The sequence below is a fragment of the Lygodium microphyllum genome, chromosome 2 (assembly GCF_053477565.2).
Source record: "Lygodium microphyllum isolate KBCC chromosome 2, Lygodium_microphyllum_v1.1.10, whole genome shotgun sequence".
In the NCBI taxonomy this organism is placed as follows: domain Eukaryota; kingdom Viridiplantae; phylum Streptophyta; class Polypodiopsida; order Schizaeales; family Lygodiaceae; genus Lygodium; species Lygodium microphyllum.
Window position 1 is genome coordinate 100,199,644 of NC_141136.1, and position 72,089 is coordinate 100,271,732.

The following is a 72,089-nucleotide window of genomic DNA, read 5'->3' on the forward strand; positions in this document are numbered from 1 at the left end:
GTCTAACAGTAGGACACTCCCAAAAGAGGTGGGTGATACTCTCTTCCTCTTTTTTACACCAAATGCAGTGAGCAGGGAGCTTCAGAAGTTTATTAAGCCGTGCCAAGATAGGTAGCTTATTGAGTACCACTCTCCACAGGAGGGTGTTTAGTTGATTGGATTTGGTAGCTTTCTAAGTTTTTCTTAGTCGTCTCCTCCAAGTGGACATTTGGATGTGAGAAAACTGTTTTTTCCAAACAGCCCAGGTTTGCATGATTACTTGGGCAGATGAGCCATGAATCTGTTTAGACTTCATGGCAAACCAAGCTCTTATGCCTACCTCAGTGACCAATGATTTGAGGAGATGGGTGCATTGTGGATTGCTTGGAGTGTGTCTCCATCAAAGTGTTCTCCTAACTACCATGTCCTCATGTAATATATGTGAAAGTAGTTTAACAAAAGCCTTATATATAATAATTATAGTCAACATCATGCTTAAAAGTTCTAATTATTGACTCTAGTTGTTATATATATAAGTCCCTAGCCCACCTGGCTACAAGGCCACCAGCCCCAAGAGAATAGATTTTCTTCAAATATACAACAATAATTAAAATTGAAAGGCAAAGGTTAAGCAAATGAAAAGTACAAAATACTCTCAAAGTAAAAACATTAGAAAATGACCACCAAGGCCATCCCAAGAGAATACATTTTCTTCCAATATACTACTATAACTAAAAAATGCAAATGCCAAGGGTTAGCAAATATAAATTGAAAAAAACTTTGAATAATCACATGTAAATATAATTATTATTTGCACAAAATTTTCTATACAGTAGGTTTGAGAGAGAGAGGCTCCCCAACCTACAACCTCTTCCAAACCACATCATGTTTTAAAATAAAGCTAAAAACCAACCTCTCTGTAACTCTGATAAGGAAATTGACACACACTCATAGAATGCAGAGCTCTGTGTATGTGTGTCTTTGTGAGAAGGCATTGATTGGGCCACATGTGAGTGTAGGCCTCCCCCAACCCCCCCCCCCCCCCCCCCCCCCCCCCCCCCCCCTTCTCGCTCTTTCTCTCAATGTAGTTAATTGCACAGGCTATGGAAGTAGGTAGCTGGTTGGGCCATGAAACCACAGAGTTGTTCCTACTTAGGTTTTTGAGAGGGGGTTTTTAGAACGTTTCTTTACAAAATTGAGAACTCTTGTAGGTCACATAGGGGGTTCCCAGTTTTTTTCAAAAACCAACCTATTTTTTGCGAAACACCTCCCATTGTTGTTTTCACTAAAAACCCTCACTTGGGAAAGTTTTCCGTTAACCATTACACATGACATGGTATTGTTGAATAGTGCACCCACCACGCCCAAAAGGTTGGGGCCAAGACCAAATGCTTGCATTGTAGACATAATGAACTTCCAGTTGATTCTATCATATGCTTTATCGAAGTCCATGTTGACTAGTACAAAGTTAGTATCCAGCCCCAAAGCATGGTCAATGGAGAATATAAGGTTGAGAACCGCATCCTGAATTTTCCTCCCATAAACAAAACCATATTGCCTAGGATGTATGACTTTCCCTAACAAGAACTTAATTCTACCCAAAAGCAACTTGGCTAAAATTTTATAGGTGAAAGGGAGCATGGTTACAGGCCTCCAGTTGGATGGTTTGAATCTATCCAGAGCTTTAGGCACAAGCTTTATGAGCCCAACATTGCATTTTGCCACAATCGTGCCTATTTTCCTAACCTAGTTGAGGACATGGACTAATTGTTTAGAGTAGGAATCCCAGAGAGCTTGGAAAAACTTAGGCGGGAGTCCGTCAAGCCCTGTAGTCTTCCTTGCTTTATCAGATCAAGTGTGAACTTGATCTCCTCCTTAGTAAATGGTCTTTCAAGGTGGAGGGCATCTTCAGGCTAGATAGGGTTCACTACAGTCCTGAGGAATCTGTGCACCCTCATTTGGTAGTTCTCAGGCTCATCAGGCTCATTACCTACAATGTCAGAGAGATGCTCTTTGAATATCTGCAAAATTGACCAATCGTCAGTGTGCTTGATTCCATTAATATCTACAATTTCTATGATGAGTTCTTTCTTTCATTTGTGCTTCAGTGCACCAAAGAAAAGTGAGGATGGTGCATCCCCTAGTAGTTCCCATGTCCCCTTGAGCAATCATAAGTGAGGAGGACCATTGGGGGTTCTAACTGAGAGCACCATATGAAAAGTGATTAGGACTGATCAGAAGTTGTCTCTTGAGTTAGGATGCTTACCTTTGTACTACTACCAAGCCATTTCCTCTGCGCAGATCAATTAGGTAGGGCTGTCCATTTGCACCTCTCCTTTTTGCAATTATCACTAACCCTCTTTTGAGGCATGTTGACAAACAAGTGGCAACATGCACTATTAAAGGACCACCCCTTCCTGATGGATCCTACATGGCAACCCAATTTTTTGTTGACGATAATGCCAGTATAGTCCAGGCAGCGAATACTTCATTAGATAACTTGATGGGACTTTACCAAGAATATGCAAGTCTATTAGCTTCTAGGATTAACCGTATCAAGATGGAGCTTCTTCCCTTAACCTATAATGAGGCCCATCCATGGCTAATGCAATATGGCTTCAAGTTAGTCAAATGTGGGGAAATCATAAGGTATCTTGGGTGTCCAATAGGTGTAGGTCTTTCTTCCAAACAACACTGTCAATGGTTCAAGGGGAAATTTTAGAACAAGTTCGAGAAATGGCAAAAATTTCAGTTGTCATTAATTGGGAAGCTAGTGGTAGCCAAGGCGATCTTGTCCTCACTTACGATTTTTATGGCCTCCATGATCCCATTCCATCGAACGTCCTGGGAACAATAAGACCGAATGGTGAGAGATTTCTTATGGAAGAAAGACACACCCAAGGGCTATGCGCAGATATTGTGGGCCATTTCACTGTAGATAGATTAGAGGGGGGTTATGGGCTAGACTCCTTTTATCCTAAAGCCCAATGTCTGGCACTCTCGACACTCAAAAGAATTGATACTTATCAACCTTGGGCATGTCTTCTCAAAGAATGGATTAGAATAGCTTAAATTGATACCAAAGAATGGCCTGAAGTATCTTGGCATGATATGCTAGGTGGGAGTCTGAAGATAAAAAATAGTTATCATAGCAATGTTCATGGTGGTAAGCGAGTTCAACTGGTAAAAGCATGACATGTGCATAACAATTTTCAATTGTAAGAGAGGTAAAATTGGTAAGAGCATTACGAAGGACAAGCGAGATGAGTAACGGACCCCTGGTCACCTTAATCACCACCTAATCACATTTAACGGCATTAACCAGCCATGTGCCACGGCGGCAACTACCCTCTAACCTCCATGCAGTTTGATCAATGGAGCCTAGTATAACGGCTCCTAGGGATGCATAAGAGAAAGGCCCTCGAGGCTATGGAGGAGAGCAGAGCGCCGGTGACAACCTAGATCAAAACCTAAGCAGTGTTTCCCATAAAAGAAAACGAGATGATTCTATGGAGGGACCTCAGGCCGAAACGCTTGAGGATTCTTGACAAGGTGGTGAAGCAAGTATCGAGCTGCACTCTCCCGATTCGGAAGAGGATCTCCGCCTGAGGCTAGAGGCTAACCCTACTGAAGTCCATAAGATCCTCGATGATACCCTCATACAGAATATGGAAGAGAGCCTAGAAGGTCTGGCCAAGAAACTCACCCTCGACGCAACCAAGGTCTGTGGCGATGTCCTCATGTTCAGCAGGAGGGCGATGCTAGTCTTTTTCACCGACCCACCACCGAAGGGGATGGATGTCGCAATGTGGCTCAACACAATCCCGGAGGGCAAGAGCTCGCTGGAGGAAATCAGTTGCGACGGCCGAGGCTTCTTGGGGATGGTCTTCAGCAAGGAAGAGGCTGTCTAGAAAGAATACCCATCCAACCTGCAGGAAAACATGCAGCAAGAGGATAAAAGCAATCAGACCACGAGGGCAGAGGTGCCCAACACCAATCACAAGACTGAAGATAGTCAGGCACAGCAGAAGCTCGAGGATGGCTGGCAGGAGGTCAAACACTCAAGAAGCAAGACACAAATGAACAGGCACAAGGGCACGCACCAAGCTAACACTGACTTCGGTCCCTCTAGACTCAGAAACTTCTTGAGTAAAGCATAGATCCCTCGCCATAACAGAACCTGAGCCAACGTCTTCATACAGCTCAACAGAATCTCCCTGGAGCATTTGGGCAAGGAATATCCATGGATGGATACAAAAATTAAGATGGCTCCGAGTCAAGAAGGCAAAGGAGTCTGACACAGAGGTAACGATGAATGCTTCATGGCTAGAACTAATCATGCAATGTTGCATAACCACAAGGCACTACAACATAAACGAGGCATAGACGCGCAAAGTCAAGCGCGTCTATCATTGCGTCTATATGTGCGTGTAAATAGATGCGAATTTTGCGTCTATATATCCGCGCAAATAAACGCCAATATGGACGCGCAATTATTTAACCACCTAAAATTGAAATTAATATAATTAAAAAACCAAAGTTAATAATTATTTAACCACTTGAAATTGATTCTTGAGCATGCACGTGTGCGCATGATAAAAACCATAGAATTAAGAATACACATTGAATCATTGAATTAAAAAAATAGAGTTAATAATTACTTTTTCATCGCTCTCTAATGAATGACAGTTCCTCTAGTTGACAAGCTTGATATAAGTAATTAGCGGCAAGCGACAGAAACCTTATAATTAGTAGCAAGCATTGCAATATGTATCTCGTAATTTCTTTACTTCTTTTTTATTATGGAAAATTCAATTGAGCTTTAAACTTGACTATTGATTATTGAGTATGCACGTGTGCGCATGATAAAAACCATAGAATTAAGAATACACATTGAATCATTAAGCAAATTAAGTATGTTACAATGAATGATCCATCTCATCTTCAATGAGATCAGCCCTTGCTAAACTATCTACTTCTAGGTCTATATTACCAAGAGGTAACGAAACAAATAAGTCTATCCCATTATCAGATGTGTTGCTATATTGCTCAATAACTTCATCAATATCATCGATAATCACATTATTGTCTTCTTTTGCATTTCTTTGAACATCCTCGCGAGGTTCATCTTGTACTATATCATGCATATCATCCATTATGGTGTCATCATGCACATCATCATTAATTGTTGGATTGCTATCTGTTATCTCCATGTCGGTAATATTACCATATATTGGTTTTGAACGATTAGATATAGGGATGACATACCACCATCGGTTATTGTTTACCATTGGATGATACACAACTTGTATTTGAAAAACAAAAGCAAGAAACTTAAATACTTATTATATTGTGTATATATATCACATGTATACATATTAAAAAATTAGCCTTTGCATATATACCTGCTCGCATTGTTGAGGTAGTACTAATGTGTCATTCTTGTTTTGGTGAAATTTTGTAGAGTCAATGATTACAAAATCACTTGGATGACGTATGATTGTGCAATGCTCACCATTTGTTATCACTTCTTTAAACCACTTCACATCCAGTACATATATAAAGAATTGTCTGAAGTCAAGCTTCAGAATATCTTGGATCAAGCCACAATAACCTTCTATGGTACCATTGGCATCCTCGAAGTAAGCAAGGACACCACAATCTTGGGTATTTTTCTTTTCATCTATACATTGAGTTCGAAGATGTTTACCCTCACACCAAAGTATATTGAATAATGTGCACTAGTAGTAAAAGATAAAAGATCAAACATGTCAATTATTTATATAAAATAAAACTTATAAAAACAAATTAATTGATAGTATATCTCACATTTGATAAGCAATCTCGTGCGTATTCCCACTCTTCTTGAGATATATTAATTTCCTCCTCTTTTTCCATTCTCTCCATTTTCTCATGTAACCAATCTATATCAATATGACGTGGGAGCACATTTAGATGATCTAGAAATGAGACATTACGTCCATATCTAGTGCCAAAATCTTATCTTTCACTTTTTCTTATTGCCCTTGCTTAATTATATAGTGTCACCCATTTGACATTACATCACTATTGAGTACACAAAAACTATTTAACTTACGAAGTTCTTCTTTTGTTAGCACTTTACTCATTCCTTTTCCTTGAGGTACTATAGAGGTCATCCTCAAGTCTTCATCATCTTTCCATAGTCGTGGTTGAGAGGGATCCACTTCAGCAAGATATTCAGAGATATAAACAAGGGATGATTGCACTAACCAACCCTCAGCCATGCTTCCCTCAGGCCGTGCTTTTTGCCTCACAAAATCTTTCAAGGTTTTCATGAAGCGCTCAAGAAAAAACATCCACCTTACATGAATTGCCCCACAAAGTGCGATCTCATCAATCAAATGTACGAGTAAATGTAATTGAGTAGTCAAAATGGATCGAGAAAAAATTTCATCCACCAAACAAACCACCTCAACAAATAATACTCGAGCATCTTGCAATGTGTTTGGATCAATTTCCTTCGAGCTCACGTATCTGTTAGGATGTATTTGAGAATTATTTACTTTTGTGTAGAAATTCAAAGATATATAATGAAAAATACAATGTATACACACCACACAAGCTCTCCCATCTTGTAAATGATATCACGTACATCTTTGGATACACAATGGGATATGCTAGTAGGAAGTACGAACTGAATGTAAACAATATTCATAGATCAAATGATTAGTTGAGGAAAAAGTCATTATATCCCAAAGTTTACACATAGTTACTCCACTAATTACTATATTCATGGTTAGAGATATCCTTACTTGAATCATTTTGTGCCAATCGTGGGACTTCAAACCAGATAGTTGCTCCACACCTCTTTTCTTTTTCTTTATGAAGGCTCCCTTGAGACATCTCATACATCCTGTGGGTGTTCGAAAGCTATATATTTGTTCCTTCACTATTTTTTCCTTGTTCTTTGACAACATCCAAGGTGCATGGGGTAGCTCAATCTTTCCTCTGGGTCCAATGCGTGGCCTGGCTCGTCTCATGCGACCAATGTTACGTAAATCCTCTCTTACATTAACTGAATCACGAGCCCCTATCAAGTGATCCCATAATGTAGATACAACATTTTTGAATATGTGCATGGGGTGGTGATCGATCTTGAGTTCAGTCCAGTGATGTCTTGCTTGCTCTCTCTTAGTTGGCAATTTGTTTTCTTTTGAAAGCATTTGTGATAATAACCTACATATATTTTTAAAAGTGAGTTAAAAAACCACCAACATATATTTCTGTCTGATTTTAAAATAGAACAATTAATATTATGATTCATAAGCCAAACTGAATTGATACCTACTTCAATAACGTATCCAAACTGACATTACTCCATCCATAAATTGTTTGCAAGTTAAGTATCTCGAGGGACGCATGAAAAACGGAGTACGTACAACCTTCATACAACGAAGTAGATGATGCTACATATAGTGGATTATGTGGCTTCGTAGAGTGACCTTCTCCCTGCAAAACCAGTTGCGAAAATAGATGGTGTACCATGTTGTCCAAAATCTCATCCTCTACGACTTGATGGGGCATTTTATGAGGGCTACTATCATGGTCATCAGTCTCTACTCTTCTTGAAGACTCTGCCTCCTTGCGTCGACGTTTTGCAGCCTCTCGACGCTCGGGAGGGAGCATTTGAGGATGTGGCATCGCATCCTACTCAACCACAAAATGGAGTTTCATGTACGTTGATATAGAATTCTCGTAACATAGACTAGCGATCTTAGTGGTAAAAAAAAACAATGAATACCGGTGATTTTTCTCGGTCCCATTCTCCATACAAGCTGAGGTGTGACATTGCAATTCAACGTGCTCGAAAAATACACCCTCGACAACGATCACACATGCATTTAATTTTTCATCGTAGCCATGCATCTCGATTATGAAGACGCAATGTTTCATCCTCATTTGAGGATATGCTGATCGACTCATCAGCATGCACCACACTAGGTGACGACGACGACATGATTAAACCTAATTCATGACAACATCAAAATATTTGTCATTCATATGTTTACATAAAAACTTAAAGCTAGCCTATTAATTATTCTAAGATCTCAATTTTAAATACACAAAAATCATCATAAATACATTAAAACTTATGATAAAAATTCACTATCAAAACTTATCTTAAAAATAAAAAATTATGATAAAGCCTAAATGTGCGTCTATATCCGCATTTACATACACGTTTATATTAGTGTCTACTTGCGCGTCTATATTCGCGTCTATACTCGCGTCTACATGAACAATAGACACACATATACACACAAAAATAGATGCACACGTCAAAATTCAAACCATACTTAAATCATTTCTTTTCAAACTGCACCTTTCCTTTCCTGCGTTTTTTGCGGTTCTGAAGCTTGAGTTTAGCCGACATGCAGTCTCTTCATGCATCACCTAGTCTCTTCATGCCTCACCTCCTCATGACTCACCTCTTCTTTTATTTCAAACACACAAGAATGAAAAAAGGAAAGCCAAGGAGAGAAATAAATAGAGAACAAGAGAGAGAAGAACAAGAAGAAGCAGTGAGCAAGCAAGCAAGCATCAAGGGAGAGTAACTTACCAAGGAGAGGAAGAAGGAGAAGGAAGAAGCGCCATCACCTGCCACACCAAACACCCAAGGTGAGTCTCTCTCTCTCTCTCTCTCTCTCTCTCTCTCTCTTGTTGAGAATCAGCAATCACACTCACTAAACAGCCTCTTTGTATGGAGCCTCAGGGTCAAGGATATGCAGGCTAACTTATCCCATATGCACAATGTTGCCTACTGCAGTTTCCTACTTTCCTATAAAGTATTGTACTTGCTTCCTTTCTTAATGCAATGATTGTACTCTTTTCTTTTCAGTGAAGTGTCAATGTCATTGTCCACATACACAAGATTGTGTTTATGAGTGCAAGTCTCAATCTTGGAACCTAATTCACTTGTGTAACAAACAGTGTCCTTGTCTTCTCCATCATGAGTCCACACTTCTCATTTCATCCTCCATAGCTTCCGGTTTTGCCATGCTCTAGATCCCACATTTCTCACATGGTATCAGAGCCCAGTTGGACATGGCATTGCTTCTCTAGCCTCTCTTGATTCCTCTCAACCTCAGTCTAGCTCAATGTCAGCTCATGACTTCATCTCCCAACTCTACTCTCACTGAAGCTTCCATGGCAGCCATAGCCAGCAGCACCCTGTCAGATTGAGCTGCTTATATCTCACTCCACAGGTCAAATCTCTTAGAGATTCTTTCTGGAAAAGTATTCCCCAACTCACAAAGCTTCCCTGTATCACATCAATCCAGGACATTGGACCATCTGGAGCTCAGCATTGTGAAAATCCTCAATCTCTGCTCTATGTCTGTCATAGCCAGATAGGAGCTACCTTACTTGGAGCTTCAATAACTCCTCAAACAGGCCATTTCAGCCCACGATTTCTTCTAGGGAGTTGTTTCTCTACTCAAGGCACTTCATCCTGGCACGAGAATCGACAACATTACTGCGCCCTGACTCCAGCATTGTGAAAATCGCGGAAATCTGTCAGAATTGCGCCTGCTTACGTTCGAGCTGATGCCGCCATCGCTACAGGTCGCGATGTTGATGACTATGATAGGGCATTGATAGCCCATCACTCAAGCTTCATTTTGATAAAAAAAGTTTTGAAAATGATCCAATGTAGCTCCTGCAATTAGCAAAAAACCAGGCTGCCCCCAGAAACCCTAATGCAAAAGCCATAGCCAAAGCTTCAAAATTCTGACATTTTTCACTGTTTCTCTCACTGAAGTTATCAATAGTGATTTTAATCACTGAGCAATAGTCTCTGAAGTTCATTAAAGTATTGTCACTTAGATTTGAAGGTATCAGCATCAAATCAAGAAGGGGAAGATTACACTTGGATTTAAAAAGAGTAAAGGACTTTGCAGATTTGATATTCATTGACACTCAGATAGTGTTTTTTTAGCACTTGTGTCTCTCAACCAACTCTTCTGCTGCTCAAATCTAATAAGTCTGAAGTTGATTTGCTACTGTTCTTGTAAGTCTAACATGGGCAAAGACTCTCCAAATGCTCGATTCAAAGGAGTCGGGTTCCACACCTGGCAAACCCGCATCAAGCTCATCTTGATGAAAAAGGGTCTTTGGGCCATCACAAATGGCAAAGAGAAGAAACCTCAGGACGCGGACCTTGCAACTACTTGGCAAAAGAATGATGACAGAGCCCAGGCCATTATCAAACTAGAGCTAGACGACAGTTATATCCACCATGTGGATAACTGTGAGACCTCACAGGATACATGGAAAAGACTTGACACCCTGTTCGGTGCACAATCTAAATCATCAAAGTATGGTCTCCTGATTGAATTATTCAGACTTGAAATGAAGTCGAACACATCACTTGCCACACATCTTAATTACATGAAAGGACTCCTAACCCAACTTGCAGGAATCAACATTAAAATGGATGAAGATGTTTGCATCGGTGTTCTACTTAAGAGCTTGCCACCTGAATATAATAATGTATCAACAACTTTAATCAACATGCCAAATCCTAAACTTGTTGATATCCAGGCATCACTGTTAGAAGAGGAAAATAAGCTAAAAACTAAGGAAAAATCAAGTACCTCTAGAGATGAGTATGCATTATATGTTGGCAACAGGTACAAAGGCAAGAAGGATCAACTCTTTTGTGACTTCTGCAAAAGGACCGGACACACCGAGAAGTTTTGCCACGCAAGAAAGAGATCCCAAAAGGCCGATCTAGTCGCAGTCAAAGAAGAAGAAGAAAATGGAGCAAAGGAAGAAGAAGATGAAGATGAAGACCACCAGGATCGGAAGGACAAGACTCATCAGTCCTTGTACTCTCATAATTCTGATAGACTGTTTTAAAAGCCTTGTACTTCCTTGCCCTAATGCTTCCTGCCATAAGCTTTGTAAAATCCTCATGTAACTTGGCATTACAGTCCCTGTACACTTTGTGAGGCCCCTGTTACAGCCTCTGGATGTCCATCATGTTTTGGTGCCTACACTTAGCCTTTTTTCTGCAACAGCCTCTAGTGTCTACCATGTTTGTGGTGTGCCCACACTTTGCAGGTGGTTCTCATTACAGCCTCTACACACTTTGTGCCTTTTCTAGTTGTGATTAAGGAGGGGTGTTGAGAATCAGCAATCACACTCACTAAACACCCTCTTTGTATGGAGCCTCAAGGTCAAGGATATGCAGGCTAACTTATCCCATATGCACAATGTTGCCTACTGCAGTTTCCTACTTTCCTATAAAGTATTGTACTTGCTTCCTTTCTTAATGCAATGATTGTACTCTTTTCTTTTCAATGAAGTGTCAATGTCATTGTCCACATACACAAGATTGTGTTTATGAGTCCAAGTCTCAATCTTGGAACCTAATTCACTTGTGTAACAAACAGTGTCCTTGTCTTCTCCATCATGAGTCCACACTTCTCATTTCATCCTCCATAGCTTCCGGTTTTGCCATGCTCTAGATCCCGCATTTCTCACATCTCTCTCTCTCTCTCTCTTTGTTTCTCTCTTTCTCTCTCTGCTTTGTCTGTGTATTAGGATTTCTGATTTCATTATGTATTGCATTTTGTAAATCATCAATGGCGATCGTCGGGCTAAAATCAATCGACTGAGCGCGTTTGCTAGTGCGTCTACATTTCAGTGTAGACACAGGTATAGACACGAAAAAATGTTTCCTCTCATTGAGTCTGAGGGTGCATCTTAGAGCGCGTGTGCTGGCGCGTGTGCAAGTCAATCTACACGTGATGATACACGCGCGCACAGAATGGCCTGGAATTTGCGTCTGATAGGACATCTATACTGCATCTTAGATACGAATATAGACGTGCTGAACAAAAGGTTGACTTTAGGAGCGCATCTGAGAGCGCGTTTAACTTGCAATTTAGACGCGGTTATACACGCACCAGCTCTCCCAACTCTGATAAAAAACAATATATTTTTGCAATGATGAATGTGACCAATCCCATGTTTGTGTTGATCAATTTTCTTGTTTATGAGAAGCATTAGCACTTAAGTTTTATGCTCAATGTCTAAAGAAAGCTCTTTGAAAATGTAGGTAATATATGATTTTTTGTATGCAAACAAATTTGTCTTTTTTCTGTGTTTTTTTTGCAGATGTCGTATCCTGGTTCATCTAGCAATGACCCGGATTTGGATCGCATGAATGATACATTGGCCTCGTTTGGCAGGGGGGTCAATGCATTTTTTGGAGGTTTTCCTAGTAGGGAAGACTTCATGGGAAAGATGACCAGACACCTTGGCCACTCTCGCATAGCGGACGAGGTGTTCAGTGTCATGTCTGGAACACCTTTGACGTATTTGCCTAGCACTACTTCCCAAACTCCAATTGTAGGTACTCCACATGCAGGTACTCCATATGCAGGTACTCCACGTGCAGTACCTGTACGTGCATCGGCTGAAGCACGTGCATCCAGCAAGGCAGAGGGTAGTCGACAAAGAGGGAGGAGGGAGAGTCCAGGGGGAGGACAAGGCTTGTGTGGGGGTTGCCTAGGAGGTGGCGAGCGATCACCCTCACCAGTAGATCACGTAGAGGAGATTGTACACCAGTACTATAGAGTTACAGATGCTGGTGGCATCTTCCATGATGATGAAGGAAGAGATGTAATGGTGTACATGAGAAGCGTCGTGCATGTGATGTATAAAGATTATTTCATTGCCTTCAAAAATGGCAGGAGGTGTTGAGGGCAGTCCATAGGAGGTACCCAAATCCTAAGGGTCAGCAATTCTCGGATGATTGGGAACGCACAAAAGTGAGGGATATGCTTAACAACAAAAGATCCCACCTCATGACACACGCCAGGGACTCACTACAGAGGCAGGAGGAGGGGCGTGGAGCCTATAGCCAACCACCTATGTGCTATCGCATAGAGTGGAAGAAAGCCAAGAAGAAAGAAACAGAGAAAGTGAAGAGTTGCCAGCATGCAGAGGCGCGACGGATCCAAATGGAAACAATGGGATTGTCGCATTACGGATCGGGCGATAGAGAGTCGTGGAATGCAGAGTTTGTAAGTATATTTTGATTTTTATTTTTTAAAATTTATATTTCTTTCAATTCTTTATATAATTTGTTCTAATATATTGTGACTCATAATGGTTTGTATATATCATAATTGTTTTGCAGACTACTATCATTGGTAGGATATCTACTCCTAGAGAGGTAGGTTACCATCGAGGCTATAACCGCACAGCCACATGGCTTCACTTCTATGAGGAGAGTCTCATCACTGAGGACCAATACAACCGGGCTATGAGGATTCGACAGCCAGAGGAGGTATGTTTTTCTTACTTTCCTATTAAAAGTATAGCTAATTATAACTTTTTCTCCACCATGTCTACGTAAGCAACCTTGATCTTTTGTGTGTGTAGGCGAACCCGGATGTGGAGCATAGCGAGGAGAGGGATAGCGACGCTAGTAGCAATGGTGGTACTAGTGAAGATGTTTATTCTTCAGATTCGTAGAGAAGCACCATACCTCCTCTATGGCCTTGTTTTCTTGTATATATATGATCCATCTTTGAGCCTACTGCTTGCGGCCACGCTTTAAGTCGCAAGCACTTAAACTTCCCATGTAAATGCTTTTGATCTATAATGACCACTCACTTCTTGTACAAATGGTACACACTTCATCATGAGGATGCCACATTAGGAAGCATAGTGGTCACCATTGCCAAACACAGAAAGAAGGTTAGACTCCTGAATTGACATAATGTGAGACCTCTTCATTATGGGCAATTGTCAAAATTTTTACACTAGCATCTCCAAAAGAGCTTCTGCATCATCCACTCTTTGATAAGTTATTGACCATGGAAGAGCTCCATGTTGCTAGATCTTTCAATGGACCTTCACTCTTGGAAGACCTCACATCATATCTTTATGAGCTACTTCTCTACCCAACTGATCTAGATGCTCTTGCCAAATTAGAGTACAACCTCAATTTTTATGTGACTAGTGGATTCTAGACCCTTCTCCCATTATACACAAAATAAACCACTTCTTCAATTGTACATAACAGTAAAATTGCTTTACAAAATAAACATTTCACACACACTACAACCCTCTCTTCCAATTTGGGAAGCTTGCTCATATTTCGCAAGAGGAGAAAGATCAAAGATACCAAGTTCTCAAGATCATTACAACATCTAGAGATCAAGCTCCAAATCAAAGAGAGCAACTTGCCAAGACCAACAACCAAGACTTCTAACCAAGTAACAATTTATTGTAATGATGGTAAGATGATGGATAATAATTCTAGAATTCATCATGTAATGATATCTAAGTATTAAAATAATTGAAAAGTTGAAATTTTGAAGAACTTTGAAGAAGAAATGACCTCTCAAGAATTTTTGAAAAAGTTATGTGACCTTGCAAGATGTTGAACAACCACAAATAGGATAAGACCATCTTCATTTTCAGCTAACTTTGAAATAACAATAAATATGTATAAAATGGGCTACGTCTAATTCTAAACCACTAGAAACATTGAGAAACTAGTGAATCATTACTAGTCACTCTAAGAACTAAATATCAAAATGTGAATTAGGAACTTAGCTTGGAGTGACAACCAACGCCATCCACTTTCCAACTTGTGAAGTTGCCATCTTCTAGTACTACCCAGAAAGAAAAGCCTTTAAACTCACGTCCAATATCCAAAGTGGGGAACAATGGGTGACCCGAGAATCCATAATTAAGCTCACTCTAGAGGCGGTAGAGAAAACCTTGGGGATAAGAGTAAAGTCAAGAAGGTATGTGAAAGCTCATAAACTAGTGGAAGTGCGTCACCAATGGAAAGATCCAATTCTTGGTCAGAAGGGCGTGCTGCTACTAGCATACAAAAAGAGGAGCTAAGGCTCACCACACAAGTGTTCCATCATTTATTCACTTATAAAAAGCTCTCAACTGGCCAAACTAGAATACTGAAGTGTCTTATGGAGGACATCTTGATAGGGAATCTAATAAAGTTAGAATCTTTGGCCAAAGTTCACAAGGTCTACTCAAGGGAGACAACCAGCAAGCTGAATTGCATGGAAGCTAAGAATAATATCATTAATTATGGCAGTGCTCTATCCCACCTCATAGCCACTCATGTGGGCATCTATGCAGGACCTAGCATTGTCTATCTCCCACTGTCAAGCCTACAAGAGCTAGAAAAGGAATGATAATAAAAGGAATGTCCTTGCACTGTATCTTTCTCTATCTTCTGTTTCATATCTACAAAAAACAGCATAGATGTTTACCATTCAAGAAGTGGAATCAAATATATATATACTATATATGACTTGATGTACAAACTTACTTTGTTATTAAGTTGGAATGAAAATGGACATGGCGATTTGATATCTTCATTTTGTAAATCTAGCTACACATGATGTAGTTTTTGGTACAAATATTCCCTCACCCATTGAGACATTTGCTAAAGCATGAGATTTCATCCCGATGATCCTTCCTTCATAAACACATGCAACTACCTTTGCCTCCTCATCACATTGCTTTGATAATCTGCCACACCATATGAGGAGAGGCTATTGCTACTATTCTTTGATATAAATGATGGTATAGACTGATTGGTGATGATATGGCTATACCTTAAGGAAATCCTTCTTTTTTCTTAACTGCTTGGAGCTTTTATAGAATATGATGGACAACATATCCACACTTTGCACCCACCCCTTTTTTCCAAAGTTGCACTTGTAGCTATATAACTCATTAAAAGAGTATATGCTCAATAAAGGATGCCTCTAGCATGTGCTTAGGTCAGTCTCCAAGTAGTGGAAATGCTTATCAATTTTATTAACAAAAAAAAGAAAAAGAAAAAGAGAGACGCACAATGTCACATTCATTACAGCTAGGGGTCTATCCCCTAGTGTTGAGATGTCGAGCTATACATCAGTTGGCATCCACTATGTGTCTTTGTGATGTGGTAGGATATTAGTCACTATGTTAGGTAACTGACATGAGGATTCATAAGTGATTCTACAACTGGACTACACCCACATAGTCTATTCTTGATTATGGTACATTCATTGTGCCACCTCTTCTTTCCTTAGCGAATTCACCCTTAGTGACCATATGTACATATGTTGTGGTACTTTCATATTAGTCTTTTATCATATTGTAGACTTAGTTCTTTTTGTGTGGAAGAAGAAGAAGACAAAAGAGAAGAAGATTTCGGCCCTATCCCTTTGTGTTCTCAAGTCTCCATTGCTTTTGTGTGTGCGTGCTCTTTGGTGCTCTCTCTCTCTCTCTCTCTCTCTCTCTCTCTCTCTCTCTCTCTCTCTCTCTCTCTCTCTCTCTCTCTCTCTCTCTCTCTCTCTCTCTCTCTCTCTCTCGTCTATTTTCATGGTATTAGACCCATCTCATAGTTGCCCTCATAGTTGCCCGAAGCTTGATTGAAGGCTAAGTTGAAAGTGTTAGAGCATAAAAGTAAGCAAGCAAGCAATGGGTAAGAAGCTCTTCTACCTTGCTAGATTTTCCTTAAGTTATAGTTGCATGAGGCTCCTGAGGCTGGCATGGCAGTAGTCTCCAATTGTAGTGAAACTTGATGAGCATGAAGAACAATGTACATATTGTAAATAAACCCTTTAGGACTTGTTGCTATGTTTTTTGGTATTTGAGGTCATTTCAGTATTTATTCTTGACCTGCAACTCGCCCCACCAATAGTTTTTGGGTATATTGTAGTTTTGATTGTGTTGATCATCTATAGATGCATAGGTTACAAATCTTAAATCTGTAAGGTTTTAGCTATTTGCTAGGTTGAAGACATAGAAGGAATTTGTATACGGATTGCAAATTGTGGTTATTATTATGCAGTCAACAAAAAAGGCTATGTGTTTAGGTGTGGTATGCATGATATTAGCTTGCTAGCAGATTATAGTTTTTTGCAAGGTTTTCTATCTTGTCAAAATGTCTGAAAAATTCAACTAGATTGTTAGTGAGAAGCTTGATAAGAAAAATCATCTTGCATGGAAGTTCAAGATGAAAAAATTTCTTGAAGGGCAAAGGTGTTTGGAATTACATTGAAGGAGACATGGTAGTAGCACCTGAAGTTCCTACACGAAATGCTATTATAGAACAAGTAAATGCTAAGAAAGATTGGGAGCAAACTAGAGTAAAGTCATGTATTGGTTATCTATCTCTGTCACAAATAGCATGATAGGCTATTTGTAGGAATATGAAATTCAAAATAGGAAAAAAATCTACAACTCAAGTTAGAGCTAAACCAAGTGAAAAGAGAGAACCTATCCATTAATGATTATGCCTTGAAGATTAAGAGTATTGTGAAAGCTCTTGGATCCATTAATGTGGTAGTTGATGATGTTGATGTCGTGCATGCATACTTAGAAAGACTTGGAGATGAATACAAGAGCGTCAGGTTATCTATAAATACAAGGGATGATATCCTTGATTTTGCATATTACTTGATTTCTATATTGATACTCGAGGAGAATGTAAAAATTACATGGCACAACGAATAGAATTTGAGTAAGAGATAGAGAAAGAGAGTGCACAACAGATAAGAGGAGAACAAAAATTTTCTCTAACTCCAAACAAGCTGATACAAAGGATGGCTTTGTCCACCCATGCACTTACAATGTGAAGCTTAGATGGTGATCTAGACAAAAGATAGGCGAAGAGCTTAAGGCTAGCTCAAATAACTCTAATAGGGTGAAAGGATTAATCATGAAAGCTGTGAAGGGGTCTACCTTTTATAGCCTTTGAAAGGGGTCATGATGGATGACCTTTCATATACACTTGTGTCTATTGACCTTCCATGTGCATGTGTGTATGTTGACCTTCCATATGCACCTCCATTAGTTGGCCAAGGAATATTTTCTATCCCTATCCAAGGGCTACTTACGCAGCCCTCAAACCCAAAATAAGGATCCCTAATAACTTCCTTACCCCGCAACTCGATGCGGTGTGCCTTGAGTTACTACTATCTTTAACTACTCTATCTAACCAAAACGCTAGATCCACAATGGTCATCTTTTGGCCATCTGATCACATAAACCTCATCTAACATACAAATCACGACCCACCAATGTTCAGGCTCACACATGGCTTCTCCTCGTAATGGGGGCCTTACAACTTTGAGCACCATGGATCATTGGTGGCACCTTACAAGGGTAGGGCATTTAGCATATCTAACACCCCCCCCCCCCCCCCAATGTCCACCCGCACAGGTGAACTAACATCTTGGCCCAATGCTATCTCTAAAGATGAACTTAAAGAAGATCTTTCAAGAGTGCTTTGGTGAAGATATCTGCTCCATTCTCCTCTATTATAAAGTAGACCAACTCCACTATCCCATCCTCGATCAAATTATACACATAGTGATATTGGATCTCTATATATTTGGTGTGTGAATGAAACACTGGATTCTTGGCAATGGTGATGCAACTGTGATTGTCACACCTTAGGACAATCAAATCTTTATTCTACACTCCCATATGCCATAAGATCCTCCTTAACCATACTGCTTCACATGTAGTAAAATAGGCTACCTTATACTCTGCTTCGATAGAAGACAATGCCACTGTTGGTTGCTTCTTACCGATCTAAGAGAAAGTTCCTAAACCTAAAGAAAAACAACAACGGAATCACTGTCTCTTGCCTAATTTGAGTCACGGTACCCCACAAGAGAAGTATCAGGAATTGTATGTGATACCATAGTCAAGAGTTCCCTTCAAATATCCAAGCACTCGCATCCTAGCCTTCCAATGACTCTCATGAGGTTTGTTTGAGAACTTGCTCAAAACTCCACAAACAAAACTAATATCTAGCTTAGTGTTGCACAAGTAGATCAAGCTGCCACCAACCTCCTATACCTCCCAATGTCTACTAGTACTGATGTATCCTCGATGCGTAGCTTTGCATTGACTTTCATAGGTGTAGCTATCTCGTTGCACTTAGTAGTCAAACCAAATGCTTTCAAGATCTTCCATGCATACTTCTTCTGAGAGATGAAGATCTTTCCTGGCTCTTGCTATAGTGCAACAAGTCCAAGTCTATCAAACTCGAAGCTCAAAGCCTTTTGAGTTTGGTTGATCATATCTTCATAGTGTAATAAGAAGGTCATCCACATATAGGACAATAACTATAGACTTTTCACCATCCTTGTAGACATACAAGTTAGCATCTAAGGCACATCTTTTGAAGTTTAAGCTTGAAAAGAACTTATCTATCCACTAGTACCATGCTCTAGGGGCTTGTTTCCGCCCATATAATACCTTCTTCAGCTTGCACACTTTGTTCTCAGAATGGGAGGCCTCAAACCTCATGGCTAAACCATGTATACCTCCTCCTTGAGGTCACCATTCAAGAACACTAATTTAACATCCATTTGGTAAACTAACTACTTATTGTGGGTGACCACTCTAAGTACTATGCAAATAGTGGTCATTCTAGCAGTTGGAACAAATGAATCTTGAAAATCAAACTCTTCAACTTGTGAAGATCCATGTGTGCAACCATTTCGACTTTGTACTTTTCTAAGGTTCCATCAGCCTTGTATTTGATCTTTCAGACCCACTTGGTGCCAATAATCTTTCTCTTTGGTGAACGATCCACTAGCTCCCAAGTGTCATTCTTCATTATACTATCATACTTAACTTGCATAGCTTCCTTCCATGCTAGATTTGCAAGTGCTTCTTCCAAGTCAACTAACTTCTTTACTTCTCTCATAATCTCAACCACCATCAAGGTGATATTGGCTATGTGAGAAAAAGCCCTTCTTTGCTCCTCTATTCTCTGAGACCTCCTTGGTCCATTTTCATTCTTGTCAATAGATATAGGAATAGGATTACTTTGGTTAAAGAGCTGCTTCATCCATTGTAGCAATGGCTTTTCTGATGGTGTGATGTCAAGTTGGTGAACTTTCCCTTCATCATCCAAAGATGATTCTTCCTCCTCCTCGAGGATATAAGTAGCTCTTGGGATAGGTTCATAATGGACTACTTCTTTACTTGATGATAAAGTGGAAGAACTTGCCTTATACTCCTCCACTATATATGGCTACTCCTTGACCACCACATCACAGCTAGCTATGATCTTCTTTGCCTCTTGTTCATACAATTCGTAAGCCTCGCGCTCATCACTATAACCCAAGAAGATACATTTTTTTCTTTTTTGTTATAACTTTTTTCTTTTCTCATCAAGAATATGTACATAGCATTCACATTCAAAAGTTTTGAAATATGGGACAGATGGTTTCTTACTAGTGTAGCCTCAAGAGGTGTTTTTCCCTTGAGAGCCTTTGTATAGCTTTGGTTGAGAACGTAGACTGTTGTATTTATAGCTTTGGCCCAAAAATGGTTCAGTAATCCCTTGCCTTTTAGCATGCACCTTGCCATTTCCACAATGGCGCAATTCCTATGTTCCACAACACTGTTCTATTAAGGCGTATGAGGCATCACATCAATTAACGCTCGATCCCTTTTCTCTTACAAAAGTCTTCAAACTCCTTTGAGTTGAACTCACTACCACCATTTGTTCTAAATTTCTACATACTTTTCCATGTTTCATTATCAAAAAGTTTTAGCCATTCTTTAAACTTACCAAAAGCTTGAGCCTTATCACAAAGGAAGTACACCGACATCTTCTTACTATAGTTGTCGATGATCAATATGAAATAAAAAGATCCTTTCAAGGCTTGTGTAGGCATCTTACTGCACAACTCAACATGTACCAACTCTAGAGGACCATTTGCTCTTGCTTTCTTGTGGAAATTTCTTTATCTATTTCTTGCCCATCATACAAGCTTCACATGGATCCTTCAGTTCAGTACTATAGGTAAGTGAGAAACCATACCTTGCTTATGCATCTCCTTCAAAATTGCGAATCCAATGTGCCAAAACCTTTCATGCCAAAGCTTACTTGTGCCCACTCCAGTGGTGGTTGTAAGATCACTTAGTTCATACATGTTGTTCCTCTTTTTTCCTTTACCAACAACTTTGCAAGCACTATTAAGAATTTATGCGCATGTCTTGTTGAATTTCACTTCATGACTAATATCAATTATGGAAGCAACTGGTAATAGATTTCTCCTAATTTCTAGAACATACAACACATTTGAAAGCTTTTTAACTTCACCATTTGCAACAACAAAGAAAATAGTACCTATGTCTGTAGTAGGGCATTTTGCATTGTTTCCAACCATCACAATGATGGATTCTTGTAGAGGTTGCATAGAACTACATAGACCTTTCTTGTTGTTCATGTGATGGGATGCACCACTATCCAACACCTATGAATTAGTGGTAGATTCTTCTTGTGCTGAGGAACATACTTTCTCGATGGGTGCCATGAATAACTCCAGCTCTGCTTTAGCCGTGTTGGCTATCTTCTTCCTTTTACTTTTAAAGGCAACATTCTTTTCATTTGCCTTCTTGACATGATAATTTGCAATTGCATATCCTTTCTTCTTGCACTAGAAACACTCTCCTTGAAATTCCTTCTTACCACCCTTCTTCTTTTTGTCACCATTATTTTTTGTGGAGAAGCCACCTTTGCCTTTTGCATTGGCTCCTTGCTAGTCTTTTGTATCCCAATGCTAGCCATATGGTTGCACAAATTCTTAATCTGAGTGATGAATGCTTCAGACATCTCTCCTTCAAAAAACTTATCCGTTCCAAGTTGATTCTCCAAGTTTTGAATCCTTGTTTGATTTCATCTTTCATACTGACTTCTCAATATAGCCCACACTTCTGATGCCTTGGTTGTATGGTGAATCAAAGTCAAAGCACTATTAGAACAACTTGTAACCAGGGTTCAGGAAATAATTTTTGAGGAAGAGGAAGTAAATCCTTTTCATTATCATCTAAGAAGGAAGTATCCCCCATTGAGACGGTATCTTATACATATATTTAACAAATATAATTATATTTTGAGAAATTTGAAGAGGATTTATTTTCTTCTTCCAAAGAATTGAGAAGGATTTTTATCAAGGTGAACAAGTTCTAGGTTTAAGTGAACCCGTCCCTGCTTGTAACCAAGGCATGCAGTGCATTTGTGTTCCTTCATTTCCAAGCTCATAGAAGATTTGCATTTGGAGGAATCATCATAATCAAATTTGATGGGTCATGGGTCGGTTGTGGTTTAGGTCAATTCCCAGCATTGTCTCCATGAGCTCATAAAAATCAAGGATTGTAGTGATTTTCAACTTCCACAAAGTATAGTTTGTATCATCTAACTTGCCTTTATTGAAGGTTGGTGGATGAATCCTCAGTTTTTGAATAGCCGATATAACAACACCACCTCCATAACTGCTTCCTGATGTGCCAGAACCGCTTGTGGAAGTTGGCATTGCTCTTCCTTGCTATTGAAGCCTTTGCCTCTCATGTACTCTTCGATCCCTAGAGCCCCCTGGGCTCTGATACCATGCAAAATTTACATGACACAACAAATATAATTTGAGCAAGAGATAGAGAAAGAGAGTACACATCAAATAAGAGGAGAACAAAAATTTTCTTTAGCTCCAAACATGTTAGTATAAAGATGACTTTGTCCACTCGTGTGCTTCCAATGTGAAGCTTAGATGGTGATCTAGACAGAAGATATGTGAAGAGCTTAAGGCTAGTTGGAATAACTTTGATTGGAAGAAAGGATGGATCATGAAAGTTGTAAAGGGGTCTCCCTTTTATAACCTGTGAAGGGGGTCATGATGGATGACCTTCCATATGCACCTACATGCGAATTTGTTGACCTTTCATGTGCATATGTCTCTAATGACCTTCCATGTGCATGTGTGTCTGTTGACCTTCCATATGCACATGTATTTGTTGACCTTCCATTTGCACCTCTAGTATTTAGCTAAGGAATATTCTCTACCCCTAGCCAAGGGCTCGCCAAGGGCTCGCCAAGGGCTACTTTTGCGACCCTCAGATCCAAAATAGAGGTCCTTGATAACTTCCTTACCCCACAACTCAATGTAGTGTGCCTTGAGTTGCTACTAGCTTAAACTATTCTGTCGAACCCAAAGGCTAGACCCGCAATGGTCACCTTTTGGCCATCTGATCACATAGAGCTAATCCAACATACGAGTCAAGACCCACCAATGTTTAGGCTCACACATGGCTTCTCCTCATAATGGGGGCCTTACGACTTTGAGCACTATGGATCATAGGTGGCACCTTACAAGAGTAGGGCATTAAGTATATCTAATAGAGAAGAACCTCGGCATGGATTCTTTTTTTTCTCAAAGCAAAAAAAAGTTTGAGTAGGTGTTTACTTTAACAAAGGTAGAGGTCATTGCAAAGGCCAAGGTGGGTCATGGTTGAGGTTATGATGCACAACAAAATATAGGAGGATAGTCCCAAGGAAAGGGGAGGCAAAGAGGTAAGTTGCAGATTCTAATAGGCAATAGAATTTTGGTGATAATAAGGAATATTTGCATCATAGTAAAAAAGGCCACATTTCTAAAAACTACTTTAGAAAGTAGACTAAAATTAGAAATGGAAAAAAGTAGTAAGGTAATTATATGCATAACAGAAACAATGACAATAGAAGTAAACATTTGTTTGTCATGCAATAGTTTATGAATAATATGATCGATGATAGTTCATCAAAGAATACTATATGATATGTAGACTCAAGTGCTTCTAACCACATGACTTTTCATGGAGAGTGGTCTAGAGAGACACACAGTCTAGAGTCTTGAGGCTATGTGGAGACAGGGGATGATATAACTCATCCCATTACTCATGTTGGAAATGTTTCTTTGAGCATGTAGGATGGCAAGTACTTGGTTGATATATTGAATGTGCCTAATATTACAAAAAATTTGGTTTTTATTGGTTAGATGGTAGAATAGGGATTGCATGTTCGATTCACATTTGATGGTTGTTATATAGAAGATCTAAAAAATGATTGCAAAAGGAAAACATGCTCGTAGATTATTTATTCTTCATGTAAGTTTGCCTAAAATGGATGCTGCAATATTTGCACAAGGTTTAGGTATTGTGGCTATTGAAATTTGGCATAAGAGAATAGGTCATGTGAATGTGCAACAACTGAGAGATATGCAATCAAAATAGATTGTGGATGGCTTGCCCAAGTTTAGGATTGATGGATGCATAAAGTATGTGAAGTATGTCAATTTGGAAAGCAAGCAAGGCATGCATTTCCACATGAAAAGCATATATACAAGAAGCCACTTGAATCTATATATTTTGATCTGTAGGGTCTTACAAAATTTGCAACTTTGAGTAGTTGTTGCACGTATTATGTTTTCTTGATCATCATACTTGCAAAGTATGGATTTACTTTATATGTGAGAAAAGTGAGATGTTCACTCACTTTAAAAGCTTTAAGGCTTTCATTGGGGAGGAGACAAGGTTGCATATTAAATGGCTAAGATCATATGGAGGGGGAGAATATCTCTCTAATGAGTTTTCTAAAATTTTTGCAAAAAAATGGTATACATAGGCAATATATTTGTAGATATACTTCGTAGCAAAATGGAGTTGCTGAGCAAAAAAGTAAGCATTTTGCAAAGGTGACTCACACATTGATGTTAGAAGGAAACTTGCCTCATTACTATAGGATTGAAGCAATTGTTACTATTGTATGCATTATGAATAGGACACCACTATTGATGTACATGGTATGATATCCGAAGAGAAGTTTACAAGTAGAAAGCCAAATCTGTCCCATTTGAAAGTAATTTGAGGTATTGCTTATGTGCATATTCCTAATGATTTGCATAGAAAATTGGATCCCAAAGCAAAAAAAAAGTGTATTTGTTGGATATTCTCTTGAGCAAAAGGGATATATATGCTATAACCCTATTACACATTAGCTTAAGAGTTAGTAGGGAAGTTGTTTTTGATGAAATGAGTAGCTAGTATAGTAATGTGTAGAGTGCACTTGGGATTGATGAGCATGAAAATATAGCCATGCAGAAAATAGGTCAGCAATCACAGATATTGAGTGGACCATAAGAGTCTCCTAGTCATGGTTATGTTGATAGACATTGGAATGGTAGATTGAGGTCACAAGTCAATCCACCAAGTACATCACAGAAATAAAGAAAAGGTAAACAGAAAGTTCGAGGCTCACCTATTATGACACATGTATCATTAGGTTTCTCTCGTGTTGATGCGGATTTAGATGGCTCTAAGCAGAGCTTGGATAAGGAGTTTGGGATTCTATCTATTAAAACACATGGTGTGTGGAAGGCACAAGAGGATACTAAAGCACCTAGTAGTGATCTAAGTCCATGCAAGCCAAGTAGAGTAAAAAATCCAATGCAATGATTGACATATGATAGCTATGTAGCTCAGCACTATGCATACATGGCTAAGATTGTGCTGGATGTGCAATCCACTTGTTTTGAGGATATAGTGGGTAATGAGTATTGGAATCATGCTATGGATGTAGAAATGGCTGCGCTTATAGATAATGACACATGGGAATTGGTGCCCTTACCTAAAGGCAAGAAAGCTATTGATTGGAAATGGGTTTATAAGGTCAAGTATAAGTCAAATGGATCTATTGAGTGCTATAAAGCATGAATGGTTACAAAAGGATATGTGTAGACTCATGGTATTGATCATGAGGATAATTTTACTCTAGTGGCTAAAATGGCCACTATGTAAGGGTTGTCACAGTAGTGGTTACTTCAAAAGATTGGATCATGCATCAAATGGATGTTAAGAATGCCTTCTTGCAGGGAGAGTTACAAGAGGAAGTTTATGTAGAGTAGCCACCTGCTTATATGGATGAGAGTCATCTAGATTATGTATGCAGGCTTCGTAAGGCATTCTATGAGTTGAAGCAAGCACCCAAGGCATGGTATGGCATGATTGGAGAACACCTTGTCAGCATTGGATTTTGCAGATCACAGGCTAATCACTCACTTTATGTCTATGGAAGTGATGTAGATATTTTGATTATTACTATATATGTGGATGATTTGATCATTGTGGATGATAGTGAGATAGAGATTGACCATGTGAAGGGTCTCCTTAATATTGAATTTGACATGAAGGATTTGGAAAAGTTGTGCTATTTTCTTAGTATAGAGATAATTATGACTCCAAAGGGTATATGATTGTCACAATGGCAATATGCATTGGATATGTTGAAGAAGTATGGTATGGTTGATTGCAAGCCCATTTTTATGTCTTTGGATATTAATGCTAAGCTTAGTGGACATGAGGGTGACTTGATTGAGGATATCATTATGTATTGAAGATTGTGGGCAAACTTATCTATTTGATGATCATTAGGCAAGACCTAAACTACACAATTGGTTTTGAGAGTTAGTTTATACAACTTCTATGAAAGCCACATTTGGATGCAGTGCAGTGCTCATTGCATTATATCAAGTCCACATTATTGGACTATGCCTTATTCTATGGTGTAGGTGTACCATTGCACTTGCATGGTTACATAGATGCATATTGGGCTAGAAGTATTTCAGATAGGAGATCCACTAGTGATTTTATATGTTCCTGGCACTGATACTATTACTTGGGATAGCAAAAAATAATTGAGAATTGCCTTGTCTAGTACAGAGGTAGAATATAGAGGTACTGCAATTGCAACATGTGAGGTAGCTTAGTTACATAAGCTACTTAGTGATTTGGGGATCCAGGTTGACAAGAAGGTCATCATCTACTTTGATATCCTTAGTAGCATTCAATTAGCTAGGAAGGCAGTCTATCATGCACAAACCAAACTCATAGAGGTCCATTACCATTTCATTCGGGAGAGGGTTCAAGTAGGTGATATTGACTTGGTTTGTGTTAGCACAGAGAATCAAACTACTGACATTTTCACTAAGGCCTTGGTTGTTGAGAAGCTTCAATGCGTCATGACAATGCTCGGAGTTCATGAGCTCATGATGATGAGCTTGAGGAGAAGTGTTGAGATATCAAGCTTTGCATGAGCTAGCATCCACTATGCATCTTGATGATGTGGCAGGATATTATTCACTAGCGTGTTAGGTGACTGACATGAGGATACACTAGTGATTCACAACTGGATTACACCCACGTAGTTTATCCTTGATTATGGCACATTCATTGTATCACCTCTTCTTTTCTTAGTGGATTCACACTTAGTGAGCACATATACATACCTTGTGGTACTTTCATATTAGTCTTTTATCATGTTGTAAACTTAGATCTTTTTGTGTGGAAGGAGAAGAAGAAAGAAGAGAGTAGATTTTACCCCTATCTCTATGTGTTCTTAAGTCTCTGTTGCTTTTGTGTGTGTGTACTCTTGGGTGCTTCATTTCTCTCCTCTCTTATATGTTTTCACCTAGTCCATCCCCCCAAACCATAACCTCTCGGCACATCAAGGGAAATGCAACTCAAGAATGCTCGATAGACTTGTCACCTTGGGCATTGCACCTAACCCTACATCAACTTGGTACTCAAGTGTTGTGAGTCTTAGAACTCGACCCACCAGCTCCCAGTTGCACAACATGTGCACCCCACACTACACAATACATATAGAGAGACCTCTCAGGGAGAGTGTGGCTAATGACATGTACACTAAGTGCATCTAAAACCATTAAGATTTGTGGCCACAACCTTCTACTTCATACTTTCTCTTGCATCTTTGATGGCAATCATTTTCCACTTCATCTCCACTAGCAAAATACCACCAATCCCATCTCTCTCTTACATGATTAAAAACCCCCTTTCCCTCTGAGATATCTTCATCCACTGACCTAGCCATCCCCACCATCTACACTATGTTCCTATGACATGGGTGCTATGAGACTGTGGCCCTTGACTAGGAGGGGGGAAAAATGTTAACAATGTAAATACATGAAGAAAGGAAATAGCTAAGTTGGAAGGATCATAATTTTTTGAATTTTTGAATTTTATCATTATTTTAAAAGATGTAAAGAGAGTTGGGCTACATCCTGCACAAATTTTATTGATAGATGAGTAGCACTTGAGTTAAAGACATGTAAAACAATAGCTTTAGGTGCATGCAAAGAGGAGTGACTCGTCATTTAGCCAAAAGAGGGCTAGAATGCCCAAAGGGGATGGGGAAACCCTAACCCTAAAAGATTGTATAAAAAGGATAAGAAAGAATAGAACAAGTTATTCTTCCATGTGTCGACTTTTGGCTCTGCTTTCTTGATTTTGTCTTGTGGGAGAGAAAGTGAGGAAGAGAAGTTGAGATTGAGGAAAAGAGAGTGAGAGTGGGTGGTGAGGAACCTAGGGTGAAGCCCCATCTCTTCTCGTGTACTCTCTCATGCCTTATGCATACTCTTCACCTGCATAATGAAGGCTATAGGGTTGGGAGCCTAAGGAGTATATCTTAGATCGTGGGATGCATGAGAGCATCCTTCATGCATGGATATTTGCCTCCTACATTTACTACAATAATCGAGTGTGGATTTGACATGGTGGTTGAACCTCTTGAATTGATGAGAGGGTGTCTAAAGTCCCAATGTTGAATGTGAGATGTCAAACAGTAAGGTTCAAAAGAGGATTTTTATAGTCTATCATGGTCGTGCTCCTTTGATCCAATTGGTACCATCTCCTAGTTGCCAACTTCTCCTTTTTAACTGGAGATACAAATACATGGGCCATGTCTACCTTGAAATCTTTCCAACCATTAATCTGGCGGTTCTCTCTCTTCACATACATCCACCATGTATGAGCAAAAACCTCTAGGTGAAGAGTAGCAAAGTGAATCTTCTGATAATTTGATGTAGGATAAATGTAGAAGTAGGACTCAAGTTTGGATGTCCATTCCTCTAGATTAGAAGGGGAAGGTGAATGCCCGCTATACTTGGTCAATACAATCTTATTGTGGAGCTCTCTTTCAACAAAAGCTTGCTTCCCATTGGAAGTTTAGGGATGTGTATCCAAGTAACTTCCAATGGGAAGGATTGAATTTTTAGAGACCTCCTTTGATAAGCTATTTGAAATCTTCTTGGAGGTGGACGAATCCTTATCCTTGGGGATTTGATGCATGAATACTCATGATAGGCTCCTCGTTTCTATGAGATGGTTCTTCTATTTTCATAACTATTATTTGATATCCCTTTCATCCAATTATTCTAGCTTGTAAATTCAAATTTGGGGGGTTGAAATGACTGTTTTGGTTCAATTTTGTCCCTGATTTCTTTATTAGCCATTTGCACTACCATAAGAGGTGAAATTTGGGCCATTAACTTATCCAAAGAGTCCTTTGTGGATTGATCCATGTGCTCAATTGCTTCCTTGATCTGGGAACTTGATTGAACCATTTGTTCCACCATGTGATAGGTGCCTGGGTGAATATCTTGTCTCGTGATTGCATAGAGTGGCTTTAAGTGTGCTATATGCCCCATATTTTTTAGAATCCTCATCCTCATGTGGTGATTTAGTCAATGTATCTTTGGAATCTTTTATTTGTTTTTCCAAACATCATCATTAGCTTTATTTCCCCCTTGTTTCCTACCATTTTTTAGTGCTATCCAAATAGACTCCTTGTTAGAAAAATGACTATATCTTATGACTATGATATACAAAGGAATTGTTTTCTGATTCAAATGGAAGCCAATCATGAGCTCTTCGAGATGAGATATCATATGTGTTGTTAAAATTGGGATAAAATATTTTAGAAATATTTATAAATGCTTGAATAAAACAATCTAGCAACATGTAATAGACATGTTTCAGATGTTTAACCACATGTAGGCTTTGTAGAGTATTTACATCTTGTAATAATCGTTGTAGAACTATATGTGTTGAGAGCAACGTGGTATGAAGATATGTACCCACCTTTTATAGGCTAAAAAATATATTGTAGCACTTGACAATGTCTAAAAAAATCCCCAAAATAGCTTAAAATGTCATGTTTCTGTAACCTATAGTGACTTGTTATTCAAAGGCTATGGCAACCTATAAACCATGTATGTTGATAAGAAAATATCTTGTTTCTTCACTTCAACTTGTGCCTTCCATGCTTCTCTTATTGTACTTGTGTGAGGGATAAAACAATGGGTGAAGGGTATCTTACATGAGCTCTGAATCAGCGAGAGGTGGGCAAAGTTTCTCCTAAATCAGGTTGTCGCTCCCAGTTGGGTTCTTCAATAGTGAAGGGAGGGTCACCTCTCTTTTGTCCCACTATGTTCTATGGTATCCACCTATTTCCTTGGTGGATATTTTCAATATAGCAAGAGTATTCTAGACTAAGAATTCATGGATAATATGCATTGATTGAAATCAAAGCTTTCAACTTTGGTGATGTGCAAGGATTGAATAAAAATATAGGATTGAAAATGAAGGATTGGATTAGGGCCTTACCCTTGCAATTTAGCGACTCAATAATTGCATTAGCTTAGCCTTTACAATATATTTGAGGAACACTCAAGAATCCAAGCATATTGTCAAGGTTATCAAACCAATGCACAATTATCTTGACACACAATGTGATCAAAATGAAAATGAAGCTAAGAATTGATCTAAGAGATTCTAATAGTTTTAGAAGAGGTATTTCTTTGATTCATCATGGAATTGAAGCCTATGGATGAAGCAGTCTCTCATCAACAAGTGGATTAGGCTACAACAAGTGGAGGTACAAAGATTTTAGAATCAAATGTAGGGGATTACCTCTTCAATTGATCAATGAAGCTTGATGAACCATGATGAATCAACCTTCAACCATATGCATCAAGAATTGGCTCCAAATTGGTCAATAGCCTCCATAACTCCAATATCAAGTGATAGATCAACAACCCTAGTGCTTGTGGATTGAAATAACTTTAAGATAAAAGAGTATTTACATTAAAAATAATGGTCACTGATGAGAAATGTAAGCTTGCTATGAAGAATCCCCAAGATAGTAACCCTTAATGGTCTCTTGATGTCAAATGCTCTTCAAGCTTGCAATCTTGAAAAAGAATCACTATAGAGGAGTGTCCAAGTTAAGGTATTGATCAATATTCTAGAAATTTAAGCTTCAAGAGAATTGCTATGGTTGCCCTATTGTCATTTAGGGTTTTTGATGAAGAAGAGAAGAAAGAAGACCAAATATGGAGCAATCTTGCTAAAGTACTGATGAATCTTGATGATTATCATGTGCTCGAAGTGTGTACAAGAGATGAAGTGTTCTAGATCACTAATAAGAGAGTAGGAGTTCAATGAAAAATGAGTTGAAAATCACACTAGTCTACTTCAGTCAAACACTACAAGAAGTGCTATCCACATGATGAGCATCCTCCATATAGAATGCTTGCTACAAGGTTTGGAAGGAAGAAGAAGCCTCTATTGAGCAAGAGAAGTGATTGGAAGGACTATCCACTATGGAAGCTTTGGGAAAAAGCTTGAAGAAAGAAGAGAGAGAGACTCTTTCCGAAAAGTAACTAGAACTTTAGACCATTACTAACTCCTCAAACCTCTTCTTTTGACATAATACCTCCAAAAAGGCTTAAGATTTAATAATGACCTACTATTTTGTTCGACTTACCTCCAACTTTGCCACCATATCCTACAAGAGTCTTCCAATAGGTTGTCTTGTTTGCTTGAAGGACCATTGGCCCACTACATGTAGAATACAACACCATCAAAATACCAACACGAAGATGAATCAACTCAATAACCCTAACCTTGAATGTGATATGAGTAGCATTGCACGGATGAGCCATAATTCTAATACACAAACCATACCCAATAGTGCAGCTAGGAGACAAGGGATCCACATTCGAAAGGTCAGGTTTATATGCCTAGACTCAAAAGATGATGAGATCATATCTTCTACTTATCTCAAGTTTGTGAACTTACTGCAAGAACAGAGCCTATTATTGATGCTCTCATCAATGGGGGAGTGGACTTCAATATTCTAACCTACAAAATATGGATTGACATGGGCCAACTTGAGCTTATACCAACCAATGCAATCCTATCATTATGGGGGAAAATCATATTCTCTCCCAAGAAAACATGGACTGACATGGGCCAACTAGAGCTTATACCAACCAATGCAATCCTATCATTATGGGGAAAACCATATTCTCTCCCAAGAAAGTACAAAATGCTCACAACTATTGAGACCAAAAGATTTCTCATCTTAGTCTATGTATTCCTGAACCATGAGGATGTGAAAAGGAAATACTTATGGGTAGGGCTTTTAAGCAAGCAAGAAAATGTGAGGTTCATTATGTAATGCAAAAAAGACATTTGATGCTCTTGAATGTGAGGATAATTGCAACTTTTAGCAAAGGAAATCTTGCTAGTCCTCAAGAAAAAGGCAAGGACCAAATCTCTAACTCAAAAGAGATACAACCTAGTGTGAGAAATAGGGAAATACTTGAAGAGTTGCTTTGAGTACATGGCAAAGAAAGAGAAGATGTCAACACCCATTCTTCAAACAAAGAATTTAGAGATCAATACTAAGGATACAAGATGGACTTACAAAACTCATAGAAAACTGTAGGAAAGACCCAAACCTCATGGACAAAGATGTTGACAAAGAGCTAGTACGCAACGATGGTTTCTCGATTCCTCCTACTCGCTCAAGGGTATCACATAGAAAATCATTAGTTGTGGCTACCCAAACCACCTTCATCACACCACACTTAGGTGCCTCCTCAACATAAGAAAAAAAAACCTAAATGTAAAATGAAGCCTTTAAAAACAATCAAGGAAGGCAACATTAACTGCAACCCCTAAGGACATGCCATCCACCATTGGATAGGAAAAAGCCCCATAGCTGATAACCAAGCAAGAACAACTATCGACATCCATAGTTAGTACACCTAATGAAGAAGAGACTATTGAAAGGCTGAACTCTTTAAAATGAAAGGTAATTGAATCACCATAGGCTAGCAATATCACTCAACATAAGGTAGGAAAGCACCATGAGGAGATGAAGGAAAAGAGATCATTGATGAGTAGCTCCATGATACATTTGCCAAACCAATTGAGGGCATAGAATCTCATGATTCTTCACCATCATTACCAGAGAGAAATAAAAGAAAGCTAAAGAAACAACAATAGCAATAACAAAGAACTATAGAAGCCACAAAAAAGGATCCCAAAAGTATAGTGAGAAGTCAATAACATTGATGCATAACCAATCCAAGGATATCTCCATTCCTACTTCTCCCAAAAACACTAAGCTAGTGAAATGGTTCTAAAAGAACATGAGGAATACTGAGCATATCCTCTAACATGGGAGGAGCACATCTCAACAATTTCCTACAACACATCTCAGATGAAGAAGTGGAAGAGCATTGCTTAATAGTTACATTCAATGAAGTGCTTTGTCAGCACAACTTGCCTAAGATAGAAGAATTAAAACATCAAGTTAATGAACGAAGCCAATTCAAGAAATGTTGGTTTAATAATCAAGTCTTGATGGCTAAACTTGGAGCTAGATAATGACTACCTCGAAGAAGTGATGAGCCTTGTGGTGTGATGACCGGAAAATCAGTGCAAATAAAGGCACCAAAATGTGCTCAACATGGAAACATCCTTTGCAAATTGACACTTTGCTTTTGTACCCCTTTGTAAAATTTCAAATATGAAGCAATGTAAAATGTGTAGTCCAAAAGAGACACACTATAAAATATTCCTAGGAAAAGGAAAGGTCAAACCCTTTTGTCTCATTCCAAAAATTGAAAGGTCCTTAGACCTTAGTCCATGTATGCAAATTTGAATTTTATAATTCAAGAAAGGAAAAGGGTGGTTACAACCGTGGGATTTGGGGAGGTGGGAGGTTGAGGTGGTTACACTCTCTCTCTTCCTTTATCTTCTCCTCTCACGGTTCATTTCTCCCTCTCTCATTTTGGCACAACTCTCATCTTTCTTGTTCTTGCTTCCCTCTCTTGTGCTTCATGCTCATTTCTAATGGAGAGTGAGGAAGAGGAAGAGGGTGAGGATGGAAGAATTATCCAATTTCTTGTGTGCCATTCACTTGTGTGTTTTGGAGCAATGGTTCTTGGTGAGAAGAAGGAGAGTTTTCTTGCAGGTTTTGTGGCCAGCAAATGTATTTGCAGCCTCTACCTAGCCGGTTTGTGGTTCTATTTGTGCCGTGGCAGGGTGCTCTTCATGGTGGTCTCAAAGAGACCCAACCTCTATAGCTCCTAAATGAAGGGGATGCAATGGTAGCGGAGAAGGAGAAGAGGAAGATGCGGGAAAGAAGAGCACACACAATGTAGGTGCTATCAAGAATGATATATGATAGCCGTATTGCACTATCTCATATATATGAAGAAAGAATATGGGTGGTCAGTGTACACGGATAGGCCCAAGGGCATTTTATCCCAATAACCTCCCACTAAAAGGCCTATGGGCCAGGGAGTGAAAAAAAAAAGAAAAAAGGAAAAGAGACAAGGTGAGGAATCGTGACATCTCACCCAATGCCCAATCGGAAAGTGAGTTGTGCAATAAGTGGGAACCTCTGTGAAAGAAGAGTCAAGCATCCTCGAGTCCATGACATCCAGGAGATAAGCAATCCCACAGCTCCATACAGCGGAGCAATCCAAGAATGCTTCTCATGAAGCAAGCACAACTCATGAGTACAAGGATGTAATGCATAAGCATCAGAGTAGCGCATAGCATAAGCGTGGCACATAGGAGATAGCTAAGAGCACATAGACTCTCCAAAGTCAATCATTGAAGACGGGTTAGCATCCCGACATGTCAGACGGGGTCTCAAGATAGTATGCGGTCTCTGCGAAGCGGAAGACTGACATACGGCTGTAGCATCAACCTTAAAGCACACTAAATGTGCATCAAGAGGCTTGAGAGATGTCTACGTCTCATAAAAGACAGAATGACAGCTGCGTATAACGTGTTGGGCATCCAAATCCCATAACCTATAAGCCTGAAAGTCACCATCTACATAACCAAGGAGGATACATCTGCATGACATAGGCATATTTGGCATACATACAAATGCATGGTAGCCAAAAATCCTCAAGTAATCATAGGAGAGTCTCATGCCACTCCATGCCTCGTGTCGTGTAATATCATCCAAAGTCAGACACGGCATTCTATTAAGCAAGTAGACTGCTGTCATAAGGGCCTCAACCCAAAAGCCATAAGATAACCTAGTAGTGGTAAGCATAGAAGAAACCTTTGCCTATAGAGTCAGGCACATGCCATGAGCAATCCCATAATACCATGGGCATAGGAAATCAATGCCAGATTGCTGACAATAGGACTGAAAGCTGGGAGAGATAGCATGACTCTCATAATCCATCTACAAGCACCTAGGCTTGCAACTAGCAGAATCCATAAGCCTGTCAAGCATAACTGCAGCATCCTCAATCCGTACCAAGGAAAAAGCCCAAACACGGTGGGTAGCATGATCCACAAAGGTAAAAAAATATGACACTCCACCATATGTCCATATACTACACAATGGACAAGATCTAGAGGATCATGCCTCTCACAATCACCATGAGCCAAAGGGGTTTTGCAAGGACCATAAGTACAATTAGGGAAAGCATCAAGATTTGCATGTGACAAAGGAGGCATCAATGAGTCTGAACGAGACAAGATCTCCATCTCTCTGTGGTGCATATGGCCTAGGCAATAATGCCATAACAATGAATGTGGTATCCAGATAACTACAACAATAGAATCTCCCACATGAGAGACATACACTGGGTAATGAGAACCAACTCTAGAACCTTTAGCCAAAACCAAGCAACCACGATAGATCTTCCATGACCTATCCTAAAGGGAAACAGTATATTTTGCATTATGCAAGTGATTGACATAAATCAAGCTCTTACTGAGCATGGAAACATGTAAAACATCCCTGAGCATAAGAGAAGTCCCATCAGGCAAAGCTAGGTGTATATCCCCTGTACCAACAATAGCATAAGATTGCTCAAGGCCCAAATCAATGCATCCGTCAACCTCCGTGTAAGAAGAGAACCATGCTCTATGAGGGGTAACATGACAAGATGCCATAGAGTCCAAACGCCAATCAAACACATAGGCCTAATCATTGAACAAGTAAGATGTAGGGAAACAAGATGACAGGAGTACATGCTCAACTGCATCATCATGGATAACTGCATGTACCTCACCATTAGTAAGAGTGGTAACACCTATTGCATCTGTTGTATCTTTGACTCTCTGCTCATGTCGAGTCCGTCTTTGTCTCTGCTACTCTCTAATCCGTCTTAAGCATTTTCTCTGAACATGCCCAAGGTTCCCACAATGGAAGCAAACAACATCTGAAGTAGAAGAACCTGTAGAAGACGACAAGGAATCCAAGTCATAATGAATAGGGCTATCCACATCCAAGGAACTCAAAGAGTCTAGGGCTGTCCCAACATAGGGAACGTGCTTATCAAGACAATTGTCAGTAGAAGCACAAGTGGTAGAAGCATGCTACTGTAAGTACTCTTCCATCCTCACTAGAGAGGGAAGCACAAAAGCATCAACCAGGGATGCAGAAGCTCCCACATGAAAAAGACTCGTAGCTAAGTGCATGACATAACCAACTACAATAGTGTAACATCCAAGAAATCTATCAAAAGAGCATACGGTATTCAGCCATGAAATCAGCCCATAACCATAACGGCAAACATGACTCTGCAGTACATCAGACCACATAGTAGCATCCAAGTCAATGTAAGACCAGTAAGTGGCATAAGATCCTACAATGGTCAAGCTCCAAGAGAAGCCCAAGTATCTGTACAACAACATCCATATAAGTGGCTCTATAAAGTACATGATAGTAGACAAAGTGCATAGCTGGGCAAGGATCAAGAGCAACTGCTCTCTGTAAGAAATGAGGGATCTAGAGCATGACATAACCGGAAGCTATGGAGGATGGAAGGAGAAGTGTAGACTCATGATGGAGTGGACACTGTTTGTTACACAAGTGAATTAGGTTCCAAGATTGAGACTTGGACTCATAAACACAATCTTGTGTATGTGGACAATGACATTGACACTTTACTGAAATGAAAAGAGTACTATCATTGCATTAAGAAAGGAAGCAAGTACAATGCTTTATAGGAAAGTAGGAAACTGCAGTAGGCACCATTGTGCATATGGGATAAGTTAGCCTGCATGTCCTTGACCCTGAGACTCCATACAAAGAGGCTGTTTGAGTGTGATTGCTAATTCTCAACACCCCTCCTCAATCACAACTAGGAAAGGCACAAAGTGTGTAGAGGCTGTAATGAGAACCACCTGCAAAGTGTGGGCATACCACAGACATGGCAAAACACCAGAGGCTGTCGCAGAAAAAGCTAAGTGAGGGTACCATAAACATGGTGGACATCCAGAGGCTGTAACAGGGGCCTCACAAAGTGTACAGGGACTGTAATGCCAAGTTACATAAGGAGTTTACATAGCTTATGGCAGGAAGCATTAGGGCAAGGAAAAAATACAAGGCTATTAAAACAGTCTATCGGAATTATGAGAGTACAAGGACTGATGAGTCTTGTCCTTCCGATCCTGGTGGTCTTCATCTTCTTCTTCCTTTGCTTCATTTTCTTCTTCTTCTTTGACTGCGACTAGATAGGCCTTTTGGGATCTCTTTCTTGCGTGGCAGAACTTCTCGGTGTGTCCGGTCCTTTTGCAGAAGTCACAAAAGAGCTTATCCTTCTTGCCTTTGTACCTGTTGCCAACATATAATGCATGCTCATCTCTAAAGGTACTTGGTTCTTCTTTAGTTTTTAGCTTCTTTTCTTCTTCTAACAGTGATGCCTGGATATCAACAAGTTCAGGATTTGGCATGTTGATTAAAGTTGTTGATACGTTATTATATTCAGGAGGCAAGCTCTTAAGTAGAACACCGATGCAAACATCTTCATCCATTTTAATGTTTATTCCTACAAGTTGGGTTAGGAGTCCTTCCATGTAATTGAGATGTGTGGCAAGTGATGTGCTGGACTTCATTTCAAGCCTGAAGAATTCAATCAGGAGACCATACTTTGATGATTTAGATTGTGCACCGAACAGGGTGTCAAGTCTTTTCCATGTATCCTATGAGGTCTCACAGTTATCCACATGATGGATATAACTGTCGTCTAGCTCCAATTTGATAATGGCCTGGGCTCTGTCATCATTCTTTTGCCAAGTAGTTGCAAGGTCCGCGTCCCGCAGTTTCTTCTCTTTGCCATTTGTGATGGCCCAGAGACCCTTCTTCATCAGGATGAGCTTGATGCGGGTTTGCCAAGTGTGGAATCCGACTCCTTTGAATCGAGCATTTGGCGAGTCTTTGCCCATGTTAGATTTACGGGAACAGTAGCAAATCAACTTCAGACTTTATTAGATTTGAGCAACAGAAGAATTGATTGAGAGACACAAGTGCTAAAAAGCACTAACTTAGTGTCAATGAATACCAAATCTGCAAAAGTCTTTTACTCCAAGTGATCTTCCCCTTCTTGATTTGATGCTGATGCCTTCAGATCTGAGTGACAGTACTTTAACGAACTTCAGAGAGTATTGCTCAGTGATTAAAATCACTGTTAATAACTTCAGTGAGAGAAACAGTGAAAAATGTCAAGATTTTGAAGCTTTTGGCTATGGTGGAATTAGGGTTTCTGAGACAGGGGCCTGGTTTTTTGCTGATTGCAGGAGCTACAGTGGATCATTTTCAAAACTTTTTACATATCTAGGAAGCTTATGTCATGGGCTACCAAAGCCCCATCATGATCATCAACATCGTGGTCAGTATGCAGCGCGCAGGTGCCGCAAACAGAATCGGTGCAGATCTGGACAGCGAGGTCGAATTTGAGCAATGCTGGAGCTGTAGATAATCAATGTTGGTGTTAAAAGTGACAGGAAGATGCGCCCTGAGCCAAGGAACATTTCTCCAGAAGAAATCATGTTGAAATTCTGCCTGGTTGAAGAGTTATGGAAGCTCCAAGCAAGGTAGGTCCTGTCTGGCTATGGTAGACACAGAACAGAGATTGGGGATTTTCATAATGCTGAGCTCCAGATGGTCCAATGTCCTGGATTGATGTGATACAGGGAAGCTTTATGAGTTGGGAAATACTTTTCCAGAAGGAAGCTCCAAGAGATTTGACCTGTGGAGTGAGATATAAGCAGTTCAATCTGACAGGGTGCTGCTGGCTATGGCTGCCATGGAAGCTTCAGTGAGAGTAGAGTTGAGAAAAGAAGTCATACACTGACACTGAGCTGGATGGAGGTTCAGAAGAATCAAGAGAGGTTGGAGAAGCAATGCCATGCCCAACTGGGCTCTGATACCATGTAAGAAATGAGGGATCTAGAGCATGACATAATCGGAAGCTATGGAGGATGGAAGGAGAAGTGTAGACTCATGATGGAATGGACACTGTTTGTTACACAAGTGAATTAGGTTCCAAGATTGAGACTTGGACTCATAAACACAATCTTGTGTATGTGGACAATGACATTGACACTTTACTGAAATGAAAAGAGTACTATCATTGCATTAAGAAAGGAAGCAAGTACAATGCTTTATAGGAAAGTAGGAAACTGCAGTAGGCACCATTGTGCATATGGGATAAGTTAGCCTGCATGTCCTTGACCCTGAGACTCCATACAAAGAGGATGTTTGAGTGTGATTGCTGATTCTCAACATCTCTAACCTATATGGGCAAAAGCAACCCAACTAGCATAGAAGTTAGGCAACACAGAAGCAACAAAGCCATAACTGCTAAACCCAAGCACTGTCAAGAAGTCCACTGATCAAGGAGTAACCTGCAAAGAACCAAGCATCAATGAGCAATGAAAGCTCAATAACCAACCAAGACAATGGAGCAAGCACTGCTCAAACATGTATCTGCATCCAAGTAAATCCAAGATCCATAATTAGGGCATTAAGGGCCAAATAGCATCCAAGCTGCATAAGTGATAAGCTGAACAAATGCAAACTGCTCCACAAAATTCTCAAATGCAAGTCGATTCAAACCCAAACATTTGCCATATTGCAGTCAAACCCAAAAGCATCCACATCAGACATTAATCCCATAATGGGTAGCATGGGGCATAAACCTTGTTAAGTGAAATGCCAGCTGCAAAGAAAATGACAGTGGACCAAGAATTGAGCTCTACTAGGAGCATAAACATCAAAGCGACATTATCCAAATACATCAACATATCATCCCAAGGAGCCAAGAGCACCCATAGACCATAGGCATAACCAAATTGGAGGTAAAACAACCTATCAACCAATGTAGCATAAATCCCAACCAACAACGAAGTGTCCACATCCAAATCAAGGCTCAATAGCTCTCAAATAGCATATCTGGGCATAAACCATGATGACCAAGCATCAATACATCCAACAGGACACCTAAATGTCAACAAAGAGCATAAGCTGTCCTTGATAAAACTTTGCTGCCCAAACAATGTACAGCAGTAAATCCCTGCATAAATCGAGCTATGGAAGCTCAAACCAAGTCCCAAAGCATCTCAAAACATTGGGCAAACATCCCCAAAGCATATTGGCATCAAATACCAAGCCTCGGGAGTATCACATAAGCTAAGAGCATGACTTTTTCTTACTATAAATCAACTTAGATTTGTTGCAGAAAATTCGGTGATCAGAATTTGGCATATCTGACATTGCCATTGCGTCTGGAGCATGCCAAAACCCCAAGTTAGACTCTTATCTTGCCTAAATTTGGTTCCGGATGCCCGTTAAATGAGAAAAAATTGGATTTTTGAGCCATATTTTGAAACAGGCACAAAAAAAAAACGTGAGCTGCTACTGTGGGGCATGCTAGTTATCTTGAGGATAAGGGGGCAAATGGGGGCATACAAGGTGCCCAATGAAACCAAGGAACACCTGTAAAGAGCCTATAAGGGCCAGGGAGACGAGGGAGATGAAATCTTACCTCGGGGGGAAGAAGCCATGGTGAAGTAATGACGGGCCAAGCTCCACAATCAAGCTTTGATCCAAAGCTCTGATACTAGTTGAAGGGGATGCAATGGCAGTGGAGAAGGAGAAGAGAAAGGTGCGGGAGAGAAGAGCACACACAATGTAGGTGCTGCCAAGAATGATATATGATAGCCTTATTGCACTATCTCATATATATGAATAAAGAATATGGGCGGTCAGTGTACACAGGTAGGCCCAAGGGCCTTTTACCCCAACACTAAATCCTTTCATGTACTTGCTAGTGTCTAAGATATGGCCTCGGTGGAACCCATCCTAGACTACCCAATACTTGACAAAATTCTAATAGAAGAGGAGTTGCATGTTGCTAGTGGACTAGGATAAGGAATGGTACTCCATGATGTCGCATGATACTTATCCTTCCTAGTATAATTCCCATGGCTCCTCGACACTTGCACTACATTAGAATATAATCCTAAATTCTACAATTGGCTTCTAGCATCTTGAAGTGATATGGATTCATAGATTGTACACATGTATATAAATTAAACATAGTTTCAATAATCGTGTACAAGGCAAACTAAATAAGGAAAAAAAATCTTAGAAACAATTATTGTCAACACAACACAAGTAGATATAACCAGAATCAAGGTCGACACAACCAAACTCAAGTAAATGGTTTTTCTTTTACCAAAGCCCAATTAATGGAATTTGAAACACATCAATTACATGTTCTCTCCTATTTTTATCAAGTGAATGCAGGATAGTACATGTGATTATGCAAGCAGATCAAATGTTTGAAACCACCAGTGACTACCATTCCATAGAAGGATTATCAAAGGCACCACCGAGCAACAATGAAGATCTACATGAAACATCTCATTGGAAGAGAATTTAAAGAGACCAAATGTGCAAAGAACATACGCCATATACAAGCATGTTGCCATACATATCCTCAACTATTCTCTCTTTCCACAAAGAAGGCATAATATAATAAGAAGACAAGCTTCAATCAAGGTTGAAAGTTCTATCATCAATGAAGCCTTAATCTTTGGGATATCTTGCCTCGAGTCCCACAAATTATGTTATTACTTTGGACATGGACCAGATTATCCCTTTTTAAGAGCCTCCTTAAGTCTCTGGATCTTGCACTGTATTCCTCTAAGCACAGCGGCTAGAAGGTCATTCTGTACTACATTATAATCCAAAAGAAAGAAAAGAAATAGAAAAATACTCACCCATAAACACGGCACTATACCTAGGTTTCCTTAAGTTAAGTATGATTGGTGGCCTCAGCTGGCCAACTCCATTCCTAACACCCTAGTCCCACTTCCTCTTCCCCCACATAAACTCAAGGCACATTAAGGTAGGACACACCTAAAATTTCTTGACTTGCCTATGGTTAAATTTGTCTCTTTGAGTCACTCGCATAAGTTCTTCCAATCTTTTCTAATCTCTCATTATTGTGGCAACAATATAAGGGGCATGGCAATTAGCAAGTCAATTGGGTGCTCAATGCTACAATCCTACTCAACATTGTAGTATCTATTGATTAAATGGTCTCCATCATCATACCCATGATTGTCAACCCTATGAGCCACACAACACTTCAAGGTCCTTCTCACGATTTCCCATTGACTCTTTTATCCACACAATAATTGCACCGTAATCTATTCATAGATTGGGTCCTCAACTGTGAGACAACACTCTAGTTTTGCCTCAAGTTCTCCCAATCTATATAGATGTCATGTGCACAAAAACTAACTAGCAATCCCCTAGGAAGGAAGTAAGAGAGGTTTTTCATTGTAGTAGTAGAACAAGTGGATGTAGTGGCTTGCAATGTCTACCTCAAGCCAACATCCTTTGTGGTGCCTAGCTTCAACCAATCCAATTGATTCCAAATGTTTCCCCCATGAGGAAATCCTAATTCCATGAGTGCATTTAATCTACATTACCACTTCTAGCTTGGCATTAGCCAATACACAAAGCAACTCCAATCCCCATAATGAGCTTCCAACAAATTTAACATCCAAATCAAGCTCCAAGAGATAGCCACCACTCTCCTCACAATAATCCCACAACTACCCCCAATATTCCTCATCCTCAATGCAAGCTAAAGCATCCTACCTCTTACAAAAAGTGCAATAAGACTAGCACTCTACTACAACGGGAGTACTATTAATTATAAAATGGAAAGGCAAAAGAACAACAAAGTAAATCGGCAAATGCAAACAAAGGCACCAAAAGTAAAGAAAAATGCATTGATCTTGCAACTTCTATAGGTGATGGGAGTGGTCTTGAAAATAGGACCCCAAGCCTATGTAGATCACCATCATTTATTGGAAAATTGAATGCTATGATGATCTAATTCTTTTTCTTCTTGTCGCCTTGATGAGTGGTTAGGTCCATGACCACTTTTACTCATGCATGGACCATGGCATCACAAGTCTACTCCCTTGACCACACAAATTAATTTACTTGTGGTGTAGACTCTAAGGATGGTCATTGTTTGAGTAGTCTAGTTAAGTAGTTCTATTTGTTAATTGTGGAAAAATTACAAAAATGACCTTGCATATTGTGAAATCCCAAAAATGGCCCTCATATTTTCCAAATTCTCAAATTAGGAATTTTAAAACTATTAGAGTGTTTTTCTACGGTGAGATTTGAGATATGCACTACAACGAAACAATAGATATGAGAAAGAAGCCAAGGTGATCATGTCTTCTTGTTAGGGGAGGTAGTTGTACTTGCTCCATGTCTAAAAAAAGAGGAAGGAAGCGATTAGCATGAAACCAAGGCTACAAGTTTGGAACTTTCACTTTTTTTTTCTAGAAGTTTTGTAAACGCGCATCTTTATCGACAAGTAAGTGAGATTCTTTGAAATGCACCTTGAGAATGTGAAACTTTGTTGGAAGGTGCCCAATGAGAAACCTCCCTTAGGGTCGTCATTTAAATGGTTTTGTGGTGTTTTAGGACATTCCAGGAAACCTCAATGAGGGTCATTTGAAAGGTTTCCCAGGGTTCTGGGGTATTTTTGGATAAATTTTCCCATTATTATATATTGTTAGTGTGTTGTTTATTTATTTGTCTATTTTAAAAATGAATTTATAGCTATTCATTCATTTGTGTATAAACATGGGATTGGTAGAGTGTCTCGTCCATGGATGGTTTGGTCATCACCGGTGCATGATGGGGGAGGAGGCGAGGCGTAAGGGAGGAAACGATACGAGGCCTCCTACAAACAAACAAAAACCATACTAATAGGCAAAATTCTGCTAATACGAGGAGGAGGAGGAGGCGAGGGAGTGGAATCCCGTGTGGCTTTTGTAGCACGAGTCACCATGCCCTTGCCATCCTCCACAGTGCAAGCCATCCCCCTCGACGGATCGCAGGCCCGTAGCAGCAGCCCTTGCCCGCAGCCTCCGCCTCACCATGATCGCATCGTGCTCTGCATCGGTGGCCAAATCCTGCAGACATCACGGCAAACGCTGTGTGTGGACGGCGATTCCATGCTCGCAGCCTGGGTGCTCAGACACCTCCCGCAAGGAGATCAGATGCTCTGGATCGATCGCGATGCCAGGAGATTCCAACATGTCCTCAATTATCTCCGTAATGGCACCATCTGGCTCGACGATGAGGCTTCTCTCAGAGCCGTCCAGGAAGAGGCCTCCTTCTTCGGCCTTACCGGTCTCGAAAGCCTGTGTGAGGAGAGGATTCAGGCCTTACGCTCCACAGAGGAGGCCCTGTGCAAACGGAAAAAGGAGGAGCTTCGAGAAGCCATCAGAGAAGCCATCAGAGAAGCTGTCACAGGTTTCTGCAAGGATCCGTTCATCAATCCTCGCAGCAAAGGAGAAGTTTTGGCTGTACTAAGAGGAAGGAGACTTGGCACAGCCGATGGAGCAGCCTCGGAGCCTGTTTTCCAGATGGATGAAGACTTTTGAGGCTGGAATGAAGATTGTTTATTTGGAGCTGAATTGCAGCACTGGTCTTTTGGAATCTGTTGACATTTGTAAGCTATACTCTGTACAAAAAGATTAAATTGTAGGATATAATTCACTTCCTATACTCATGAGGATTGGAAGCCCTCAACCAGTCATTCCAAATCCTTCATGGACCAATTTGTGCACCTCTTCATTGGCTAGATGCAAGGAAGGGTGCATGCTTATAATTGAACATATTTTTGACTGGCATTGCGAGCGATTTGACTCTGCTGTCTACCAGTCTGGTTGATACACACCTCTAGGTTTTAAGAGTTGTATGTCAATGCAAACCTACATAAGCATTTGTTTGTTAGGCAGTGAACGACAGCTAATTTAAATAATACAAAATACATAACTCGCAAGCTCAAGTGTCATTTGTCTCCTCTTTTTATAAATTATGGTGGATGCAGAGATTCTCTGCAAAATATGTTTTGTTACTATGGTAAGATTTGTTTGAGATGAACAGGAAGGAACCAAAATTACACTGTTGTAACTATTTACTTTTAGTGTCTTTCGTCTCCCTTTCCTCTAAAATTGAGGGGTTAAGCTAGATAGCAAGCCTACAGTGTTGATTTGCCAACAAGCCTATCCGCAAACTGGCTTTTTTGTGTGCCCTCGTTGATGTGAAACAGATATGAGTCTATCATGTATGGGTTTGTTTGCTATGGTGGTACAAAACACGCAGGGTGACAGTTGCAGAGTTTTACAACTTTAACAAAGAATAGTAAAGTTTTTTGGTGATTGCCAAATGTCCTAAGGTGGTGGTTTTGTGCAGTATTTACCAACTTTGAACAACTATGAATGTTGAGGTTTTTGTAAGATTACAAATCTAACTTCATGGAGCTAAACATTTTTGTTCTGTGTAACCATTCTTTTTCTGTTTAACTTGGGCATACAGATCTTTAACTTGTACAATACAGAGGTATTGCTCATGGCTCATGCATTTGCCTATGATCATCTATCAGATTAGTCCTCATGATAGAACTTGTAATGTAGGGGGTCAGTTTTATTGAATGATCATACAGTTAAATGAATGACTATCAAGTAGTATACGTATTTAGTGGCAAGGAGGCAGGTCTGGCTGCAATGCCAGTTATATGAGCTGATCTGGCTCAGCAAGTATGATAGCACAAGCAGTAGACTAGAGCATGAAAAGGTACTAGAATAGCCACAATTTTTGGGTGGAAATTCTGGCATGGACACAGTGGAAAATAGTTCTTTCCTCCTACTTTGGAGTACTATCAGGTTCAGATTGCTTACACTTCTAGCAGGTGAGAGTTGAATGAAGGCTTGTACTCGTCATCTTACCATTAAGCAGGCTGCCTGAGCACTAGCTTTGTACATCAGTTCATGCGCTTGTTCTCAGCACAAGTGGAATGTAAGTTTACTTTCTGAGCACTAGGTTTGTACATCAGTTCATGCGCTTGTTCTCAGCACAAGTGGAATGTAAGTTTACTTTCTGAGCACTAGGTTTGTACATCAGTTCATGCGCTTGTCCTAGTAATGGTGATTCTTACCACTTATTTGTAAGAGAACAGCTCTCTTCCACATTAACAGAACACTAAAATCTTGGATGTTACAAGCACGAGAAAATGGTTCGCATGATATATAATTTGTCCATGTTTATCAGAATAAATTTTAGATGGTGCAAGTCGTATGGGACAGATGAAACCAATTAAGCACAACAATAAAGTGAAAACTTTTTGAAGCAATAAATCTGGAAATTCTGAAGCATGAACATACTGAAGTAAGACCCTATACAGTTCAGTATTTCCTCAAATCTTACAAAGACCAGCATGCTAATTAGGATGCATAGTATCAAGAGAGAACGAGCTCTGTTGGTGGCAGGCCCAATCTAGTATTTCAGCCTCCACGAAAGAGAGCAGCCCCTAGGGACATCAGAGGGCTTATTGCACTGTCACCTCCTAGTGTAATCTCAAACTGAATGAGATATGAATGATATAGTCTCTTTTTTTCTTTCGTGAAGAAGTTATTAATGCATAGAAATGTCAATGTGCAATAGATTATCTATAAACCAGGTTTCTTCAGGCTGATTGTGCTCATGATAACTGTGGGTGTCCTTTTATCCACTTGATTGCTCTCTTGTCTAAAGCCTGCTGTGCATACCCTGAAATGGCAAGGTGTTTATAAATAGGGCTGTCTTTCTTTGACAAAGGTACAACCAACGTGCTAACTTCAGGAGTACCCTAGAGGATCACACTAATCTACTGAAATAAAGTGATGTTTCGAGTAGGCCATGGTACATCATAGTTGAACAACTGACCCTTAAACTTTAGATTGTTAGTTAAAAGTTGGAAACAAAAGATGGTATAGCCAAGGTTTGTGATGGCCTAGGGTCAACACTTCAGCTCTTAATTGTGAGCTTGTGAGTTGAAGTCTTGCCAGATGTAGCATACTCAAACACTTAGCCCTCCTTGGTAAGGTCATTGAGGACAAGGATCTCACTGCAATCAAGCTCCATTGTTCATTCAGCACGGACACTATCCTGTCTATGAATAGGAAAAATGCCAGTGAGGTTCTTGCACTCTCTCAGCTAATATTTGGAGGGGAGTTGCCTGCTTGTCAGCATTCAGGTGTTTGTCTTCTCTCAGATAAAAAGAAAAACTGGAACTAAACTTACATTTCCAAATGCTAAATACTGTCCCATGTAGTGTCTAGATTTTCACTTCAAACACCAATGGTTATTCTACTGTGTGCACTCCTCTAACTTGTAATTTTCAGCTATTCAGCCTTTGTTGTTGAAAAAATAACCTTCCTGCCAAGCCAAGCCAGTTTATTTCTTCTTGAGCCAACCATAATTTGGAGTCAACTCTTGTCATTGTCAGTTACTTATCACAGGCAGTTTGTTTTGAACTTGGTTAGCCTACCATCTTTTTGGTAGTCTTTGAATCCTTGATCAAGCTGGACTTCCATCATTCCTGCAGTCTTTGGATTTGCTTTGTACCACTTTGCAATCATTGGCTGCAAAGGGTGGTTACACATCATAATGGCTCCCTGCCATTTCATTTCACAAGCAAATGCCTGCCATTCACATCGTCAAAGTTGATTTGCCCTTAATGCATGGACCACCACTTCATGGTGATTGGATCCTTGGTAGGCAATTTACTGTTCAAAATTAACACCTGCCAGTTACATTGTCAAAGGTGCTTTCGCCCAACTGTCAAGACTTCACTCCTTTTGGGATAGGTTAGAGGTTGAAGCTCAAGCCCACCATTTACGTTGTCAAAAGTTGCTTTGGCTCAAAGATCATGTCATGGAGATTGACTTCATGGCAGGCAGTTCAGTGTACTGCAGGAGGCCAACTGTCATCATGAACAGGGTCAGGTGCGCCAATGTGCGGATGGACAGCGGCTAGAAGGCGAAACTGGCAGGTTTCCACATTTGTGAATCACACTTAACAAATTAATGGTTGCTCAGAAGAGGAAGGAGACATGGTCTTTTTGAGGTCTGCAAAGCAGTGAAGGTGCTGTCGAAGCATCATTAACTTATATCATTCATATCTTCCTTGGTAGACTATTCTACTTGTCCTGTCGACCAATCTAATGCTTCAGTTTGCTAGGATGTAACACAACAGAGCTGCACGGCCAATTCTAACAGCAACATTGATAGTTAAGTAATGTATCATCCAATGGAAAGGATCTGTTTGGGCAAACCATTGCAAGTGATGCGTGTGTGGCACGCAGCCAAAAAGGCTTTGATGAAGTTAGCCATCCTGCATCTCTCAATTTTATTAGGGAAACTGCAACTTCCAACTCTGCTTTTTAAGAATTTGCTGCACACATCTCTCTCTCTCTCTTTGTCTCTCTCGCTCCTCCCGTCCTCCCCCCCCCCCCCAACAACAAAAGGGTATGGGCTTTGTAGCTATACCATGGTGTTGGAGTCAAAAATACCTATATAAGTAGTAGTGACTCTGAGCCTTGCTTGGTTTCCACTCTACATGTGATTCCCTATACTTAGTGGTGAATTGTCACATGTGCGATGTCATGAGGGTGTAGTTTTGAGATGTGTCTCAATGTTGTATCTTTCTATATCATGAATACAAAGGATTCCTTATTGATATACCTTGTGTGCCTTTCTGTTGTGCCATTTTTGTGCCTCATGATAGGTTATGACTTGAAGTTCTGTGAAGGTCCGTAACACTTGGTATCAGAGCAACTCTAGCACGGAGCATACTAGTTTAAGAGAGGAGCAGCCTCACAGACATGAAGTTCTGTGAAGGTCCGTAACACTTGATATCAGAGCAACTCTAGCGCGGAGCATACTAGCTCAAGAGAGGAGCAGCCTCACAGACATGGGAGGAGATCCTATCATAACACATCGCGCAACGCGACACGGCATGATGCCCCCCCTCAGGGGTATGTTACCTATTGAAAATTGGGAGAGAACCTATTGTACCAACAAAGTTGAGAGGGAGCTGTGGTGTAATAAGGATGCGCATCATACCATTTAAAGATGCATTGGAGAGATCTGAAGCTATGGAAGGACACTTTCTTTGAAGAGAAAGACAAGCTATTTCACTAGCTCAAAATCACATACAAGAAGAAAGAGTTGCGACTCAAATTGATCAAGGAGACAAAGAAGACTATCAAAGCACTAAAAAGGACCCACAAAGAAACAAATGTGCTGCAAAATCTCAAAGACAAGGTTGAAGAGCTGAATGAGGACCTAGACAAGGTTGACTACTAGTTGATCATGGTGCGAGAGAGAGCCAGGCTATGGCAAGTAAATATGGCTTGAGACCTCGACGCGGAGCTAGAAGAAGAAATTATGCTAAGGTGGAACTAGGAGATTGCCTCTGGATCTAAAGAAGCCAACAAGCGGGCCGAACCATATTTGAAGCAAATGAGAGCCGAAAGAATCTAAGAGCTGAAGAATGAAGTGAAGCCAATCAAAGAAGAACCAAGGAGCCAAGAAGAGAAGAAAAAGGTGAATGAAGAAGAAGAGTTCTAGTCAAATAAAGATAAAGAAGAAGACAAGGGAGAGGATGAGCTCAACCCAGATCTTGGAACACTCATCTTCAACAAAATGGAGTCGACCGCTACTACCTTGGCTACAATCCTGAAGAATACTACTAAGAAGGCTACCTTGAAGACCAACACCTCTACAAGGACCACCCTCCTAAGAAGAAGATGGATACTATTATCCTAAATATTTTCTAATCAACTACTACTCAAAAGGAGATTACCCCTACATTGACTACCCCTATCCTGAAGAATGCCAACTGGAAGGAGTTCAAGAAGAGGATGAAATGATAGAGTGATATGCTCCGGGGGGGGGGGGGGGGGGGGGGGGGGGGGGGGGGGGTCGGTCAACAATATGTACCTCTAGCACGTGAGTTCAAAATAAGGGTATTTAATATCCCTAGAATCTACATATTTACAAATACAAAAGGGTGAAAATTAAGGCCTAAAAGTTAACCTACAAAAGGGGTTTTTTTATGAATAAATTTTCAGAAGTTCCTATTGCAACTTGGGCATGTAGGTATCATGGTTTACTTGGAACAAGGGAGTTTGTGCATATTGTTAAAGGTTCAATTCCCAAAGATGGCATCCTATAAAATTTTAAGCATGTGAGAGTCTTAGTTTATTAGCATTGCTCGTTAGGGTATATGCTTATACAATGGTGTGGTGGCAAGGTAGTTCAAGCCCCAAAAAAAATTACCCAGGGTTAATTGGAGTTAAGCATTCCATTTTTTTGAGCTAAGATTTGTGGATTCGGTAGTTGACAATATGCTACTTTTTTTATAGCACCTTCCCATGATTCCTTTTTGCAACTCACACCAAGCAATTATGGTGAACCTCAGGCTCTTTGTGTGAGTTTCGTAACTTTTGCATATTTGCAAAGTTACAAAACATCACTGATCGTTTCAAACTTTAACAGATGATAGCTAGTTAACGGAGCCATAGTAGTGGGTAACGATTGCAACAAAATCAGTTATGACCTTCAACACCCCGTCAATTGATTGCGTGAGAAAGTGAAGTTGAAAATCATAACGTTCATTATCCTATTCTGAGAAGGGGCCGTCAAAAGGTGCTCTTAGAGCCTCTTCCCACCCAATTTTAGTGGGGGTTTTGAGGCCCCACTATTACCACTATTCAAGTGTCCCACCATAATGATAGTGGGGGCCCTAAAAAATTGGGTTGCTAAAAAATTTCCAATGATGGAAAAAGCAGGTGCAAACACAATGGAGTTATTCACACAGGGGTCTTTTTTGTGGGGGGGGGGGGGGGGGGGGGGGGGTTCCAACGGTTTTTAGATAAAATCGAAAACCACTCCAAGCCACATGGGGGGGGTTTCAAAATCGGGGGTTCCCCCCCAGAAACACTTCCACACCAGTGACCCTCCCAAAAACCCTTTTCAAGTTTAGACTTGACCACGTGTAAAGGGTCTCCAATGCCAAGAATAGGGTTTGACACTCTTGTGGTCTTCCTCCCTGGCTCCCACCATCGACCACCATCTCCACTGCTGAGCGCCTACGCTGGTGGGGCTTGGCGCACCGCCTTCTTCATCATGTTCACCGGGCTTTCCACTCCCTTCCCTTCATTGCCTCATTTGCTTGCATACTCGGGTCTTCCTTGCACCAATCAAGAAGGATCGTTGTTGTGTAGCCGCCCTCACTTCTCTATCACATAGTTTACTGCTTGCATCTGAAGAACGCTTGCTACTGTGCTACCATTCTAGAACCTTCGCCTTTTGAGTGATCTGAGAGACATCAAGCTTTCTAGGTAACGTGAGCGAGGAGATAAGACGTGCAAGTTCCACATGTATTTACTCTACTCATTTGTTTGTTCTGAGTTCACACCTTTCTGTTTGCTTTGAGAGAGAGAGAGAGAGAGAGAGAGAGAGAGAGAGAGAGAGAGAGAGAGAGAGAGAGAGAGAGAGAGAGAGAGAGAGAGAGAGAGAGAGAGAGAGAGAGAGAGAGAGAGTGTGTGTGTGTGTGTGTGTGTGTGTGTAGGCACCATTTGCTACCAAGCAGGTAGGTGTGAGGTTAGGCTCAAAGATTTGAGGCTTTAGAAGGAAAATGCTTGTGTGCAAGGCCATCAAGATTGAGGAGGTGAGAGACAATGACGACTTTGTGGAGTAGGTGGTGAGCCTTAAGAAGCAAGTCTTCAACATTGTGCTTCATCCTGTGAGTCGAGCTATTTTGACAGGTATGCTTTCTTCTAATTTCTCTACAATGTTTAATCCTAATAGAGGTCGATTTAATTTTTAAATTGGGTGTGCAGGTGCCTTTAATGGTGTACTGGAATTGCCGGTATGCAGTGGTCGAAGCCTCCCTGAAGCTGTAATGATGATGATTCTGGGGGCATGGCAAAATGACCCAAACATGGAGCCTTATCGGAAGGCTTTGTATGAGTACTTCTCTGCATTGATGGAGCCGTGGGATGGGCCAGCTCTTATAGCTTGTATGGAACAACTGAGTTTATCTAGTTGTATGCTATGTTGAAGGTTTTGAGATGCCTCTAATGTTCTTTTGCGTGGTACAGTTACATATGTTTGGTATCTTGGTGCAACTTTGGATCGAAATGGTCTTCGTCCAGGAAGATACTATGAGACACACAGTGGTTGTGTGGTTATGGAAAATGAAGCAGGCGTGGTTGATATTCCCCCCTGAGGATGTCAGTAAGAAGGGACGGCTTAATCCAGGAATGATGCTTCTGGTGGACTTTGAGAAGCATGTTGTTGTAGATGATGATCAATTAAAAATGCAGTTTACCGCTGCTCGTCCATACTCAAAGTAGCTGCGCAATCAAAAGATAATCTTGAAGGAGATTGTGGATTTAGTTTTAGAAAGAGATTTGGTGGCACCACATATAATTGGTTCTGTTAATGTATGTTTTGCCATCCCTAGTTTGTGTCTTCTGTTGTTTGAGCTTGCTAGAATGAATGATATCTGAATGTGATAATTGTTTGCTAAAGTCTCCTGGCTGCATTTTCTAGGTTGACACTTCCGATGAAATCACTATTGGCTATGAACACTATTGGTGGTAAATCAAACTCAGGTCAGCTCTACTATGCTACAATCGTCTACTCTAGTCTTTGGTTGCAGGTGACCTTGTGTTGATTCATGTCCTGGTTGCTAATTGTTTATTTTAATCTTTTTGTACATGCAGGTGAAGGTGGGTAGAATGCCTCTCGTTTGGAAGAGCTTCCAAATGGGTCTCCAAATCCCAAAAGAAGTGCAATTAAATAGGTTGCAAGTGGTCATTTTGGTGTGACAAGCTACTATCTGACAAATGCAATTGAGCTACAGATCAAGATGGCACAGGTTAGGAAGTTTTGCATAATGTTACTGTTTCTTATACAAGACTTATTATGTGCAAGTCCATAACCTTGACATTCCACATTTTAACAGGGAGCAAAACCAGGTGAGGGTGGTGAGCTTCCTAGTCATAAAGTAGTAGGTGACATTGTAGTGACAAGAAATTCCACTCTTGGTGTGGGACTTATCAGTTTGCCCACCACACCACGATATTTATTCCATTGAGGACCTTGCACAATTAATCTATGATTTAAAGGTAGGATCTCAAGATAGATTTCTAAGTTTGATGTATCTCTATACTGTTGGTACTATAGCTGCACGGTGCTATTTTTTTATGTGTCTAATTTGATTGCCTTGAGAGTTGCTTACTAGTATATCTCCTATGTCATTTCAAAATTCAAATCCAGGAGCTCGTATTAGTGTGAAGCTTGTGTCTGAAGGAGTTATAGCTAGTGGAGTTTTGAAAGCACCTACAGATCATGTGTTAATATCAGGACATGATGGTGGCAGAGGTGCATCACGCTGGACTGGTATCAAGAATGCATGCTGAAACAGTTAGAAGAGGATTGGAAGGGGAGCTTAATGTTGGCTCTACACTTTTGAGGATTTGGAAGGGGAGCTTAATGTTGGTAGACATGTATGGGAAATGTGGCTTGATTGAAGAAGCCCGAGAAGTCTATCATGAACTACAAATTTGAGATGTTACATCATGGAATGCATTAATTGCAGGATATGCTGAGCAGAAGCTTGGTGAGCGGGCATGGATCTTTTTAACCAAACGCAGTAGGAGGGTATCTGTCCTGATTTTGTCACCTTCGTTTGTAGCTTAAAAGCTTGTGCCACTATATGAGCCCTTGAAACATGTCAATAATTACATGCAGAAATCATCAAAAGGGGATATGAAAGAGAGCTTTATGTGGGCAATGCATTAGTAGATGTTTATGTCAAATGTGACTCCCTTTTAGAAACACATCATGCTTTTGACATGTTGCCACTTCGTGATGAAGTCTCATGGAAACACTCATGGCAGGTTATGTGGAACTTGGACATGCTGAAATTGCAACTAAAAAGTGTGTTTGCAAGCATTTTCACTTTTGTATGTGCCTTGGAAGCTTGTAGTGCATCAAGAGCTTTAGAAACAGGTCAGGGAATACATGCCGAGTTGATCATGAAGGGTTGGGAAAGTGAGCACTATGTTTGTTGCACATTGTTAGATATGTATGGCAATTGCGGTTTGTTTGCAGAAGCACATCAAATGTTGATAAGTTGCAGTCACTTGGAATGCATTAATTGCAGGGTATGCACAACAAAAGCAAGGAATTGAAATTTTTCGATAAGATGCAACATGAGGGGCACTCCCTCACTGTAGTCACCTTTATTTGTGCCTTGAAAGCATGTGCCAATGTAGGAGCACTTAACAAGGGTAAACGAATATGTGATGAGATCGTTAGACTGGGGTGGCTGGGGAGAAATGTTGTGCTTGGCAATGCTTTGGTGGATATGCATGCCAAATGTGGTGCACTTGCAAAGCGCAAGAGCTCTTGGATGTGCTTCTTGTTTGTGATGTAGTGTCTTGGAGTGCATTAATTGCAGGGTATGCACAACATGGGTAAGGGAAGGAGGCATTGAAATGTTTTGATAAGATGTGACATGAGTTGCACTACCCCACTGTAGTGTCGTTTACTTGTGCGTGGGTGAATAAATTCATGATGAGATAAATTGACTAGGGTGGTTGGAGAGACATAGTGTGCATGGAAATTTTGTGGTGAATATGTATGCCAAGTGTGGTGTATTTGCATTTAAAGCAGAGGGAGTGTTGTATGAGCTTTTTGTTAGGGATGTCTCTCGGAGTTCACTGATTGCAGGATATGTACAGCATGGGCAAGGTAAGGAAGCACTGAAATGTTTTGACAAGATGTGATGGGAGGGTCACGTTCCTAATGTAATCACCTTCTTGAGCACCTTCAAAGCATGTGCTGAGATAGGAGCCATTGACAAGGGTAAAAAAAATCATGAAGAAAATATGTATGCTACAAGATCTAACAGAAAAGATGTCACGGGAGGGTTATTCTCCAAGCTTGGGTCTGGTTTCAAAAAACATATATGATGACATGAAGAAGGATGTGCTTCGTGGGCACAGTGAGAAGTTTGGAATTGCTTGTGCCTTGATCAACACATGGCAATGGTCAACTATAACTGTTGCTACGAATATTTGGGCCTGTAATGATTTCCATAGAGCTACATCACTCATATCTGAGATAGAGAAGCAAATAATTATGGTCATAGAATTATGGAAACTGTTCATGTAAGAACTCAGCAGTGCAAGGTTCATAAGGCTCTTCTCTTTGGGGTTAGTGAGTCCATCAGCATTCCTTTTGTTGGTGGTAATGAGCTATGGCAACAGGATGGGTTCCTGGTGAACAACTTGAAGCATTGAAATGTGGGCACTGCCAATGCTCTAGTGGATATGTATGCCAAGTGTGGCGCATTCACAAAAGCATGGGAAGTGTTTGATGAACTTCCTGTGGGGGATGTGGTCTCCTCGAATGCATCAATTTCACGGTTTGCAAGTCATGCCCGTAGTACAGATGCGTTGGTCTATTTAGAACAGATGCATTATAAGGGTGTGTCTCCAAACCCATGTACCTTTGTTTGCATGCTCAATGCATGGAGTCACTTAGGTCTATTATATGAGGGCCAAATGTATTTTATGAAAATGAGCACTGAATTCTATATGAAAGGATGAAAGGGCTCGGCCTAAACGTTTCTGAGCTAATCATTCTCCCTGTCTATAGTGCCCTCTCTAGTGAGATGTAGACGAATTTTTGAGCCAACTCCTCTAGGAACAAGAAAAGTAGTAGTAGCCACCAACATTGCTGAAGCCTCTTTGAAATTGATGGCATTTATTATGTAGTTGATTAGGATTTGCAGAACAAAATGTCTACAATCCCAAGCTTGGTTTAGACTCCCTTGTCATTACACCCATTTATCAAGCATCTACAAAACAACACGCATGGAGAGCTATACTGGACCGGGAAAGTGTTGCTGGATCTACACAGAAAGTGCATACAGAAATGAGATGCTGCCAACAACTATGCCAGAGATTTAGAGAATCAATCTTGGTATGATAACTTCACAGATGAAGGCTATGGTCATTAATGATTTATTATCATTTGACTTTATGGAGACACCCCCCCCCCCTTTTTTCTTAGGTTTTGATATTTGTTGTGGAGCAACTGTATAGCTTAGGAGCACTTGATGAGGAGGGGCTTCTTGAAAGTTAGGGAGGAAGATGGAAGAGTTCGGTTTGGAGCCCCCTTTTTACTGAAAATGCTATTATCTAGTGTGGACCTGAGTTGCAATGAAGATATTGGCCATTATATCAATGCTCCAAGCACAAAACATATTTCATCGACCTTGTGAGAAGCAGACACAGGTTGATAAAAAAAGAGCAAAGTTCTTTCAACCAGAGGGTGATCACTTAACAATTTTAGCTGTATATGAGGCATGGAAAGCTAAAAACTTTTCTGGTCCATGGTGTTTTGAGAACTTTGTGCAGTCACGCTCTTGACGTAGGGCTCAGGATGTGTTAAAGCAACTTCCTATAGTAATGGACATGCATGTAAAGAATCTCTTAGTGCCTCTTAATCTCTGTACTTCTTACAATAATGGACAGGTATGTATAGTTACACCAAATCCATAGCACCAGTGTTGTATGGTTGGAGTTTAACAACCATGCAGGTATGTAAAGAATCTCTTAGTGCCTCTTAATCTCTGTACTTCTTACAATAATGGACAGGTATGTATAGTTACACCAAATGCACAACACCAGTGTTGTATGGTTGGAGTTTAACAGCTATTGAAATGATGCCATCTAGTAATTATCTTCTAATTTGGATGGGTTTTTTGGGTGCTTGACTGAAGTGGAAGAATGTGAGGCTTGGGAGTTTGGATTTTGATTGTATCCTTCGTATAGATAATACAACTGCTTCTACCTACATCTGTATGGCTGATATTTATGCAGTAGCTGGGCTGCAAGAGGATGCACAGGAGATTGAAGTCATATGGTCTCATGGAATGCACTAATTGCAGGGTATGCTGTCGTGCCAGTAGTGGAGATGTGTTGGACTGTTTTGAACAAATGCAATTGAAGGGCGTGTCTCCAAACCCATGTAGCTTTGTTTGCATGCTCAATGCATGCAGTCACTCAAGTCTACTAGATGCTCACTGGATGAAGGCCAAATGTATTTTATGTAGATGAGTGCCAAATTTGGTGTCACACCAGATGCACAGTACTATTGTTGTATGGTTGATCTCTTTGGTCGTGCAGGGGAGTTTAATGAGGGTTTGTAGTTATTGAAATGATTCCATCTAGTGATTATCTTCCAGACTGGATGGCTTTGTTGGGTGCTTGTTAGAAGTGGAATAATGTGAGGCTTGGGAGACTAGCTTTTGATTGTCTCCTTCTCTAGACAGATAAAATAGCTGCTTCAGCCTACATCTATATGGCTAATATTTATGCAACAGTTGGGATGTAAGAGGATGCATGGGATATTGAAGTCTTGTGGTCTCTTGGAATGCTCTAATTGTAGGGTATGCAATCTCATGCCCGTAGTGTAGATGTGTTGGACTGTTTTGAACAGATGCAATGTAAGGGCGTGTCTCCAAGCCCAAGTGGCTTTGTTTGCATGCTCAATGCATGCAGTTACTCAGGTTTACAGTGATAGGCACAGGGACAAAGACAAAGATAAGGACAGGGATAGACACAGAGGCAGAGACAAGGACATGGACAGGGGGAGGTACAGTGAGAGGGACAGGTGCAGGGATAGGGATAGAGATGGAGACAGGAATACCGAATGGAATGATAAAAAACGTGACCACCATGATACTTATGATAGGACTGCTAAAGATCATCACAGGAACCATGACATAAATAATGAGTATTGGGATGGTGATAGATGCTGGAAGAATGGAGAGAGGAGAGTTTTTTGTTGTGTACTGTGGCAGGGTTTCTAGGGTCATGGATAATGGCTGCTTTGTACATCTCTCCGGATTTCATGAATGCAAATAGGGTATTGTCCATGGTTCTCAAATTGCTTGGATGTAGACCAGGGCAAGATCTCCTATCCATGAAAAGGAACAGTTTGGATGAAGAGTCAAGTCCTGTTAGCTCCAATCATATATTCTACTTGTTGTAGCTATTGTAGACCTACTTACTATAGCTACTGTGGTTTAAGATGTTATCATATAATCTAGTAACTGTATTGTACTTGCTGTAGCTATTGTTGGTCTCCATGCATTTAGCCACCCACAAGATTCCACCTCAAATTTTACTGATTGGCTTTTGCAGAGAGCTAAGCAAGGGATCTAGTAAAGCAAAGAAATAGTAGGTGGTATGGTGATCATGAGACAAATTAGGATGGTGATGGTGACGAGGAGGAGCAAGTTTTGTGAACTTGCTTGCAATAGAAACCAAATGTTTCCAAGATATCTACATAGTTTTGTCCATCCTTCTACAATAGGTAACCCGAGTTTTCTTTTTAATGCATTGTTGCATGTTACATCCTTCAAATTTACCTTGAATAATCATAAGTTTCCTTGAAGATGTCAGTTTCATGCTACATCCTTGAAGATTTCTATAATATATAGGACCCTTGTTTCTTTTTTCCTTTATTAAAATAGTGTGGATGGAAGAACTCCACAAACTTGGTGCCGTCATTTGAGATTCCAACCCTCATTATTAAGACATCCTTTTACAAAATCCCACTTCACCAATGTGGCTCACTTATATTCAATGGTTTGTCAATAAAAGAAATATGTTTAACAGTTTGTCAGTTGCAAGGTACTCTGAATAGGGGTGTGCCAAGGAGGTGTTGGACTATTTTAGATGACATAAATTGTAGGCATGTCTATAGATCCTCCCACATATGTTCTTTGCTTGAATCTTGTAGCACCTTAGCAGCTGTCGAAACATTCCATGATAGCAAAGGTCATGGAAATTCTAGACAATGATTTTTTTGTGGATACTATGTTGATAGACATGTATCGAAAATATGGCTTGATAGGAAAATCTTGTGGAGTGTTTGACAAGATGCCTTCCCAAGGTGTGGTGGCATGGACAACAATGATTAAGACCTATGGTGAAAATCAGAAGGATGAAATGTTCAGACTGCTTTGAGCACATGCCGCAACAAAGTGTTAAGGTAGATTCCATTACGTACTTGTGTGTTTGTTGCATGCGTCCATGCTAGCTTAGTCCCCTTGGGTGAAGTACTTCAAGCTAATGCATAAAGACCACATCATGACACCTACTCTAGATCACTTTCCTTGTATGTTTGGCCTTCTGGCAACATCTAGGTAACTTACTAAGGCATGGAAAGCTATCATAGCCATGGAGTAATTGTTTAGCCACTAATTTTAGGGTTTCTAGCAATCCATTGTTAAGACTCCTTAAACCAGCCCCAAAAGCACATCCATGTTATTTTATTATTATTTAATGGCTTGTTTTTGGTAGTAGGTTACATCTCAAATACTCTATAAATAGGAGTCTATTTATAGAGTATTTATTTATTTTAGCTAGCTATCATTCATCCCTCTAATGCCCACTACTGGCCTCACTCCTTTGGGAGGACATTGCTAGTTTGTGGAGTTTTGTTGAAGTACTATACTATTGTCCACAACTATTACAGTGCCACGTGACCTGATTACCGGCCTTGTTCCCAGCTATCCTACTGCTATTCCTAGTATACAGTTGTTGCTTGCTTGGTTTGGGACACTCTTGGGCTGTTGCATGCCTATTTAATTGTTGCCTAGTTAATTCATGGTCTACCTACTACCTCTAGCACTCTCAACATTTGCAATTACTGCATCAGCTTGGAGCTATTGTACGTGTTTGCTGTTGAGACAAGCTACCCTACTAGTCGCTTGCTTGTTGGAGGACATATGGCTATTGACGTCATCAAACACCCATTCAAAAATTTTTAGGATGAATATATATATCATTCTCAATGCAACAAACACACTATGTAGGGTGAATATTAAACATTGAACTCTTGTGTCTTGAGGACCAGGGCAAAGAGTATGAGTTAAAGAGTGTGTCATACTTTGACGGATCCCGAAAACGCAACAAAAAATCTCTAGAGATGTCATGTAGTAGTAAACACAGCTCAAGAAGGTTAGATCAATGTCTGATGGAGCAGTTGAGGCTAAAAACAATGAACATAGCAGTGGCTAATGAGTTGATAGCTTGGCAATGATGCAAATGAGTAAAATGTAGCAAATCAGGTGATGTGGCCGATAGGTATTGATGCAACTAGTACGCGATCAATTCTACAGAAAGATAAAACTAGTATTTTGTATTTATTACATAAGGGTCTCTTAAATTATTGTAAAAAAAATAAACTTACAAAAAGGGATTTATAAATCATGGTAAAAAACACAGAAGGGTCAAACAAACATCACAAAAAAGGTCACATATGGAGAATATGTGAAGGGAGAAGGATGGAGAATGGATGTGCATTCAAAGGTAGAAAATATTATGATGGAGTTAGGATACAAGAAAGAAGATGAAGATAGGTGGACATATCAAAAGGATAAACCCTTGCACATATAGGTTGCAACCTAGTTGAAAGAAGAACTAGTATTAGATGAAATGGAGTTTGAAAAGGGAGAGAATGAGCTTGATCTTGATCTTGGAACTCGTCCACCCATTGAGATTGAGGATGAGGCCATGTTTGCCCCCTCCTATGAGGCACGAGATGCCTATGATGAAGAGGATGATGAAGATGTAGATAAGGAGATACACTTAGAAGATGAGAATGGAAGGGCGAAAGCACCTTGGGCACAACATTCGTTACATGGAGCCAACACTTCTACTTTAGATGATGAGATAGGTGAAGAAGAAGAGAAACATGAAGAGTTAGAAGATAAAGAAGAAGAAAAGGGAGAGGACGAGCTCAACCCAAATCTTTAAACACCTCTACCCCAACAACCCAAAGATGAAGAGAAGGAAGAGGATGAACTCAATCTAAACCTTAGAACACCTTGACCTCGACAACCCCAACCCCATCAACCAACCAAACCCACAAAATTCAATGATGATAAATTAGGATGAGAGTTGAAGGAGAGGATCATGAAAATATAGGATGGAACAGAAGAAGATGATAGGAAAGAAGAAGAAAAATATTTATTAGATGGAGCCATAGAGAAGATCAAGGAAAGGATGAGACAAGAAAAGAGATCGAAGAGCAAGTAGAGTTAACTAGGAAGAAGTTAGAAGAGAAAGAGAAGTTAGAACAAGATGTGCATATGCGGAAAAAAAGTAAAAGAAAACAAGAAGAAGAAAGTTAAGAAAACTATTGAGCAAGTAGAAAGAGGTGGAGGAGTCGAGAAGGATGAGTGTGGAGAGCTAGAAAGCCAAAAGAAGAAGATAAACTAGAACAAGAAGATCAAGAAAAGATAGATCGAGTCATGAACGCCAAAGAAGAAGAGATAGAAGATGACTTAGACTTAGATAAGAACAAGAAGGAAGAAAAGGAGCAAAAGATAGATTTAGGCAAAGTAGGCTGACAAAAAAAAGGAAAGATTGGGAATGAGGAGAATGAGAATGAGAAGAAGAAGAAGGCAAAACCAAATGCCAAGAAACAGAGGCAAGCCACTAGAGCCACGATGACAGATGAGAATGAAGATACATCCAAAACCCCCCAAGCTAAACTCGTGGGTAAGGATGAAGCAAACCTTGCTTTCGATCCAAGGCCACACCCATCCCAACCAACTCTGATCAAAGTAGGAACCAAGTGCACTTCAACTAGGGAGTCATTGACTACACCTTTGAGCTCAAAGCAGCAAACCCTTATGAACTTAGACAAAATGAGTCAGAGGATCAAGCCTCAAAGAAGGAAGAGCATGAGGGACTACTCACCATATGATCCAATCAAGGTGACTTAGTGCCATGGAAGGGAACCTTGCTAGTTGAGTCTACTCTCCAACTCACTCTTATGGTGAATGTCTTTGGACTATGGTTGGAACCATACTTAATATTGGTAAAGATTGAGATCTCAACATTTAGGCTGCAAGTAGTGCAAGGAGTTGTCGTCCCAATTCTATGGATCCATGACCCACCAAGCATTCCACATATAGTCATTACCTCAAGAACTTCAATGGTACCTCTACTTCTGCAACCCAAAATCCAGTCTAAGTGTGATGCCTCAGTCCATTTTTTCCCAATAACTTCACCTCCAAATGAGGCTAAGAAGAGTCAAAGAGGTGCATGTACCAAGACCGCACTTTCTGTGCAAAAAGGCAAGTTGAACCAGCCAGTTTGTCTAAGTTCAAGGCAAGCAAGAAAGATCCGGTAAAGAGGCCAATGAAAATAACCCAAGTTCTTGATTTGGAGATGAGGGCAAAGTATCTTAGAAAACAAACCAAGAGATCCAGGTCCCCAAGGCCCAAGGCAAAGGCAAGAAGAAAGGGAGGAACAATGCAAGGAGCAAGTCAATGGACTGTCTCCCTTAAGGCGGCGTGGCACAACATGGCTACAATCGCACCACCATGCCTCCACTCCTTAAATGTAATTGAGTTGAGGGTGGACAAGAATGCAAAATAATAAAAAGAACTAAGTCTAGATGGGTAGACCATGGCAAACTTGATAGAAAAAGCCATGCTAAGACCCCCAAGTCATAGTGCGGCAGACTGGCAGCAATCCGCCAGTGAGTCAAGTCTAGACTGGCAGCAGTCACTGACTAGCTTGATCGAATGAGTTGCGTTAAGACTCCAGAATGAGTCAAGAAAACTACCCTTAGATTGTTGAGGATAACAATCCATTAAGCGAAGGTGAGTGTAAGGGTATGGGCTTAAGTGTCACTAAATTGATTACTTATTACACATTCTCTATTTAATAAATTTATGCTAATAAATTAATGACTCACTTTTTTTTAAAGTGTTGATGATGATCTAGCATGGCCATGAGACCATTTAGAGACCAGTATTCCTAATGCATCACTTAATGGGGTGATCAAAGCATTGTGATGGGGATATCTGATACATGCAGTACAAGTTATGAAGGGGGAAAGAAGTGTCTGCCAAGTGTAAGAGTGTACACAAGAACCAAGGAGTTACACATAAATGAAGATGGATTAAGTTCTAAGAAGAGGAAGTGCATTAGCATTGTGTATATGTATTTATGTGTGCATCCGGGGACGCCTGGGAACGTTTACTTGTGTATAATGAGCATTGCATTCATTTGGGATCATCCTCTCCCTTAAAAGTCAAGGTTTAAGGTGTTTTCTTTCATTAAAAAATATGAGAGAGGTAATTCTCTCACTAAGAAAGACAAGTGACATGATTCTCTGGAAGTGAGGAGAGAAGTGATTTTCTCTTTCTAAGGTCTTAAATGACACAAGCTTTTGTGTGGAAGTCAATCTTAAGGTTCAGGCTCAAGGCAATTTTATAAGCTCTCCTTAAGGTGGTTGCATGGACCACAAGTTAAGAGTACAGTTTGAGAAGCTATTTTTTTTAAAAGACAAGGTGAATCCATTTTTAAAATATCTCGTGATAGAAAGAAGATCTCTAAAAAGGGCCCGCTAAGGTTATAAAAAACAACAAGATCTACAACTTTTGTGTTGGACGTTTTTCCATCTGAACAACACACAGAGAGATATCTCGAAATTGGTGCTGTAGGGTAGGTCCTGGAACACCCACATCTTGTGCAAATATCAACTCAAGTCTCTCTCCAAGAAGAGAAGCTCTTGAAAGCCTATAAAAGAGGAGGCTCTCCTTGGGTGTGAGGGAGGTGAAGGAAGCATTACTTTGCATGCATCCAAGAGGAGAAGAGAAGGTACAAGTGCTACGGAAGCTCTGCTGAAATCAAGTTCCAAGAGGAGAAGAGAAGGTGCAAGTGATGCGGAAGCTTTGCTGAAATCAAGCACCAAGAGGAGAGCCCTACACATATTGTGCAGAAGAGAAGGAGACTCAAGAAGGATCAAAAGGTGCCAAATTCCAAGTTGTGCAAGTGTTAGCCGCTTGTATTCTGTACAAGCAACTGTGATCTTGTCTCCTAGATCTACAAGTAAGAACTGGTTTATGTGTAATGGAGGAGCTTGCTCCTTGTCAATAATATAACTCCACAAGGGGGGGGGGGGGGGGGGGGGGGGGGACTAGCCCATCTTCCAGTCCCTAGTGTGTTGTTAATCTCTCTCCCTCTCTCTCTCTCTCTCTCTCTCTCTCTCTCTCTCTACATCTTTCTTTTCTCTCATATGTTCTCTCTGTGTGCCAGCGTACTATTCACCATATATATTTTAAGTATATAAGAAAGTCGAGCATGTATCTCAGATCTTATAACATTAAGGGTATGGGCTTTGTAGCTATACTATGGCATTGGAGCCATAAACACCTATATAGGGAGTAGTAGTGACTCTGAGTCTTACTTGGTTTCCACTCTACATGTGATTTCATATACTTAGTGGTGAACCCTTATATATGTGGCATCACGAGGGTACAGCCTTGAGATGTGACTCAATATTGTATCACTCTATGTCGTGAATACAAAGGATTCCTTATTGATATATCTTGTGTGTCTTTTTGTAGTGTCATTTCTATGCCTCATGATAGGTTATGATTTGAAGTCTCGTGCAGGTTTGTAACACCCCTCCCAAGGGGGAGCACCTGTGTGTTCGTTTGTTCAGTAATTCCTCTCGCCCTCTTGCTCGTGTATTTACACTAGCCTCTCTATTTGTGTAAAAGGGGTTTTGCATGAAGTGTTCGAAACAAGCAAGAAAAAAGCATGATTGTCTCACCAAGAGACCTATATATCTGTGTAAAACACGTTTTGCATGGAGTGTTTCAAAACAACACAAGCATGATTGTTTCACCATGAGACCTTTTCACATAGTGATTTTCAGGTTGATTTCTTGGATTTTAGGGTCAACCCATGTGTTCCAAAAATTTTGCTAACAAGTAAAGTTTTGAAACTTCTCCTCACAAGTTTCAAGATTAGCCTTTATGCATGTCTATTTGAGTAGAAAATGAGATAGAATTTTTATATTATCTCTTTGATGCAAGGGAAGAAGCCCATAAGAGCAACTTCATATGAGTTCATATCTTTGACTTTTGTTGTAGTGGGAAGTCAAGACCGCTCAAATTTTAGTATCCTTGTTGATTAGTAAATTGAAGTGTCGGCTCAAATTAGATTCTAACAATTAAAGTGCCGGCTTTGCATGTGAAAATGACAATCAAAAGTTAAAATCAATAAATTATTTAGCATCACTTAATGTGACAACAAAGGCAAAATTAAAACTTAAATTAAAAACAATGTAATAATATAAATGTGATCCTTCATGATTCCTAAAGCACGTAATGCCCTTTAGAATGGAAATCTACATAAGTTTTATGGAATTATCATGGAAATATTGGGCGGATCTAGCTATTCATGGAAATGTGAAGTCTAAACATTTGATTGGAAATTTCAAGCAGAAAATCTTGCTATTGTAGCTCATATGAAGCTCTCTAAACTCTTGATCATGGCAACTTGTGGGAAGGTACAATGGAAGATGGCTTTGTGTGTTTATAAATTTTCTGAGTGTTTTGCATTGTTTTTGGGATGCACTATGGGATTGCATTCTAAGTACATTTGTTGGTCTTGTGCTTGGAAGGCTCTCACTATGGTCGTGCTTCATGCACTATGATGTCACCCCTTGTTTGAAAAATCACAGTGACTCTGCAATCAAGCTTAAAGCTAAATAGGAATAACAAAGCTTGATCCATGCTGTCTATGTCAAAAATTCATGACTCTCTCTCTCTCTCTCTCTCCCCCACACCCCAAGGACATCCGAGCTTAAAGTTGAATAGCTAAAAGGGAACCATGATCCATGATGCTGTGTTGTACAAACATGGTAAATTAGTCTCTCAATTCTATATCATCTATCTTTTAAATTTTTGAGGGCTTGACAAGCATCCTAAGATTCACATAGGGAATCAAGCACTAGCACATATAGTTCTATGTGTATCATGTGCTATTGGTACTCGGAGACTTATAAGCTTGACTTGTTAAGTAACCACTTATTACATTTTGCTTGTATTTTCATATATCCCAATTCAACTATCATGCAACCAAGCATGTCATAGTAGATCGGCCATCTTGTTAACATGAAGTTGGCTTACTATTATATTATACTAAAATGCAAACACACTATAGTTTGATCGACATAGAGGCTTAAGGAAAGACCTCTCTATTAGTTAGCTAGGTTGAAGTTGAGACATGAAAATGATGAACATGTTATCGTATATTGACATTTGAGAACATTGTTATAATCGTTAAAGTAGATATGTTATTTAAGGGGGATGTGTGTGTGTGTGTGTGTGTGTGTGTGTGTGTGTGCGCGCGCGCGCGCGCGCGCGCGTGCACGTGCGTGCGTAAATATATACGAATAGTTAGATGCAACTTTGGTTTGTGTACAAGCCACATTTGCAAGTGTGACAATTGCCAGAAACATTTTCCTCATCAATGTAGCATACTTAGGACATTAAACAATGTTTGGAAATAGAAATTAGACCTTTTCCTAGACTATAAAAGCTCTTTGAGACACACACACACACACACACACACACCTACTCATATATATACACATGGAGCACACTTACCAATTTACATATGAAAAGATAGTTGTATTAAGAAATAGTAGCTAGTTATAGTAGAAGCTCTATCCTTGACATATTACTATTCCAATTGAAGATTACAAATAAGTGCCCTTTTTTGCTTGTCTGGGTTGGCCCATAGGCACAAGAACCACATACTCTTGAGACTTGACCTCTAGGCATGAGGGGTCTATCTTGGCATTGGAGAAAACTTCCTTGCAATGAGCTTTCCAAATTGCTTGTAAGGTGAAGAACCTGAATCCTTGGACTTTATGGGGGTGGCTCATCTCTCCACCATCTTGAAGCCCTAGGATGCAGGTTTTTGCCATTTTGTGGATTTCCTACTGGGAGAATGTCTGCATGAGGGTGACGTTATCTTGGTCTGTGATGACATCATTGAATCCCTCCTGCAACTTGTTGATAGTAGGCTCGTCTATGTGCGTTGCGTCTTCATAGAGAAATTCAAAGTGTGACTTGCAAAGCTGTGTGATCTCCCTTGGGTCTACCACCCAAGTGCCATGATCCATCCTCCTTTTACACACGTGTGTGGCTCTCCAACAGCCTTTTAGCTTTGATGCTCCTGCTAAAGGTAGTTGAATTACATTGGGGGTCCAGCACATTCCTTTTGTTATAGAGTAGGCATAGCTTCTCGAGCTCACGTAGGTGAGCTACTTTGTGAATGATCTAAGCTTGCCTTGCCAGGGTGATGTCCCCGAGGTCAAGCGCGAGGAGACTTGTTGCTTTCCTCATTGCAAGTTCCAGTATGGTGCTGTTAGCCCATCCATCCCAGGTCTTGCCTTTCCGTGTCGTATAGCCAGGAGCCCTGCAAAGAGATGCAGTGCTGTACTGTGTTAGTGAAAGTGTACCAAGAATCGGGTGAGAAGTACTTATATCGCGGCACGCGTTGCACCAGCAGGTAGGAGAATGCGGCCTGCTCATAATGGCAAGGGTTGGTGACCAAAGCTTTGTGCTTCCCTTCAAGTTAGCATGCCCCCGTGAACTGCAGCTCTAGGAGGACGGGCAGGTGGTCTGATAGGAGGCAGTTTTGGTCTATTTGGAGGTAACAATTGGTCGTTGTCGGAACATAAGCACCGGTCTAGTCGAGTCTAGCACCCTGAGTGGCTAAGAGAGTTGTATGTGAAGGGCGCTGAGCCATCCCGTAAGTCACTGACATCAGCTAGGTCCCATTTAGAGCACCAGACTTCCCAAGCTAGTTTCTCTTCTCCTCCAACAATAGAAGCACTTGTGACTACGTCTTGGTATTGCAGTACCATGTTGAAGTCACCTCCTATCAGGCAAGTTCGAGCAAGGAGGCCGACGAGTGTGGACCATTGATCCTTGCATAGCGAGGTGCTATTACATCCATAGATGTTGATGATACCGAAGGTTGAACCGTTGAAGATTATCTTGACTTCGAGTATTCTGCCATGATCCCTGCTGTTCTGGCCTATCGAAGGCTGGAGGCATGTCTTTACAACTGTCATGCAGCTTGCTTCACCGCCTTTAGCCCCCCCCCCCACAAAGACCATGTAGTCCTTGTGCAGAAGGACGAGCCGCTCTATTTGTGTAGCTTGTGCTCTTGAACGAAGGCAGCATCTAGATCCCATTTCCTGGGCAGTTCCCGAACGAACTACATCTAACTTTCCTGTTTAGCCCTTCTGCGTTAAAGCAAGTGCATTTAAGGTGTTCTCTCTTTCAGGTGCCTTCCATCAAGGGTTATTTTGAAAATTTATGCCACCCAACAGGGAGATGATTCCTTGCGGCCTAGCTCCCCCCGTGACACCTCACTACGACAAAAAGGTTTCATAGACGCACTTTTAGATGCGATTTTTGAATATAGAGAAAATCTTATGGACGCATCTATCTGCCGGTCTATTTGCGTGTCTACCGTGTCGCATCTATAATCGCATGTATGAATGAATTTACATGCAAAAATAGACGCGCAATAGACGCATATATATACGCGTGAATACATGCGCATAATAAACCAAAATTGCTATTTATTTAATTCATTTTGCGCGTCTATTTGGCAATTAGACGAGCATATAGACACCCTTATAGACGCGCTTTTACAAGCACCCGTAGATGCGAACAGAAAACAAAAAATCTCTTTTTTTAAAACTTCTAATTGTGTTTAAGGTATTTCTTGAGCCACTTGGTCTAAGTTTGTGAAACTTTTGTGAAATAGGTGCTCGTGTTCCTCCCATATAGGGTGCCATTGAGAAGTGAGCATCACCATGTCGATATGGACCAACCCTAAATCGATCATTGCAAATTTTGGCAAAGGTGCCAAATGTGGAGTCCAGTTGTAGAAAGCAATCAAGAGTGGGCTCATTAGCGAGCACTGACAAATCCTCATCCATTTTGTAAATAGACTACCATTGTCATGGCACTCTGGCACTCTACCCTAGCAATTCGTGGAGGAGGTCTATACTTTCTCTTCTAATAGAGGGAGAGTTTGTAGACATTTGCAATAATCTCTTCTTCTGATGATAGATGGTCAGTACTTGAGTATGTGGCTAGGTCCAAGGACTAGCTAGGGGATTTATTAGAAATGGGGTGAGAAGGTGAGACAAGGATGATAAGGAGAGAAGAGTTAGAGGAAGAGCCTTGATCCTAATTATGAGTGCGGCACACAAGCTCAATACAAAATTGGGAGCTAGTAGTCATAGCAACTTTAGCTATTGCGAATGTAGATGGAGCTACTAGTTTATGGGAGATCTTGAGTAGTTTGGGTGGCCAAGGTTGGTGATAGCCTTCTTAATGTTGAGAAATAACAAATGATCTATGCTCTAGGAAGAGATGTCCTGAATCCCATATGCACAATGAGGAGAGTGGAGAATCTGAAAAGCTATAAAGACATGTACTTGGTTCACTTTTCAATGTAATGCTATTTATACTTTTTACTTCATTATGTATCTCTGTCATGGTCAGCTCAAGATTGTGTTTATGAGTCCAAGCCTACATCTTGGAACCTAATTCACTTGAGCAATAGTTTGTCTTCTTGTCCATGTCACTATGAGTCTTGTTACTGCCTTCTGTCCTCCATAGTCAATGCTATACTCTAGATCCATGTTTTGTCACATGGTATCATAACTAATTGAGCATGTCTTAGCTTGTGTCTCTAGTCTTCCATCTTCTCCTCATCTACCTCTATCTTAGTTCAAGTGCTTGACCCCAATTATTCACTTGAGCTTCATACTCACTGTTTGGCAGCCATAGCCAAACAACACATACCTCTGTTGGAGCTCTTCAATCTCCTCATCTAAGCCATGTCCACACAAGATCCCTTCTAGACATATCTTCATTGACTTATTGTGCTCCCCTCTAAAACCTTAATAGATAACATTGATGCTCCCTGGTGTCGACATTGTCAGAATTCATCATCGTTGCTTGAACTGCGCCGACCTTTGTTCGTACCACTTCTATTGCGCGCACAAGCTGCAATTCTCCCTGTCAGCATAGGGTTTTTGAATCTCAATATGCAAGCCTACTTCTTGTTAGATATTAGCCCAAATCATCAACAGGTGCGATGCTAGAAGGAAAAAACCAGTCGGGCTAAGAACCTTAATCATAGTCCACCATACCCAAAAGTGACTAAACTTCATTTCTCACTTTATTTGCTTATCTATCCTAGTTGGAAGGCTCAAGGGACCCCTTGCAAACTCAATGCCACTAATTAAACAACAAGAAGGACAAGCCTTTGAGGATTTTTGAAGAGTTGGAAGAATCAAGTCAACAACATCTAGCTCAACAAGGAGACTCGATATCAATAGTATTTCTTGATACTCAATCAGTGTCTCTTGGCACTTGTGTATTTAACTCACTCATGAATTCATTGATTTTACCTTAGCTACTCAAAAGTTCATTCTCAACACTTGTAATGATTCAAAGCCCTATTGATCAAATGTAAGTCTCAATTTCTTTGTAAAGGTTAGACATTGCCTGAGTGTCCTCATGGTAAGACCTCCTTCTAAGATGACTGAAGTGGAACAAATAGAAAAGTTTAATGGTGAAGGCTTTCATGCCTAGAATGAGAAGACCATGTACCACCTTATGCGGAAAGACTCGTGGGACTTGTTTCAAGATGAGGAAGAAAATGTAGATGACAAGAAAGAAGATTATGTAGAAGAGCAGCCTAAAACAAAGGCATGGAAGAATATGAACAACAAAGCTCTAGGTATTATTTCCTGGGGTCTATCAGATGATGTATTACACCACATCTCTAGCATCAAGGATGCAAAGAAGGCATGGGAAGAACTTGACAAGATCTTTGGTACACAAGTAAAGAACTCGAAGGTAAATTTACTTATGCACTTTTATAAGTTGGATGTAAAAGATAGTTCATCTATGACTATACACATCAATAAGCTCAAGAGCCTTAAAACTCCGCTAGCAACTCTTAAAAAGAAAATTGATGAGGATGAGGCAATAGCAGTGCCACTTGCCATTGTTAATCATGAACCGTACGAGAACCTTGTTTCAACACTAAGTAATGTTCCTAGTCTCTCACTCAAAGACATTGAGCACTCACTACTTGATGGAGAAAGCAAATGTAAAAGCAAATATGTAAAAGAAACCAACTCAAGGGAAAATCTCTTATACACCAAAGGAGCTACTGGACCCAAAGGAAGAGGTTGAGGATTCAACACCAATAACAAAAGTCGGATGACATGTCATTATTGTGGTAAGACTCGCCATATTTCCAGTGAATGTTTCCACAAGAAAAGAACACAGCATATGTAGAATGACCACCACCGAATTCAATTCATGAATGAAGAAGAAGAAAAAGATGCTTCCGCTACCATCAACAACTCTGATAGATTGTTCTAATGAATTTATTTCCATAGTGTATTTGCTTTGTAAAAACCCTTGCCAAAGATGTAAAGTCTCAAGATTTAACTTGACTAGGCTACCTATGAGCTAGTCTCCCATGCCATGTTAGCATGTGTGGGGGGCAAATGCCAGCAAGTGTAGGGACTCATCATTTGAGGGGGGATGTTGAGAAACAACAAATGATGTATGCTCTAGGAAGAGATGCCCTAAATCCCATATGCATAGTGAGGAGAGTGGAGAAGTTGAAAAGCTATAAAGACATATACTTGGTTCAGTTTTCAATGTAATGCTATTTGTACTTTGTACTTCATTCTGTGTCTCTGTCATGGTCAGCTCAAGATTGTGTTTATGAGTCCAAGCCTACATCTTGAAACCTAACTCACTTGAGCAATAGTTTTTCTTCTTGTCCATGTCACTATGAGTCCTGTTACCGACTTCGATCCTCCATAGTCAGTGCTATGCTCTAGTCACACTTGATACCCTTGTGCTCTTAGTAGTTTTTTGGGAATCCATTGCAATGTGATTTGTGGTTTATGATGAGGCTATTGGCATC

The 72,089-nt window shown here is 40.3% G+C and overlaps 1 protein-coding gene across 1 annotated transcript; it reads left to right on the top strand.

Moving 5' to 3' along the window:
* The first annotated feature begins 43,966 nt into the window (after nucleotides 1–43,966).
* On the top strand, nucleotides 43,967–45,133 carry LOC148040080 (uncharacterized). Its single transcript, XM_087666042.1, has one exon. It carries the CDS (start codon nucleotides 44,149–44,151, stop codon nucleotides 44,746–44,748), a length of 600 nt encoding a protein of 199 aa, XP_087522168.1. The 5' UTR covers nucleotides 43,967–44,148; the 3' UTR covers nucleotides 44,749–45,133.
* The last annotated feature ends 26,956 nt before the right edge of the window (nucleotides 45,134–72,089 follow it).

Coding starts and splice junctions, on each gene's coding strand:
- LOC148040080 (XM_087666042.1), top strand. CDS start 44,149: ATGCCCTTGCCATCCTCCACAGTGCAAGCCATCCCCCTCGACGGATCG.